A 72,089-nucleotide genomic window follows, 5' to 3' on the forward strand; every position below is an offset into this window, starting at 1 on the left:
ATGGGCCTTTATTACCCTCGCTAAGTCTGCTACATAGATGTTGAATAGCATAGGACTTAGCGAGGAGCCTTGTGGGACTCCACAAGGGAGTGCAGAGATAGGAGAGTAGAAGTCTCCCAGCCTTACTGTCTGGGTACGGTTTGCCAGGAAAGATGAAATGAGATCCCTGGCCAGACCGTTTATCCCCAGGGCTGTGACACGGTCGACAAGAGTGACATGGTCGACCGTGTCAAAAGCCGCTGACAAATCCAAAAGGATGAGGACAGCCGCCCCTCCCTGGTCCATGATCGCCCTGATCTCATCAGAGGCCTTTATCAAGGCGGTCTCTGTTCCATGCCCTTTCCTAAAACCAAACTGCGTTTCGTCGAGAAGTTGGTGAGTCTCGACGAACTCTGAGAGCTGTCTATTCATCAGGAATTCGCATACTTTGGCAGGAAAGGGCAGGCACGCAATGGGCCTATAACTGGCGACAGCTGTGGGGTCTAGACTCTTGAGTCTAAACTCAACGAAATCCAAAATCTCATTTTTCAACCAAGTGGTGTATTCATGCATTGTATACATATTCATACATGCATTTGGATATAAGGTTCCCTCTCCATTATTCCTCTCGGGTCAAATCCTTAATATACGATAAAATCATTTCATAATCCTTTTCTGAAAACCTTTAAGTGTCCACAGTATAATGCATATACATCATTGAAAGTAATGTAAACCAAGCCTCACAACTCCCCAGATGAGACAAGGGTAGGGATATGAATAAGTCGTGCTTGTGCATAACAGATGGTAAAAGACCACAAACCCAACAATTTGTAGCATCAGTGGCGCTTTGTGTTTGATGAAGCATTTCAACAAATACATTTTTCACAAAAGTCTGACGATACCTTTCCTTGTGTGTGGCTAAAGTATGAAACACATGTTCCGGAGGTGGGGCAGTTGTTCCTAAAATAGTATGCATAGAGTGGCGAAATTCTAAATAGATGAATACTCCCATCAATGTGATTAATAATATTGCTATAATACTATAAATGCAAATTTAACTTGTTGGGTCCAACTAGAAAAGACAGGCATATATGCAGGGAAATAACGTGGTACCAAAGGACGTTCCTCTTTAGAAACGAAACGAGCAAAGGGATACATGCTAACTAAAAGCCCAAAATAAACTCGGGCGATGCAGTCCAACCTACCAGAGGGTGCTTCTTTCCTGTGTCTGTTTAGAGCCTCACATGCAGGCTCCTATCATTCATCACAAATAATACCAAAGCAAGCCTCTCACGTTGGAGTTATGTTCTCACACAACCCTTGAAGAAAACACAACCTTGGCCTCTCTAAACAAGAAATTCAGTCTTTCTTTCTGAACAGAGCAAGCAAATGTTCAAGGCTCTCAGCGCGTTCTGTCCAGTGTCTCGCTCAGTACCCCAGAAGCTCATCTAACAGACATTCGTGGAGCAAGTCTGTACCCTATTACTCAAGTCTCTCCCTACCTCCTACCATATTCACCTGGGGTACCGCGTTATCTTCTGGGCCACAGGTTGTATCGAGCATGGCCAGGCACTTCCTGATCAGAGAACAAAACAGAGGATGATGAATCCGGTGCAATAGGGGTACTGCGAGCCTCTCGTTCGACTGTAGGGGCAACAGAATCTGGGGCAATCACTTGTGCTGATGACAGAGCCCCTTCCGAGCCTGAGACACCTTCTCCTTGCCCTTCTCCAATTATCTGGGCATCAGAAAAAGGAGACAAAACGAGGAACTCGCTCACTTTCCTAGGTCAGAACCCCTTCCTGGATTCGCTGATCATATGGAAGCGGGAGGGGTAGTTTTTTCAGATGTGACACATGGATCCAGTGTCGCTTGCTGTTCACCTTTATCACTGTCCGCGTAGCCAACAAGATTTGAAACGGTTCAGACCAACGGGGATCCAAGCTGGATTTTCTCTGGTAATTACGGACCAGAACCCACTGTCCTGGCTCCAAGCGATGTCCGGGACCCTCCGGCAGGGGCTGCAAAACTGCTGAGACCTGTTGATGAATGGAACAAAGATCTTTAGTAAAAGCATATGTCTGTCAACATAGGATACTCTATATCACGAAACGTTCTGGGTCTCGGGTCGCCCCAAACATTAGCAGGGCGCCCAAAAATGATCTCATATGGAGATAAGCCAGAATGAGAATGTGGGGTATCCCGTATTGACATTAATGCTAGCGGTAGAGCATCTGGCCACTTCAATCTGGTACTTTCTTGAATTTTTGCCAATTTGAGCTTCAGTATCCCATTATACTTCTCGACCAGCCCAGCGGACTGGGGGTGTCGAACCACATGGAATTTCTGTTTAATCTGTAGTTCATTACAAATGTGACTGATAAGATCTGCATTAAAGTGCCCCCCATTTTCACTCCAGATCACCCGAGGCAATCCATAGCGTGGGAAGTATTCCTTTACCAATGCCTTTGCCGTTGCCAAAGCAGTATTTTCCTTGGTCGGGTAGGCTTCCACCCATTTACTGAAAGCGCACACCACGACCAGGACATACTTCAAAATATTTACACGCTCCCGCTGGATATAATCCATTTGGAGCACCTCAAAAGGCAAAGGTGGTGGTGCAAAGTTTCTACTCAGAACAGGCTCCCTGCCCCCCAGGATTATGTCATAAGCAAACCATGCAATATTGCACCAAATGAGCAGCGGTCTTTGGAATATTGGCATTGTACCATACAGGATCTAGTAATGCACAAATTCCTTTCGTCCCAATATGAGCTGAACCATGTGAAGTTGAAGTTGAAGTTAAGAGATTTATAGAGCGCTCGGTCACCGTGCGGTTTCATGGCGCTGGTGGCGTGGACCTGAAGAAAGAGGCGGGGCACAGCTTAAGAAGAGAAAGCTTGGGAGAAAAGGAAAGTCTTTAAGGCTTTACGAAAGTCCAGGTAGGTGGAGGAAGACCTGATAGACAGGGGGAGAGAGTTCCAGAAGAGCGGAGCCAAGATGGAAAACTTAAGGCCTCCGGATCTTTTCTTTTTGAAACGGGGAACCGAGAGCAGAAACTTGGTGGACGAGTGCAGCTCTCGGTTGGGTATATAGGCTTTGACACAGGAGTTAATGAAGGCGGGACCAGGGCCTGAAAGGTCATGCAACCCATCTTGAAGAGGGCGCTCTGTTGGATAGGGAGCCAGTGTAGGGTTTTTAGGAGGGGAGTGACATGATGAAATTTTGGTAGTTTATAGAGTAGACGGGCTGCGTGATTTTGGATAAGTTGCAAGCGATGAAGGTCATAAGCTGGGATGCTTGAATACAGAACATTGCCATAGTCAAGTCGAGACATGACCATGGCCAACAGAATAAGCTTTAGGGCTGAAAAAGAAAAGAAACGAGAAATTTTGCGGATAGTGCGGAGGGTTAAAAAACAAGAAGAAACCACAGTGCTAACTTGGGAGTGCAAAGTGAGATTACTATTAAGCTTGATTCCTAGTGTTTTAACAGAGGAGGACGGTGAGGGAGGGGTACCGAGAGTTGAGGGCCAAAACAGAGTTGACCAAGGGCTGGAGCTGCCACCTGTAAGTACCAACTCGGTTTTATCAGGGTTTAACTTAAGGTGATTGCAGTCCATCCAGTCCTTGATAAAAATCATAACCATCTGGAAATTGTAAATGGAGTCAGGGGAGGAAGAGAGCTTGAAGATCAGTTGGAGGTCATCGGCATAGTTGAATACCGTGACCTCCATTTGCTGCAAAGCAAAAATAAGAGGAAAGATGTAGAGGTTAAAAAGGAGGGGGGAAAGGGTAGAGCCTTGGGGCACCCCGCAGCTGACATCCCACAGGGGTGCAGAGAAACCCTCCAGCTGGACAGCCTGAGTGCGGTACTGCAGGAAGGAAGTAAGCCAGGCCAAGGCCGGTCCCCCAATGCCAGCGCCCCCGACACGGTCGAGAAGGATGGAATGGTCGACCGTGTCGAAGGCAGCGGACAGGTCCAGAAGGACCAGGGCTTGGGGAGTGTTCTCATCCGCTCCTCCTCTGAGTTTGTCTAAGATGGAGAGGACCACAGACTCCATAGAGTGGGAGGGACGAAAACTAGCCTGGCAAGGGGCTAAAAAGCGGCTTTCTTTAATGAATGAGCTGAGGGCTTTGGTGACATGGCTCTCGAGGATCTTGCCTAAGAAGGGGAGAAGGGAAATGGGACGGAAGTTGGAGAGGGAGGATGGATCAGCTCCTGGCTTTTTAAGGATGAGAATTATTTTAGCAGATTAGTGCGAGACAGGGACAATCCCTTGCATGAGAGAGTCATTAAGGAAAGTTAAGGGCGGGAGAGGGCAAGCAGTGAAGATCCTTCGCAAAAAAGTAATTTTAGAAAAGCGTCTCTGGTGATCAAAGGAAATTGATCTAAACGAATAGGATTGGGTGGGGGTGAAGGACATTGAAAAGAAGGGAAGGGAGGTGAAATGTTAGACTTAATCAGAATGATTTTGTCAAAAAAATTGTCGTTAAGAGAATCGCAGAGAATCTGGGAAGGAACTGGTCTGGACGCTATTTTATCAGAGGATGCTAATTCCTGGACTAAAGAAAAAATTTCCTTAGATTGACTTTCAGCCTGGAGGATCTTAGAAGAGAAGTATTCAGTTTTAGCCTGCAGAATGGCTTTTTTGTAGTCTTGCAGGAGAGTAGAAAATTGTGATTTATGAGAGGGACAATAGTTGCGCCTCCATGCACGTTCTGCCTGCCGGAGCGCAAGTTTTTTGTCCTTGAGCTCCAGGTTTAACCATCTGTTGGCGTCATGAGCGCGCCTGGTTCTGACGCGCTTGAGGGGAGCCACCCGGTCACATTCGGCGGCTAACCACTTAGTGATGGTGTCTGCTTGTGTGAGAGGTAGTACCCCTTCGAGGTTGGGGGCTGAGGCTAAAAGGGAGGAGCAAAGCGGTGGTATATCTGTATGGTTCGAATTCCGTGCTCAAGTATTACTCGGAAGAGAGGGTTTCCGGGCAAGGCTCTGGTCAAATAAAAAGGAAACAAACGAGTGATCTGACCAGGAGCAGGGGGTAACTAGCGGAGAAGAGATGGGAGCATTAATTGGCCAAACTTGGTCTAAGATATGACCCTGGGTGTGAGTGGGAATATGAATGTGAGGGGTAAAGTTAAAATTAAGAAGCAGTTCAGTGAAAAATTTGGACGACAAGTCCTCCCGAGGGTCGGCGGGCCAGAAGTTGAAATCACCCAATACCAACACAGAGGAATTGTTTACAACCAAGGTTGCGAGCAGTTCCTGAACCACCGGGATGAAATGTGGCATAGATTGCATAGGGCGATCAATGAGTACACAGGTAAGGGGGACCTGAAAAGAAACAGATCGGACAACCAAAAAATCAACTGAGGCAATAGAGGGGAATGATAGCATTTGGAAATAGTAGTTAGCACGAACTATTATGGCAACGCCACCTCCAACCTTACCTGCGGGACGGTAGGCCCGGAGGGCATAATAGGAGGGGGTAAGGTGGCCAGAACGTCGGGCAAGGAGTCAGGGCAGAACCAAGTTTCGGTGAGAAACAAAAGATCTGGTTTTTGAGAGTCTAGAAAAATGAAAAGTTTCAAGTGATGTTTGACTGCTGACCTGGTATTAAGGAGAAAGGCAGAGATTGCAGGAGTGGAGGGGGAAGGTGAGGAAGGGCTGGGCAGTACAGGAATAAGAGGGGGGCTGGTAGTTGCATGGTATAAGGGAGACACCTGGGAGGGGAAGATAGAGACAGGCCAAGGTTATCAATGTGCGCAAGAGTGGAGGAGCCTACTGGCCAAGGGCCTTGAAGGGAGCGCAGTTGCTCTGAGGAGTAAGTAGGCAGACGGACATAGTGAGAAGCCCCTAGCCTTGGCCGGCCGTGGACGGTCGCAGACGGGCTTGCCTTTGGCGCGCCTTCGGCAAACCCACGGTGCGCCCACTGCGCGCGTCTGCTGCGCGACCAGAATGGCATGTGGGCTTTGTAGTCCTGTATAATCATGGGGGTGGGGGAGGCAGAGTGAGAATCCTTTCAGTCTCCGTAGATAGCTTTATAATCAGAAGGGGGAAAGGATCACTGGTCCTGCTTAAACCTTGGGCTCACAAGTCAAGGACCTGGTTTCTCCCAAACATATATGACTCTCATACACGTGTATATTAGTAGTGGTGGTTTCTCTTTTGCGGTATATACTGTGTCCCCGCTTTTCTACACGTGCGTGCGTAATCATTGAGTCATTTTTTGTCTTGTGCACCCTCCACCAGGAGGTTTTGCCTTAGGGTTTAAGGCAGTAGTGATCGTGGAAGGTGGGGGGTAGTGGTGTGAAAATAAAAAATCCGGAAGGCCAGACAGGTATTCTTTAATAAGTCTGGGTTCGGACTATGGTTAAAAATTACGGATGCACTTTACGAATAGGTGAGGAATTCTAGTGCATTACAATGGAATTTAAAAAGAGGTCAACATGTTTCAGCCTTTGGTAGTCAGTGGATCTATAGGCTTTCGTCAGGACCAATGAGGGTAAGTGAATAGTGAGAAAACTGTGAGAATAATAAAGGAAAATTGACCTAATTCTTCGTGATTTTAAGGTTTCATTGTACCTGTAAAAGTAAACAACATGCACACAAACAGCGACAAACAGGGAGAAGGGGTATGGAAAAACACATAATTATGTACAATAGTACCTTAATATTGTATAAGGAACTAGAAAATGGCAATACTTCCCGTCATACTCATTTCGGGCGTCAACTCTTCCATTCTCATGCTTCATTTCGACTTATATTGAGGTGCCCATAGTTCTGACATTAATACTGTAGTGAAGTGCGCATAGCTCTAACCATTTCACTGTGCGTGATCTATCGTGAATTACGCTAGACAATGCGGGTCTTCTGTGTTACTGCATACATTCTGAGTATTCCAGGAATGTAGTTGTGGGGGTTTTTTTGTGCCTATAAAGTTTCCCACAAGTCGTAGGTTTAACGTGGCTGCATTCGTGTACAATGCGCTGCGCGCGCTCTTGAAAATGCGCATACCTTGTCTTATTTCGGAAATTGCTACCTCGGGGATTTAAGGCTGATCGAGAGAGGCCTTACTGCAAAGTATCAAGAAGGTGGGGGGTTATCTAGTGCGCTGTGTTCACTTACGGTTTTTCGTTGCTTGAACGCGTCTAGTTTTACCTAGTACCTTAGTGCCTTCTTGCTCGGTCCCGGCAGCATGTGCTGACTCTGCCTTTCCTCACCCGGAACTACAGGGTTTAGCGGTTCCTGGTTGACTTAAGCTCCATGGCGGTAAAAATGGAAGAAATACTTCAGCGAGTAAGCCGAAGGTCTCTTTTCATTTAAGATTGAAGTTAAAATTAGAATTAAACCACCATTATTATTGATAATTAAATGAGTCCCTAAAATAGGGGAATTATTGTGTAAAGATGAGCCGTGGCTTTTTGTTAGGTGAGGGAGGCTCATGAGTTATTGCGCTTATGGTAGAATGCAGGGATATTGTTTGATGGATTATTAGAACTACAGTATTGGGCTTGTTTTTAGGGGTCACTAGTGGAGTACATGGTTTGTGAACCCCAGAGATCGGGCAGTGATACCCTGCCATCTAGTGTTCTTTTATTTTAGAATTTTTGAAAGTTGAAGTTTCGGATCATCTATTGAGAGAAAGCCATGGAACAGAGTCGTTCAGGCCCAAGGTATCTGTTTTTAACCTGTGAACCCAACGTTGTTCTTTCTCGAACAGTATTCTTTCTGCATTTCTGTCAATAGTTTCAAGGCTTTCCAGGATCACCCAGTGGAGATCATTAGCAGTGTGTTGTTTTTCTTTATAATGTGACGACATCTTAGTTGTGCTTTTCTGGCAGTTGACATTGCTCCTGTGTTCACTGAGTCTCTGTTTAGCTTTACGACATGTCATCCCAATATATCTCATGTTGCACGGACAAGTGATCATATATACCACGTGGCTAGTGTTACAATTGGTGTGTCTTTTTAACTTCCATAAGATGTTTGGAAGTAATTGTAATTCTTTTGTTGGCTTTGTGGTTGTGCAGGCTACGCAGGAACCGCAAGGATAGTGTCCAGTGATTGGGGGATTATTCCAGAGGCCTGGTTGTTGTTTCTTTTTTCTTGGTGGAGGTCTCGTGTGGACCAGCAAATCCTTGATGTTGGTGCTCCTCTTGTTCGCAAATCTTGGTTTTGGCCAGGTCAGAGTGTTAGATGTAATAATCTTCCAGTTACGGTTGATTATTTTCTTCACCTGGTTTGTTATTGGGCTGTATGTTGTTACGCACGTGGTCCTGTCTTCAATATGTTTCGGGTGACTTTCGAGGAGAGATTCTCTCGGTTGATTTCTAGCTCGTTTCGCACAGGAGTTGATTATTCTTTTCGGGTAATCTCTGGTTATTAGTTTATCACAGAGATCTTTTGCTTGCGTCTTGTAGTCATTTATTGAGCTGCAATTTCTTCTCAGCCGTAAGAACTGGCTGTACGGAAGGTTTTCCCTTAACGGGCGGGGGTGAAAACTGTTGAAGGATAGCAGACTGTTTTTTGCAGTGGATTTGAAAAACGTTCTTGTTTGTAAACTGTCGTCTTTTGCAAAAATAGTGATGTCCAAAAAATCAAGGCTTTGTGCATTGGATGTGTATGTGAACTTGAGACATTCATCTTGAGTATTCAACCACCTATGGAAATCTGTTAGTGACGTATTGTCCCCTCTCCAGATTAGGAAGATGTCGTCGATATATCTCTTCCAGAAGAGTATATGACGAAAAAAGGGGTTCTGTGCGTTGTGTACATAGGTCTGTTCAAAAGTGCTCACGTACAGACCTGCTACGCTGGGCGCAAAGGTGCTGCCCATCGATGTTCCATGTTGCTGGAGGTAGAGGGTGTCTTATATTGGAAAAAAATTTCCATGAGGGCCAATCTACAACATTCCAATACAAAATGTCTCGGGGTCCGGTGTGGCCAATCAATGTTGAACAGGATGGTTTCGAGAGTCTCTAAAGTTTTCTGTTGGGGAAGGCTTGTATAGAGACTCTCGACGTCCAATCCTACTAGGAGCATGCTGTTTTCCGAGTACTCAAAGTTTTGTAGCATGTTGATCAAGTCTCGTGTATCTTTTAGGTAAGTAGGAGTGGCTTGGACCAGTGGTCTTAAGTATTGGTCCGCGAATTGCGATAATGGCTCTAGGATGGAGTTGATCCCCGAGACAATTGGTCTTCCTGGTGGTGGCATCTTCTCTTTGTGTATTTTGGGCAGAGAGTAAAAGTAGGGCGTGACCGGTGTTTTTGTTACCAAATAGTCCGCCTCTTTTTTTGATATCCAGTTATTACATTCTGCTTCTTCAATCATTAATGATATTGTTCTTTGTAGGCGCACTGTTGGATCAGTTGTGATCACTTGATAGAATTTACTGTCTGCTAGTAATTCCATGCATTGTCTATCATATCCTTCTGTTGTGAGCAGGACAATCCCTCCGCCTTTGTCTGCAGGCTTTATGACTATGTCATGGTTTTCTTTTAATTCTGTCAGAGCAGCTTTTTCTGCTTTTGTCAGGTTCTGGAAGGTTTTTTGGGGTTGATGATTCAATTCTTCAACTTCTTTCATGATGGCCTGTTCAAATGTGCTTATTTCAATGGGAATTTGTGAGTTAAGCGGGCAAAAGGTAGACTTTCTTTTTAGAGTTGTATCTCCTTCTTGGGGTTGTTGTTCCCCTTTGAAAAAAGCTTTCAGTTTCAGCGTGCGGCAAAAGTTGGCGAGTTCGCATTTTGTTTTGAAGACATCTGTTTTTGGAGTTGGCACATACCCTAATCCTTTGTTCAGGACACTGGTCTGATTCTCTGTGAGTTCTAATCCTGTCAGGTTGACTATTAAATTGTCGGCCCTTGTCCTGTGTTGGCTTTTGTGACGCTCCTGGTTTGGACCTGTCGGGCTTGGTCGGACCAGGTCACTCCTTTTTGTCTTGACCTTCGATTGTTCTGGCCATTCCCTAAAAAAGGACGGCTTTGTTGGTAGTTTTGGGCCCCTTGTGGTGGCATTTGTTGATTCATAGGTACCTGAAAGTATGGATTTGGCCAACCTTGGAACTGAGGATTGAATGGGTGGAATGGTATTCCTTGCATATTCTCTTGGAAGAAAGGCGGGCGCCAATAATTGCCTCTGCCTCTTCGTTGTCCTCTTTTATTCCTAAAGTTTCCACGGCCTCTGATTGTTGTTTCGTCTCCGCTTTGATCTGAGCTATTGTCTGAAGACATACTGGTCGTGTCCGAATTGTCATTTGGTTTGTAGTCTTTGCTACTGTAGGGATGAATGCGTTCCAAAGAGAATTTTTTTTTAGTTCTTTTGCCAACTTTTGCAGTTTAGTCTGCGTGAGGTATTCCTGACTGTCTTTCATTTCTTTGTTAATTTCGTCAAGGCGTGTTTTGTAGATGGTTATATTAATTGTGTTGTTCAATTTTGTTTCTAAAATCTCAATCTTGACCGCGAGTTCATCCGTTAGTCGGGTTGCTGTTTTTATAATTAGAACCAGATAGTCTCTGGTACATTTCCAGGATATAAAGGACCAATCCTTCCTGAATGCCAGATCTTTTAAGAAAATCCGTGGTGCGTTCGTCACCCATAGGCCTCTTGGTGCAGCATTGACTCGGAGGTACTCGGTCATTATTATCCCGTGCACTGCTGTTCGTACTTGCTCTTTCTTCAATTCGCTTAACTCGTCCCATTCTGCCGTTGAAGACAGAGTTTGGTTGAGGTCACCTTCTATGAGTAGAGGTGGTCTTGCCAAGATTTCATCATAGTCTTCAGTTGTGTAACTGAGTCCCAAACTTCCTGCCATGTTGATACGTTTTGCAGGCAGTATGGATGTCACAGGCTTTTTTTAGTGCCTATGCGATTGTCTCCCACAGCTGTTCGCTGCTTGACATGTATAATCATGGGGGTGGGGGAGGCAGAGTGAGAATCCTTTCAGTCTCCGTAGATAGCTTTATAATCAGAAGGGGGAAAGGATCACTGGTCCTGCTTAAACCTTGGGCTCACAAGTCAAGGACCTGGTTTCTCCCAAACATATATGACTCTCATACACGTGTATATTAGTAGTGGTGGTTTCTCTTTTGCGGTATATACTGTGTCCCCGCTTTTCTACACGTGCGTGCGTAATCATTGAGTCATTTTTTGTCTTGTGCACCCTCCACCAGGAGGTTTTGCCTTAGGGTTTAAGGCAGTAGTGATCGTGGAAGGTGGGGGGTAGTGGTGTGAAAATAAAAAATCCGGAAGAAGACAAGGTATGCGCATTTTCAAGAGCGCGCGCAGCGCATTGTACACGAATGCAGCCACGTTAAACCTACGACTTGTGGGAAACTTTATAGGCACAAAAAAAACCCCACAACTACATTCCTGGAATACTCAGAATGTATGCAGTAACACAGAAGACCCGCATTGTCTAGCGTAATTCACGATAGATCACGCACAGTGAAATGGTTAGAGCTATGCGCACTTCACTACAGTATTAATGTCAGAACTATGGGCACCTCAATATAAGTCGAAATGAAGCATGAGAATGGAAGAGTTGACGCCCGAAATGAGTATGACGGGAAGTATTGCCATTTTCTAGTTCCTTATACAATATTAAGGTACTATTGTACATAATTATGTGTTTTTCCATACCCCTTCTCCCTGTTTGTCGCTGTTTGTGTGCATGTTGTTTACTTTTACAGGTACAATGAAACCTTAAAGTCACGAAGAATCAGGTTAATTTTCCTTTATTCTTCTCACAGTTTTCTCACTATTCACTTACCCTCATTGGTCCTGACGAAAGCCTATAGACCCACTGACTACCAAAGGCTGAAACATGTTGACCTCTTTTTAAATTCCATTGTAATGCACTAGAATTCCTCACCTATTCGTAAAGTGCATCCGTAATTTTTAACCATAGTCCGAACCCAGACTTATTAAAGAATACCTGTCTGGCCTTCTGGATTTTTTATTTTCACACCACTACCCCCCACCTTCCACGATCACTACTGCCTTAAACCCTAAGGCAAAACCTCCTGGTGGAGGGTGCACAAGACAAAAAATGACTCAATGATTACGCACGCACGTGTAGAAAAGCGGGGACACAGTATATACCGCAAAAGAGAAACCACCACTACTAATATACACGTGTATGAGAGTCATATATGTTTGGGAGAAACCAGGTCCTTGACTTGTGAGCCCAAGGTTTAAGCAGGACCAGTGATCCTTTCCCCCTTCTGATTATAAGGCTTTGTAGTCCACCAGAGTACTGCCTCAGGCCGAGCTCTGCCCCCCTCGTCCAGGTATAGAGAGATCAGGTGACTCGTATCGTCACAGGCCCTCCGCACGAATGGGAAACCCGGCGTCGGCAACGGGGAGGGGGCTCTGCATGGCGAATACAGGAGGTGAACCCACAGATGAAAAAATAACGAGGCTTCTAGGTCCGGTACCAGGAAGTACTGAGACTGATGTCCATCAGCAAACGAGAACAGGCAAGCAGGGCGGCTGGGGTAGGCTGCAGAGACCCAGGCTTACGCACCATGCAAGGCAGAAAAGGTTAAAACTTAACGTACTGTTAAAAGAGATGATACACGGCTGGGCAAAGATCCGAGTAGCTCCCAGACTTAAGTGCCAAGAGAGTATTAAAATAAATGTTAAGATGTCACACAATCGTTTTCCGTGGTCTGCGTGCGTCCGCTGCGCAACCAGAATGGCATGTGGGGTTTGTAGTCCACCAGAGTACTGCCTCAGGCCGAGCTCCGCCACCCTCGTCCAGGTGTAGAGTGATCAGGTGACTCGTATCATCACAGGCCCTCCGCACGATCGGGAAACCCGGCGACGGATCAGGCTGTGACGATGAGGCACCGGCAACGGGGAGGGGGCTCTGCACGGCGAATACCGGAGGTGAGGCCACAGATGACAAATTAGCGAGGCTGCTAGGTCCGGTAGCAGGAAGTGCTCAGACTGATGTCTGTCAGCAAAGAAGAACAGGCCCTCCGCACGAACGGGAAACCCGGCGTCGGCAACGGGGAGGGGGCTCTGCATGGCGAATACAGGAGGTGAACCCACAGATGAAAAAATAGCGAGGCTTCTAGGTCCGGTACCAGGAAGTACTGAGACTGATGTCCATCAGCAAACGAGAACAGGCAAGCAGGGTGGCTGGGGGAGGCTGCAGAGACCCAGGCTTACGCACCATGCAAGGCAGAAAAGGTTAAAACTTAACGTACTGTTAAAAGAGATGATGCACGGCTGGGCAAAGATCCGAGTATCTCCCAGATTTAAGTGCCAAGAGAGTATTAAAATAAGTGTTAATATGTCACACAATCGTTCTCTGTGGTCTGTGCGATTGTTACCACCGCATTCAGTAATGCATGGGGCAACAACCATCGCAGTTTTTCTGTCAAATCAATCCAACAATCATCTGCATCTAATTTCCCCACTTTCTCTTTCCAGTGAGCCAGCTCAATAGGGGTAGCTTCTTTCTGTATTTCTCGGAAACTCTCCATGGTGTTATTAAACATCTCTGTTTCAGCCACCCACCTAGCAGAGATAGTTACAAACATTGAGGTCTTTTTGGATGTCGCAGTTTAGCTACTTGATCAGCAAAGGCATTACCTTCACCCACTGCATCAACCGCTGCCTTGTGTGCACTGCAATTAACTACTGCCACCATCTCTGGTAACGTCAAGGGGCCATGCTGTAGTCGCTGACCATAGGAAGTGAGAAAACCTCTTTCGGCCCAAAGTCGACCAAAACTATGAGCCACGCCGAAGGCTTACTGGTTGTCGGTGTAAATATTTACTCTCAATCCTTCACTTAGTCACAGCCCCTAGAGGACGAGGTTCTTGTGGTCAGAGTCGTGGATTTGACAGACTGGACAGACCTTAGCAAGGTGCAGGCCCACAGGACCGTCCTGATAGTAACTACCGCAATGACAATTGGGGTGGACAGTAGTATCATGATGACTATTACATAGACAAGGTGACAGGAATGTCTCACAGCTAGGACAGCCAGAGACAGAGTGAGGGACCAGTTCACATAACCTGTAGATCAGCGTGGTCCTTACGTTACTGCGGATTTGCATGGCTAGGAGAAGGAATTTTTGGTGGATACATGTGCAATGAATAGCTGTATTTCTTTGCTCCCGGGGACAGCTCTGTCTGGCCATAATAATGTTTTGGTAGGATTTTATAGTGTACTGACTATAGGTCCTTTTACTGTGGATTCACCATTTTTGTTGACGTCTAATTGTGGAGAAAATCTGATGGGTTTAGATTTATTAAAGAAGTTGCATGCAACCATTTATTGTTCCCCGGAAGGTGTTTACATGACAATGGTCCCAAATGTGGTCAGCGCTAAACAGTGTCTGTCCAAAGATGCGGCCCTTCCTGTTGAATTTAAGGATATGCCGCCTACTTTGTGGGCAATGGGTGACATTGACGTAGGACTATTGCAAATATGCCCAGTTTCCATCAAAGTTAAAGACAATACCATTTTGCCTATTATTCCTCAGTACAAAATATTGCCAGCAGGGGAGCGAGCATTGTGGCAAATTATATAGGACCTGATTAAGTCAGGAGTTGTTGAAGAGATGACTGCAAATGTGTGTAATAGCCCTATTCTTCCTATTCTTAAGAGGGCACCTTTGAGTTACTCTGATGATCATCCATATGTTTATTGTTTTGTGATTGACTTGTGCGAAATTAATAAAATAGTATCTCATTTCCCAGTGGTCCCTGACATTACTGCCCTTTTGACAATGATTCCTTCTACTGCTAAAAAAAATTCTGTCCTTGATCTAAAAAATGCATTCTTCAGTGTTGGGATCCATCCAGACAGCAAGTACTTGTTCGGTTTTTCACTAGTTGACAGAAGCTTTATATTCTGTTGAGCTCCTCAGGGCTACACTGAGAGCCCTCGTATCTATAGTCAAGCTTTAAAAGCACAATTGGACTCTCGTGCACTTCCTACAGGTAATATATTGATCCAATATGTAGACAACCTTTTCATTGCTTCTGACACTAAAAAGGGTTACAAAGACAGTACAGTTAAATTGTTATTGCATTTGGCGCACCACGAACATAAAGTGTCCCTTTCCAAATTTCAAAATTGTCGACAGGAGGTCACCTGTTTAGGTCACCTACTGTCGCAAGGAGGATAGGAGATTGACCACCAAGCTCATCAGTACCATTGTTAAAATGCCTAACCCTCAAACTCAACGGATGTGTGTGCTTTGATTGGCATTACTTCCTACTGTCTCCAATGGATCCCTAATTACACCTTATTAACAAAACTCCTGCTCAAACTAACCACTAAAGATGTGCATGAAACCTTGCCTTGGACTTCTGAATGTCAGCAGTCTTTTGAGCAATTAAAAGTTACGGTTTGCTCTGCTCCTGTGCTTAGCACGCATGACTAAGTGAAGCCATTCATGCTGTACATAACAAGACGACTGTGCGCTTTCTGTTTTAACATAGGCTTTTTGGGATAAGCAACGGCTGTGTAATTATTTTTCTGCTCTTCTTGACCCTGTTGCAAGAGCCGTCCCAAGCTGTCTAAGAGCAGTCACAGCTGTGGCAGTCTCCATAAGGCAATCGACTGGGCTTGTGCTTGATACTGACCTCACAGTCATGGTGCCCCATGCCGTTGGTACCCTTTTGAATAAGACCAAGATGCAGCACCTCACCAGTGCACGTCTGACCAGTTCACGTCTGACCAGTTATGAACTAACTCTCTTTGCACCACATGTCACAATTAACAGATGTGCGACTTTGAACCCAGCCACATTACTACCCCTCCCTTCTGAGAATTAGGAAATTAACATACATGATTGCATCTTCCAGATGGAGGAAGAGAAAAAAGGATTGGTAGACCTTACTGATGTTTCCTTATCTGACCCCCAAGGGTAACTATATGTTTAGAGTTACTAGATGACACTACACTGCTGCATACGCAATCACAACACTGGACACAGTAGTTGAGACTTCACGAGTTCCCAATCTGTTGGCCCAAGCTGCAGAGCTCGTTGCCCTTATTCGAGCCTGAGAGTTGAGTGAGGGACTGGTTGTCAATATTTATCCTGACAGCCAGTATGCCTTTGGAGTTGCCCATAATTTTGGGTGGCTCTGGGCAGAGATAGGGTTTCTCACTTCCCATGGGATGAAGATCCATCATGCCCCGTTATACACAGGCTTTTGTTGGCTTTGACTCTCCCTAAGAAATTGGCGATAGTAAAGTGCAGTGCCCACAGGAAAATTAGTGACAATGTGGGTAAAGGGAACACCTTTGCAGACCAGACAGCCAAGCAGACAGCCTGAATGAAGATGAAAAGGATGTTTGTAGCAGGTCCCACTAGGTGGTGCCCAGGGTCACCATGTTTGAGGATGCACTAGAAAATGTTAAGCAGATACAGAGTGAGGCAACGATTGAGGAATTAGCAATATGGCAGGAAAGCACAGCACGTTGGGATGAGGAGGGGTGTTGGACTGATAAGTCAAGGAAACAGAGATGGATGCTACCAGATGCATATGTTCTTCCCGTAGTCACCATGGCGCGCGGGCTGGATCATATCAGAGCTAAAGGCATTTGTAAGTTGTTAGACCCTGTATGGCAAAATGATAATATCCCAAAGACGGACGCTCATTTGGTCAAATATTATATGGTGTGCATGATGCACAATCCTGGAAAAGGTACCCCTACACCACCTGGTCATTTTGCACCTCTCACTTTACCTTTTTGGCGTCCTCCAAATGAATTACATAAAGATGAATCTAGTCAATAATTTGAAATATTTGTTAGTGGTTGTTTGTGCACTCAGTGCATGGGATGAGGCCTATCCCACAAAAGAAAATTCAGCCATAGCGACTGCAAAAGTACTCGCTTCGGATTGCCCCATTTGATCTGGAGTGATAACGGAAGTCATTTTAATGCCAAAGTCATTCAGCTAGTTTGTGAAGGACTATATATCAGACAAATATTTCATGCTGCAAACCATCCCCAGTCCGCTCATTTGGTTGAGAAGTATAACGGTACTCTCAAACTGAAACTGGCAAAGACTCAGAAGACCACAAGATTACAATTGCCAGAAGCTTTACCATTCGCCCTTTGTCCACAAGAACCACTGTGCATTCTAGGACAGGATTTTCACCCGAGAGGTCATGTTTAGGTGCCCGGCAAATGTCTGGGAAGTCCTGCATCCGCGGAGATTTTCTGAAATTGAATATCCTCTGTTAGTGAACTATCTGTATAAGTTAACTAAAAGTCTGTGTTCCATTCAACAGATCCACCATTCCCTCCTGCCAGGACCCGAGAAATCAGAACATAATATTCGGCATGGTGACTTAATCCCCATCAGAAATTTTCAGAGGAAGAAGAACTTGACGCTGAGGTGGCAAGGACCAGTCCATGTCCTCCTTGCAACACGCACAGCAGTAAAGGTCACATGCCGAAAGACTGGATTCATAGTAAACACTGCCACAGAGTGCCTCTAGCCTTGCTCCATGATCAGTGGGTCAAGGAAGAAATTGGGGAGTCGGAGTGGGAGCAAGTCCCATGATTTGTCTCATTTTCAGATGCCAAGCTCATGTGGACTCAAACGGAGGCCGAACATAATGAGGTACTAAATGCAGCATTGCCCCTGGAGATAAGGGCTATTCAAGAGCCCTTTTCGACTGGCCCCTCTATGTCTGAGCCCTCTTTTACTGACCCCTCTATGCCTGGAGTAGCCAGGTACAATTTGCACCCCGACGGAGGAACAGTGCACCAAAGGGGAAGTCAGATTTGTAGGAATGGACTGCGCAAGTCAGGGTGTACTTAGCTTATTGTACCAACAGTAGTTTAAGGGAGAGGCGAACTTTGTGCATTGTTCAGACATTGGACAGGATTGATCGAACGTGCTCCCCTGGAGGGGGGTGCATCACCCTGTGCGATGTGGGATTCCTTCAAGAGCTAGGATCGAACAGCTCCACTGCTGGTGCACAAGAGCGCCAACATTGATGAACAATAGGAGTATACCGGTGAGGCTCTAATAGACACTGGGAACTCTTGTCTTTGCCATCAGTTTTATTGCATTCCTGTTTCCTTGGTTCCACAATGTATCCGTTTGGTCGGCCCATTACTGAAGAAGAACAGCCGTTTGCACTTCCGCGCCCAGAGCGGGGTCGTTCCACAAAAGGTAAAATAGTTTGTACATCCATAATTTCAATTGCATTGACATTTGTATTGGGGGTATCTTGGTTCTTGGAGGAAAAGTATCCTGTACACTCTTTGATTGAGATAACACCTTTTCCCCCTGAACACATGTTTGTTACTTGGGCTCCTCATAAAAGGGAACACCGAAAGACTTAAATTTATGTTTTATTACAAATGTTACACCAAGCTCATGATGTGTCTAACACAACAAATTGCGGGGTCTGTGGCCTGCTCCCCTCAGTTACTAACAAAAGCGATAATTTGTTGTCCATGCCTTTGTCGTACCTAGGAAGTTGTGAGGGATCGTTTGAACTGATTGTCAGGGTATACTACCATTTTCAACAGTCCACTCATGTTATGACGTCTGCTGGTTCTTGCACTGTGGTTGATTATATACGTTTTCAGCATGGGTTTTACTCCTATAGGTAAGGCAGGTCAAAATATCTCTGGTACTTTGCCCCAGACTCCTGTATGAGCAAATATGATAAGGTGAAGAACGATACATGGCTTTAAATGGAAATGGCAGATTTTGAGAAGTTTAATATCTCTGAGTATATCCAATCATTTCAAGACTGTAATGTCACTAAGGAAAAGCCAATATGGTGTCTGTGGTCAGTTCAGCAGCGGTCTTAGGCGTACGAGGGAAGGGGGAGATAGAGGTTAGGGACAGTAGATGCAATTTCACCTACCCACTCAGCACGATCAATAGCCCCCCTCTGATCTTACCCCAAACGTCTATTTTGTCTGTGGTTCTCAAGCATATGTCTGGCTTCCTACGGGATGGTCCGGCAGGTGCACCCTCTCTTTTCTTCTTCCCCCAGTGTATGTTGCTCTGCCCAATTATCATAAAGATCACTAATTGCAGCGTGGGAGTAAACACCTACCCCGAGTCAGAAGGGTCATTGACACAAAGGATATACATCAGACAGATACCACCTTGCAACAGTTTGAGGATGTTATAAAGGGTATGTACCCTTTTGGGGCCCCATGTCTAATAGCCTTAACTTTTGTCGGTTAAACAATAGTTGTTGAAGGGATTATTAATACAACAGCTGGTATACTGGCAAATATCACTGCTGAGCTCCAGGCCATGAGGCTTGTTACCTTACAACACCGGATGGTGTTAGACGTCACCCTTGCTGATAGGGGAGAGGTTTGTTGCATTATTGGCAGTAGCTGTTGTGTATACATACCTGACCACGCCCCCAGTGTATTTGTTGGCATACAGAAATTACATATTCTTTCATCTGACATTCACCAGGAAAACAGCACTTGGACCCTATCTGGGTGGTTTTGGGATATGTTTATGCCCTGGGGTTATAAAATCCTTGCTTTCCTAGCTGTAGTTGCTGGTATTTTCCTCACATGTAGCCTCTGTATACAATATCTCCAGTCCTGTTGCTCTTATTGTGTCACACTTATCAACCCAAAGCAGACGATGCCCATTCATGATACTAATGCTGTGATTATGACTCAGAAGGGAATAGATAGCTCTATGCAGATAGACAATGGTATATTTGCATAATCAGGTCTCCCTCCTAGTGTCACCTTTTCCCCTTTGATACACTGGGTCTGGATCCTTAATCACTCAGCAAGAGATGAGTCAATTGGTTTATAGCACCAGCCCAGTCCTTCTCACCTCCCAGGCTACTCCTCTCCCTACTCTCCAGATGCAGGGCAGCCTGGTGTCATCTTAACCCCTCCCTGGGTCAAAACCTCTCCCAGCCCCTCTCACCTTTCAGATCCAGACAGTCAATCCACATTGAGCAGAGATATACAGAAATGCTTAAAGCATACAACTCAGCCACTTTCTAAAAGAGTGGTTTCTGAACACACAGTGACAAAAATTATATTGAAAAAAGGAGTTTTCTTTAAAATAATAGTGGCACAATAATAAATTATTATTGTGCCACTATTATTTTAAAGAAAACAATTTTTGTCATTCTGTATGAATTTTATTGTGTATAAATTTGCATTTATTGTCTTTATATGTCTTATAAATTTAATTTCTTATATTCAATGATGTTTTTTACTATATGTTCTTAATATTTTGTGACCATAAAAAGCAGAACTCTAATTGTTACTGCTTTCATTCCCCCATTGATTGGTATTATATAAGACAATACAGCATAAATTGCCTAGGTTGTTACTTTTCATGCTTATATGTTCCTGACCTAGAAATTGTTTTTATCTCTGTATCAGGGGGTCCTTGTTTTATTCATTGTATATTCCAACACATACGCATCAAGAAAAAGATTTATATAATGAATAAATGGCATAAACATAAGCTCATATTGTGTAGAATTAAGTAGAAGTGCAGACAATGCATTGCCAGTAAAAGTGTTGTGTAATATATAAAGATATAAAGTTGGTAAGAAAAGCTAAAGCTGCTTTTACCAAATGAACTAGATCATTATTTTACTTCCTAACAATCTGTTGGCATCTATATGTCCACATTTTGAGAAGGTGTTCCTATGGAGAAAAGCATTGGCTCATAACGTAGGAGACTCCTTTCATAGATGGACCTACTGTTGCAAGTGCAGTCAACAATGGGAGACAATTGTAAGAAACAAGACTTTATTAAGAAAGCGCCCATATTCTTCAAAGGAAGGCAATGGACTAAAGACAATCAATTTGTCTTGAACAATCTGGTTGTCTGCCCATATTTAAGACAGGCAGCTGTCATCATTGCCTCAGTCACCATGCAGTGATTCCGCAGGTAGTGACATTTTGCCCCAGTGGATATCTTCAGACACATATAAGGTGTCATTAGCACACACAATACAGACTCTTGTTAAGGCTTCTAACTAGTGGTCAAAGTGCATTAAAAAAGTATTGGAACCGTGATCCTGAGTCCAGTGTGGCAGTCAGTCAGAAAAAGAACACAATATTTTGCAACTATTTTTGGCCTTTCATCCTCAAGTATTTGCATATAGAATAAAACACACCATAAAGGAAAAATAAATAAGTTAAAAAAATCAATGACAAATGCACTTTTTAATGTTTTATTGAAAACTCCATTAGTTAATACGATCACTGCAGACAGCAGATTACTAGACTGAAATTCAGCAGTAATGGTTACCAGAATTGAATTTTGGTTGATGCAGTGGAGACTAGGGACTTTTGAGTTTTGAGTGTCATGAGGTCACAACCATATATACAGCATTACACACAGTATAAGATAAGCTGCCAAATAATGCTAAAAAGATTGAGGTTTAAAATAACATAAAAGTGCTTACAAAATATAGATCTAAGTAATAAGCAGGTATGCTGACTGTACCTTCTGCAAAAATAATTTCTAACTGCCCCTTAAAAGCACACACTCCACAGTTCATCAGGACACCATGCCATACCTCTCAAATATTATTCTTCGAGTGACTCCATCTAGTAAAGCCAATATTGGCACCCAAGCAGCCTTTACATTTGCAGATTAACCAAATGCATACATTTACATTTCTTCCAGGCTGCAGACACGCTGGAAAGAAGTGTTTCTTGTTCAGCTGTCTGTCTCTCCCTTGCCTTCAAAGCACATAAGCTCTCTTCCCTTCCACTTCAGCTAGGGTACCTCAACTGTCGAAATTTACAATTTGCATGACAATTGCCTTTTGATATGAAGTAGGGGAACTGTTTTTGTCAAACTAAAAACGTATGGGCATGTTATGCCCTTCAGATTTCCCCCAATGAACCTCTGCCTCCCACAAACATTCCACATCTAATCAAATCACTGAAAAACATTGTGATGACATAACTCCAATTTTAATGCAACAATTTGCTTGACCCCCTTCCTCCCAACAGGTGTACTTCCAGCTGGAAGTGGTACAGAGCTCGTAGCCACATCTATTCTTCAAGGTCTATGAAATCAACAAGGCCTTTTTTATGTATACGCAGCATGACTCACGACTAATTGTTGATCATTATATTCTAATTGACTGGCCAGACTGGGATGAAGGAAGGGGACCACGAATTATGTCATTCTTTCCATTTGAATCTGTGAAATTAATGCAAGTTTTTGATTTGACAATGTATAAACTTGTCTTAATTATGCTAATGATACACACTTGTTGGTGAATCTCTCAGTAACATCAGCCTCTGCCTGTACATGAAAGTTCTGCCCATGGATGAACTCCCTTACAACCGTCCTAGTTGACCCTTCTACACCATGTAATCCTAAACAGCCTGGAAACCTGGTATCCTTAGTAACGCCATTAAATAATAATCTGAGAGAGTATATGCAGATGTTAACAGCAGGATGATTGTCAATAATGTTAAATTGAATTGAGTGACAATTTAGTAGTTGGCAATCATAACAATCTTTGGTCTCTAAACCTTTGGCCATTAGACCAACATTGATAATCATTGACCTGCCCACAATCATAGGTATTTAAAACATGCAATCCAAGTTCTGCCTCTATACACAGTCACTTTTTTTACACTACCCTCAAAGGTATTCACTTTTTGTTTGGTGAAGTCACTCTTTGTGTGAGCATAATGTTAACAATAGTATGGCTTTTCTTTGCCAGCTCTACATCCAGAGTCATATCATGAGAGTTAAATCTGGAGTTTTTACAACGCAGGTGAAATTTCATGGTTTTATATATTGTTAGACCTGGCACCTCTAGTGTGGTTTCCTCAGACTATTTGCCTCTGTGTCCTACATTTTTGACACTGTGATGGATTTTGTTTTGCTGGTTTAGATGCTTTGGGCACTTTGGTACTGCTGATCAGTGCCAATGTGCAAGTGCTCCCTGGTTAAATTATTACTGTGATTGGTTATCCATGATTGGCATATTTGTCTTACCAGTAGGTCCCTAGTAAAGTGCACTAAGTGTGCCAGGGCGGGTAATTCAAATGCCACTAGTGGGCCTGCGGCACTGGTTGTGCCACCCACATGAGTAGCCCTACAATGGTGTCTCAGGCCTTCCACCGCAGGGCCTGTGCACAGTCTGTGAACTGTCATGTTGTCCTGGCCAGTGTCCACACTGGCCAGGCCTGACCCTTCCCTTTTCTTACACATTGGACACCCCTATGGTAAGCCCAAGGTACTTACATTGAAAAATCAAATGGTTACAGGGACGTTCTAATTAGGAAATATAATTTTTTTAAACGTATACATTCACTGACGTTATAGTTAGGCTCATTTTTCACTCATACGAAACCAGTGAAATTCAGCAGTAATGGTTACTTGAGCTAACTATAACTTACACCCCACAATGCACTGCTTATGACCTCACACATTACATCACTTATGACATTGTCAGTAGCATTTCTGATGACCTATCAAATGACATCATCCACAGAACTACTCACATACCCACTCACACCCCTACGCACACATTCCTCAAGGCTCACGAGGTCCCAACCAGTTCCCTGACTTCTGTGGGAGCCAGCATCGTTCTCACATGAAGGGAGCCTCTGGAAATGCATCTCCTGGCATGCAAGAGCAATCTTTCATCTCATTTCCTGCCCACCTGTCTGCGAGCAAGGAAGGAGATGAAACCTCTGCTTTCAGCGGGTGGGACTACTTTGACAGCTCTCGCCTGCTGGAAGTGGAGTGTTAGCTTTAGCTTGGGGGAGTGCTATAAGTTCCTGCCAAGCTAAAGCCAACAGTTTTGTCTGGGGAGGGGCATTCCGGGACATAGAAGGAGCCGCCCCTTGGGGGTGGTGGTCCCCAGGGCCATATATGGCTTCAGGACTGGAGCTGCATGACCCCCTCCATCGGTTTGCACAAGCCGCCCTGGGGAGGTGGTGGTCCCAGGGGCTGAGAAAGCCATGTGACCCCCCTCCTTCTTAATAAAAATGAAAGCCCCAGAGAGGTGTTGTTCCCCTGGGCACGGGGATCCATGCAGCACCCCACCAATTGTTTTAATTGCCCCGGGGAGGTGGTGGTCCCTGCCGCTTCTAGAAGTCCAGGAGGGGGTACTTGTGGCCCCCTAAATTATTTCTAAAAAGCCCTGGGAAAGTAGTGGCTTGAAGAGTCTCAGTAGGGGCCCCTGTGCACCCCTTCCTTCTTTTATGAAAGGCTCCCGGGGTCTGTGCCCACCCAGAATCCCTTTTGAAAACAAGCGTATTTTTTGCCACAATTTTGTATTTATTCCATGTCCCATTTCCTTTTTTTTGTGTTTCTTTTTTATGGGACATGGCTGAAGTCAAGCCCCAAGATGGCTGCCAACACTTCCTGGTTGAAGTGTTGGCAGCCAATCAGTGCACTACATTTCTCTGCACAAGCATGTTATTGTCAGTGACATCAGTGATGTCACTGACCATGTCATGAATGATGTAATATGTGACATCATCAGCAGTGGATTGCGGGTGCGCGATATATAGTTATTGCAAATTACTATATATGCGAATTTCTATGGTTTTGTGCGAGTAAATTAAGGTTTTGTAAATGCTAATTCCAAACTATATATGGTCTATAACCAATGGTTTTTTCAGTGAATTTTCAAGGTTTTGTAAATGCTAATTCCTAACTATATATGGTCTATAACCTATGGTCTTTTCTGTGAATTTCAATGGTTTTTTAATAGCAAATATCAAAAGCTGACAAATGTCAAGTACGTGATAGGTAAAAACATTTTTGTGTTTATGCACGCTGATGTGCTTTGAACGCTGCCCCCCCCTCCCCTCCTCCTCTTTTTTCTTAGGAGTACTCTCTCTTTGCAGATAGTGAAGGGTAGTTAACGCAGGCCTTTGCCCCCGTTGTAATCCGTCATGCCTGCTTCTCTCTCTATTTGATTGATTGTTATTCAAGCATTTACTGTTTTAGAATTGGTTCTCTTTGGTTCATTCTCTATTTACAAACAAGCACAGAGTCGCAATACTCTGTTTAGTCTTTGCAGATAGTGAAAAATCGTTTAAAAAAAACAAAAGGAATCGAGCAAAATCAGTAGGCCACTAATGGGATCTCTTTTTGACCTCGCTAAAATAGAAACATTAAGAACAACCCCTCATGAGAACTACGAAACTAGTGAGATGAACTGAGCTCCACACCATGAAGGCTGCAAGACAGCTCGGCTCCGCCACCCACCCCACCCAAAATAACGACAAACCCTATGCAAATATTATAAATATATACAACACACCAGCAAAGTAACAGGGTAAAACATTTTATTAAATAACTATTTACATAACTATTTTATACTTTTTGTTGCCCGATCCGGCTAGCTCAATCGATCGAGCATGAGACTCATGCACTCTGATCTCCTTGGCCTCAGTCAAGCATTAATAGTAAGATTTTCATACATGAGTGTACTTTTTGCCATTTGGTGACTCTTCTATTCTGAACATTTTTCCACAATCCGTTTGACCTGAAACGATTACACAAATAAAACATTTGTGAGTTTTAAATTTCCGGAGAAGTATAATTCACCAATAGCTTTCTCTGTAGATCTTTTTCCATTAACAATCCCAGTTCCATCACCCGCCCAGGATATCACTACTGTTAGTTGCCATTGTTGCTTCTGTTTTAATAAAAAATGTTTTAAGCAAGATGGCGACCTGATCGGACGCGAAGCTCTCGGCTCCGCTGGCCCCGAAATCCCGCACCGCAATCCTGAATGCTCTGATCGCCAGTTTTCGGCACTACAAGGTGCGGGAACGGGAGCTGATGCCACCGGTGCTCCGCCGACTTCTCCACTCGCCCGGGTTTGTGAGTTGCGGACCGAATTGCCTGGCCCGAGAACCTGCTTGCTCCGCAGTACACCCGGACCTGGCGTCCGCTACACAGCCGCTCCGCTGCCGAGGTGGTGAGTCTGGACGGCGCTTCATGGTGAGAGCGCGGCTTCGGCGCTACCTGCCCTCTGTCAGCTCTGTGCACACCCCGGGCGGCGGGATTGAGGGGGGAGGCGGTGTTTGCCCGGCGGGTCCTTTGTTCTTGGCCGCCATTCGTTGCACCGCTCTCCCCGCCTCCCAGACCGTGACCGCTTAGCCCCGCCGGGCGCTACCTGCCTCCCCCTGCTCTGCTGACCCACGGGCCCTATTCCTAATCAGGCTGAATACCGCTAGCCCGGGGACCGCTCCTGCAGCAGCGCCGCGTTTCGCGGACTCCCCCCCTTTCCCCTTCACAGTATCTTGTGGGGGAGAAGATAAGATGGCGATGCCGGCGGCTCGCAGCGGTGCTGAGACCGACGCACCCCCCCTACGGAACAGCTACCACATCGCTTCGAAGGGGACCGGAGCGCACTTCTCTCATGGGCTTGCGACCAAAGGGTCGCCACAGTCTGATATTACCCTCATGGACGTGTGGGCAGCCCTGGGTGAGTTGCAATCGACAATGAGGAGCGCCTGCGACGAGCTGGGAGTCCGACTTGATGCTTGCGCCCAAGTTTTCAGCCAGGAACGGGGGAATTGTCTCCCACACAGCTCTGGTCTGGAGCTGCAACAGTCTAATGTCTCAATTTGGCCTAATAGGGATACAGTGAATGCTGCAGTAACTGTTGCTGTGGAGGGTAACGGATTGCTTTCGGTTGAAGGTTCGGTTGTCGATACAGTGTTTCCCCCTTGTTCCGAGCCTAACTGTGTGCGACTGTTTGAGGTGTGGGAGAATTTGCTAACAGCGGTCCGCCCTCCTGCTTTGCTATCGACGTCCTGGTCACGGACATGGAGAGCATTTTTTTGTGACTTCTGCGGCTTTGCCACGCCAGGGGGAACTGTAATCGAGGGGAGATCCTTTCCCAGGCGCGGACGCCATTTCGTCTTTGTCTGCACACCACCCCCCTCCACTGGGCGGCCATTTTCTCCCGTCTTCCTGGACTGCACTGGACCATCACGTGGGGGATGTGAGATGCCGAGTCTTAGAACGGGCCAGGGCTAGGAGGTTTACTTATTTTGATAACCGGGCGGGTGGGATGGAGGTAAGGTGGTCCTTGACTTAGGCCTGTAATTGTTGACTACCCATTGAATTTCCCCGATTGTTTTAAAATGTTGCAATGCTGAAATTGTTATTGTGGGGGGAAATGTTTATTGGGCCGACGGAGTCCGCGTGCACGTATGATTGCTCCTCCTCCCGGTTCTTATACACTGAATGGGAGCGGTAGATTAGCTTGTCCTTCTCTCCCTCCCTACAGTCAAGAGTGGAATTTCTTCTTTTTCTTTTCATCCTTCTTCCTCCTTGGGGTGTCTCTTCTTGTAGTTTTTGAGGGTCGCAGATTAGGATGGCCTTTTCTCACTCTCTCAACTCTGCGGTGACGTCTTTATTACCTTTCCTCCTTTTTCTTTTCTTCTTCTTTTGCTTGACCTACATTTCGGGTTCTTTATGGGGCGACAGGCACATTGTCGGGGGGGTAGGCCGTAGCCTCCGCGTTGGTGCAGGGTGGGGGGGTAGATTTAATTTCTGTTTTTAGTTCTATGGGCCTTTTCTTTTACTTTACTGCGCTTTCTCATGCTGTCTTCCTTTCTGGGTCTGTGATAGGGGATGGTTGGGAGTGGGTGGCACTGGAAGTGGCACGAGTGTGGCTCCTGTTGACCGTTTTGTTCCTTTATTGCTTAGCCGCTTTGGCGAAGAGCTTAACGTAATTGATAATATTCTATTGTTGCCTATTCATGTGGACTTAATGTACGGACTCGGATCTCCTTTATACCTATCCTTCATTGATTTTTCTTTCATAAAAAACTTTAAAATTTGACCTTATTGATCCTTCTCCCTGGCGGCATGTCCTTTCCAGTGTAACTGTGACCAATTACTGTCGTAATGTTTGTTGCCGCCGGAAGGTCGTAATGTTGACACCTGTGCTCATAAGCTTTGTGGCCGGCCGGATGGTTGTAGGCCCGTATTTGTACTACTGCAACATGCACAATAAAGGTCTTCAAAAATTTAAAAAAAAAAAAAGAAAAAATGTTTTAAGGTGTTTACTGTTTTTGTTGCGATGTATATATTTATAAGTTATTAAAGTGTTATAATCCTACTAATTTTTTATCGATTATTGCTCTTTGAGATATTCCCTGTCTACAAACAGAGAAGAATAGGAATATTCTGTCTCCCTTTGCAGATAGTGAAGGATAGGTAATGCGGACTTTTGTCCCCCGTTGTAATCCGTCATGCCTGTTTTTCTCCCCACTGATTGATTGATTGGCTGGACATTTATTGTTCAAGGAATAGTTCTTTTGAGGTATTCTCTGTTTGCAAATAACGTGGAATAGAAATATTCTGTCTGGTCTTTGCAAGTAGTGAAGGGTGGGTAATGCGGACCTTTGTCCCCCGTTGTAATCTGTCATGCCCATCTACTCCCCACTGATTGAGAAACTAGTTCCACCCGGACCATTTATTAGAGGTACATCATCTGGCTCAACCGGAGAGTACCCCTAATAAAGAAGACATATGTAAAATACGAAGTAATCACTGTATCCTGTTAAACAGAAACTTTAGCATGAAACACACTTGAAAAGGAAGGGAAAGAAATCGAACAAAATCAGTAGGCCACTGATGAGTTTTTGACTTCGCTAGAAATAAGAAACATGGAAGTGGTGAAAGAAGCCAAGCTTGACGTTACGGCAGCCACGAGGTAGCTAGGCTCCGCCACCCCCCCACTGCTCCAAGCACCGCCCGCCACGCCCATTAACGGTAACATGAAATAGATACAAATCAGCAGATACCTACCCCCATTCCGGAAACTCCCGAAGTGCAACAGGGCCACGGTTCGCCCATCCGGAAGATGAGGCCTCGACACGTGCAGGGCGGGGCCCGGCTAACCGCCATCAGCCGTGGGGTGGATGGCCCAAAATGTACTGGTCTTCCGATTCCCTTCTTCTGCCGCTTTGCAGGCCACGGGGGGGGATGTCTTGCCTCTGCCTCGACCCCCCCCCCTCTTATCGCCTGGTCCGGACATCACGGATATCAACACCAGGTGTCGGCGTGGGGTGCGCTGGGAGGGAGAGGCGGGCGAACGAGCCTCTCCCACCCCCATAGGTGGGGGCCCATCAGCTGCACCCCCAACGCTCCACTCACCCAACAAAAGGGTCGTCGCGTAAGGTGCACCAGGAGAGGAGCCGAGGCCGACGGGATCTTCTTCTTTCTTCAATAATGGCTGCGACAACACTGGGGGGGGATGTCTTGCACATGCCACCGACCCCTCCCCCCTCCCCTCGTATCTCCTGGTCTGGCTCCGGCTTGGTATGAGCTCCCCGTTCGGTCCTGAAGCGGCGCCCTGCAGGCCACGGGGGGGATGTCTTGCCTCTGCCTCCGACCCCCCCCCCTCTTATCGCCTGGTCCGGACATCACGGATATCAACGCCAGGTGTCGGCGTGGGGTGCGCTGGGAGGGAGAGGCGGCGCGAACGAGCCTCTCCCACCCCCACAGGTGGGGGCCCCTCGGCTGCACCCCCAACGCTCCACTCACCCAAGAAAAGGTCTCGTCCACTATTGCGAGGCAATGATGCTCCGCTCACCCAGCGGGGGTCTCGTCCACTGTTGCGGTGCAACGGCGCTTCTGAGTTCAACTAGAAAATGAGTCCTGCGTCCAGAAACGTTCTCCTCAACTTTGAAGATTCTATAAGAGCCACGGGGCCCCCGACCCCCGCAGACACCCCCGATAGGGAATGACTGCCATGATCACCCACGGAACGACCACGACGTAGCCGCGGGACGTCGGCGCGCTCATGCCGGCGCCGGCCTCAGTCTTGAAATGACCAAAATCCTGCAAGACTACCAACTTGATCAGTTCTGGTGGGACACCAGTATGACCCGGTAGGAGAGATTGTTGCCTCCCACCCCACTTTGACTGATGGTTCATGTCGGCAGTCCCCTCTGCTACCCTTCAACGAAAACTTTTGGACTGCCGAAAGAGGTCCCGGTCCAACCACGAGTTGGTGGAGACATTTTGACTATACTTGGACCTTCCTGACCTCACCCAAAATGGCGCCGGTACAAATGAAACTCTCAACTCCTTGTTGTGCCCCGATTGCTCAGCCTTGATATCATGAGATATGTATGCAGTTTTTAGCACATGAATTGATATGGGATAAGACTGATTATATGTTCGGACAATGAATTGATCCAGGATGGGTATTGATTATACGTTCGAACAATGAATTGACATGGGACGGGTACTGATTACACGTTCGGACAATGAATTGATATTAAGTTCTAATGCATCATTGATTACTGTATTTATTGAAAGTTCGAATTGTCGACACTTTTGTTACTTGCTCACAATGAATTATCGATATGATTTTGTTGCACTTGTCGCACTTTTTACTGATTATATGTTCGGACAACGAATTGATCCGGGATGGGTATTGATTATACGTTCGAACAATGAATTGACATGGGACGGGTACTGATTACACGTTCGGACAATGAATTGATATTAAGTTCTAATGCATCATTGATTACTGTATTTATTGAAGGTTCGAATTGTCGACACTTTTGGTACTTGCTCACAATGAATTATCGATATGATTTTGTTACACTTGTCGCACTTTTTACTATGAAATCACGACCACTGACTCTGTTATGTTTTCCACAAATAAATACCCCCCCACCCATTTACAGTTCCAGCCTGCTCCGTGGCTGGCCCACAGAGTTGTAGGCCCGTATTTGTGCACCAACATTTTTATTAAAGGTTTTTGAAAAAGCAAACGTAGTTGTAACGCGTAGATTGGTAAGTTTCGAATAAATGGCCACTGTTTCCGATTTAAAAAAAAAAAAAAAAAAAAAAAAGCAGGTGAAATGAAGCAGCTCGATTAGTTAAGGGTTAAAAAGTATAGTACGCAGAAACATTGCAAATATGAATGGTCCAGGTTTGTTGTATGTGTTTTTCATTTTTGTACAGCATAAATCAATCGATAAAGATCCTGGTATTTAGCCTCTACTTTATAAGCTACATGTATCAGGGAAGTTGTTTTAAATGCCCCTAAGCCACCCCGAAGGAATGTCACCTGGCCCCCCTAGTACGAACGAAAACGACCCCGTACCACTGTAGGTTATCTCTCTTCCTCAAAGGAGAGCACGAGCTCGCCCCCACTTTACACCGACTGCACTTTGTTTTGACCCTCCCCTGCACACGATCCGTAATGCCACACTTGGGCGACCTATGCTATCCACAGGCCTCCGATAATTATCTCTCCCACAATACCGGTCCCCCCTGGGCTTAAACGCCGAGATGGTAGGGACTGCATCCCGTGGAGATAGGCCGAGTATGTAGTAAGTAAAAGCCTTTTCAGGTTTATGCGCGCTGATGCGTTTTAAACGCTGCCCCCGCCCCTTCTTTTTCCCTCTTTTCTGCAGGTCACTTCGGAACGTCGATTAAAGTACGGAAAAATGGTGACTTAACGGCCGATGGGATGAGAAAAAGGGTTTGAATATGGTGCCTACACACGACGAGCAAACAATGACTATGTCTCTCTCTGAACCCAGCGCTTGGGAGGGCAGCCTGAAGCAGAAATTACAGGATGACAAAATATGACTTCGCTTGGCACCCCGAATAATACAACCAAGAATGACGTGCACCAATGAATAAATTCCTACGTTTAACTAAATAGGGAAAGTTTAAGGAATATTCCGAGGTGAGGTTTACCCAAGTACCCTCCGTCTGGAGGGCTAGGAATGTTGCCAATGTTTAAGATTTACCACCTCCTTCTCGCACCCTCATAGACATGAAACTCAAAGCTGCCCCATTGTTCTCCCGACTGACACCTACCGTTGCCTCAGCCTGGAAACCCATTCGCTAAAAATGATTCGAAGATCCCCCCTCAGTATTAGCCCGACCAGGTTAGTTCCCGACCAATTGGCAAAGGTGTAAGTAGTTGCAACCAAAGCCACCAGCGAAGGCAGCCGATGATAAGAGAGAAGAAAAAGGTAAAAAGAGCTCAGCCCCCAGATGAATTAAGTAGGATGCTAAGGATGCGCAGCATACAGGAAGAGATCTTTTTGGCCAGCAACTGTTCTATGTTTTGTCTTGGATTTTTGTATATAATACATGTACTGTCTCCCCCCGCCCGAGTTTGTGTGTATATATGTATGTTTTGAAATGACAGGCTCTCCTCATGAGAAATAAAACTCTGTTCTTGTGTTCCTGCTTCCAGCGCCCGTCTCTTTATTTGGTGACCGTTCAAGATGGGAACTAAGTGGCGTCTTGTGCCAGCAGCCTGGGCATCGGTTGTAATCTGGGCTGAATTTTCCTCAGCACGGGGTGTGATTCTCAGGGAAGAGCAGTGCATATGGGGGGACGTTTATGGCCCATGCATGAGAGAGAGAGCGTGGGTGACCAGTGCATGGGGGAGATGCTTGCGAAGGTGGGGAGCCATGCTGAGGATCGGCGGCGTGCAGAGAGTGGGTCTGGTCAAGGCATCTAAAATGGCTGCCGTACACGACAAAAGTGTGGCATTGTTAAAAAAGCAAGATGGCGCAGACAATGTTTATCAATACGGATTAATTTAGAACAATTATTTTTAACAATATATTTACTCGCACTGTCAAAATGGCGGTCAACACTTCCTGATTTCCTTCGAATCAAACGTCAACAGACGTCGCGCAGCAACAAAAAAAAAAAGAAAACGCTCACGCGCAGCCGGTGGAAGACAAGTATCAACACATATGAGCCTCCTCAACCACCCTCAGAAAACATAGGGGGTCAGGATACGTCTCCCGTACCCCCTTATACCCATTTCTCACATTGTTTTTCGTCCATCTTGTAATTTAATTAAATCGAAACACAAAATGGCGAATTCCCGTTTCGCTACCAGTTTGCGACCCGGTTCGCGAACCGGGAAGCGCTTCTACCGCAAAAAATTAAATTTTTTTTATTTGCCCCACGGGACCCTTTAATAACCCCAACATCATTCCTAGGGGGTCAAGAGGGGTCTACCTTGCCCCCTTTCATTAAATTCCCCCTTCGTTTTTCTCCTCCTCTTGTCTCTCGATCCTACCGAGAGACAAGATGGTGGCCGCACCGGACTGTTTAGAATGTTGACAGACACCGGAGAGCCAATCAGCTTCGCAAAGCTCCGTTACGCGAACAGTACGCGATCTGGAGCGGTATCCGGGACGCTGTCACAGATATATCTGTTTTTTTAAACGTTAATTTCTCGAAATCCACTGGAGCACATATATTGAGACCCAGCAAAGGCCCATCGGGCTAACAGTCCCTACAATTTTGCCAAGTTTCGTGTAAATCCATTCAGCCGTTCGAGCTAAAAATGAATGGGAAAAATGCGTTTTGGGACCCCCCTTTTTTCTCGGCCCCACCTTGACGAAACCCCCCCAAATTTTCAGGGGCTGCTCAGAAACAAAATGTGCCATTTTGCTGAAAATTTCAGATGATTCCGTCTACAAACGCCAAAGTTATTAGACATAGAATTTTCAAAAGTTCCATAGAGAAAAAATCCTAACTATATATACCTACTGGCGATCGCCAGTAGGTAATATATATATATATATATATATATATATATATATATATATATATATATATATATATATATATATATATATATATATATATATATATATATATATATATATTACCTACTGGCGGTCGCCAGTAGGTAGTTATAGTTAGGATAATTTTCAATGTTAAATCTCAACATTCTATTTTGAATAACTTTGGCGCCGGTTGACGAATCTGCCTGAAATTTTCAGGAAAATGGTCTCATGGCGGTCCGGTCCTTCCCTGAAAGTTTGGGGGGGATTCGTCAAGCGGGGGCCGAGATAAAAGGGGGGTCCCAAAACGCGTTTTCCCCATGTTAATTTCCATAGGGCGGTCGATTTCACTTTTAGCCCGAACGGCTGAATGGATTTCCACCAAACTTGGCAAAATTGTAGGGACTGGTAGCCCGATGTGCCTTTGCTATGTCTCAAGATATGTGCTCCAGTGGATTTTGAGTAATTTAGGTTCAAAAAAATATATATATCTATAGCCGCGCTCCCGTGCGCGCACGGGAGTGCGCTCCAGGCGCGACACGCGACTTGCGCGCAGGAAGCTGATTGGATCTCAGTTGTCTGTAAACATTCTAAACAGTGCGGAGCGGCCGCCATCTTGTGTCTCGGTAAAATCGAGACACAAGGAGTTTGAAAAAAAAAGGGGCAAATGACCATAAGGGGGAAGAGTAGACCCCCTCTGACCCCCTAGGTTTGATGTAGGGACTAAAATAGGGTCCTGCAGGGCATTAAAATTTTTTTTTCGTTTTGCGCGGGGATAGCCGCGCTCCCGTGCGCGCACGGGAGTGCGCTCCAGGCGCGACACGCGACTTGCGCGCAGGAAGCTGATTGGATCATAAGGGGGAAGAGTAGACCCCCTCTGACCCCCTAAATCCAGGACTATATTTATGAAGGCCTTGCGCTGTTAGTTTTGCGCTTCCTGTGCGTCAATTTTTGTGACGCACCAGCGGTGTAAAAAAATGCGCATTGTTATGCAATATTTAAAAAGTGACGCATCTATCTAGATGCGTCACTTTTTAAATATAGTGCAACGAGGTACATTTTATTACACTGCTGGTGTTATGCGTCACTTTTCTGTGCGCACTCCTTATGACGTTCCAGATGTGTCATATTTAATGTATGACGAATCATGTTGCAGATACAATATGGCGCAGAGTTTTAAAAAGTGACCCATGTACCTAGATGCGTCACTTTTTAAAAATAGCGTCAGGTATAATGTATGCAGAGGGGGTGTTCTCTCGCAAAAAGCTTTGTAATAGCGACGCAGTGAAATCTTTGAGATTTCACTGCGTCAGTTTTAGGATGCTGTTGCGTCAAAATCTTGTGTCTGCTTTACAGCAGGTGTTAGACTGAGGCAAGACCTTTCATATGCTGCTTTCCCCATTTGAAAGGACACATTACTGGAGTTGCGTCACTTTTGTGACGCACTCCAGCAATGCGTTACTTGGAATGTCATAAGGAGTGCGCACAGAAAAGTGACGCATTGCACCAGTAGTGTAAAAAAATGTGTTGCGTTGCGTTATATTTAAAAAGTGAGGTATCTAGGTAGATGGGTCACTTTTTAAAATCAAGCGCCACATTATATCTGCGTGAGGTATAATGCATGCAGAGGGGGTGTTCCCCCACAAAAAGCTTTGTAATAGCGACGCAGTGAAATGTTTGAGATTTAAATATAAATATAGTGCAACGAGGCACATTTTATTACACTGCTGGTGTGATGCGTCACTTTTCTGTACACAGTCCTTATGACATTCCAGATGTGTCATATTTAATGTATGACGAATCATATTGCAAGGAGTTACAGATACGTCAGTATTTCTGACATATGTGTAAACATAAAAGTGATGCGAGGCCGGCGCAAAATTTTGACGCAATAGCATCCTAAAAGCGACGCAGGGAAATCTCATAGATTTCAGTACGTTGTTATTACCAAGCTTTTTGCGAGGGATTGCCCCCTCTGCATACATTATACCTGATGCAGATACAATATGGCGCAGAGTTTTAAAAAGTGACCCATGTACCTACATGCGTCACTTTTTAAAAAATAGTGTCAGGTATAATGCATGCAGAGGGGGTGTTCCTTGCAAAAAGCTTGGTAATAATGACGCAGTGCGTCACTTTTAGGATGCAGTTGCGCCAAAATCTTGCGCCTGCTTCACAGCAAACCTTTCACATGGTGCTTTTTCCATGTGAAAGGACACATTACTGGAGTTGCGTCACTTTTGTGACGCACTCCTGCAATGCGTTACTTTTGTGTTTAGAGATATGTCAGAAATACTGACATATCTGTAACTCCTTGCGAATTGATTAGTCATATATTAAATATGACATATGTGGAATGTCATAAGGAGTGCGTCCAGATAAGTGACGCATCGCTATTTTCACGTAGCGATGCGTCACTTTTCAGAAATGAGGCCTCCAGTTTATTCACTGTGTCATAAATTTCTTTTCTAACACTCACCTTCTTTCAGTCCTCCTACTTCACTTCCTTTCACCTCTCATACCTTTCTGTTCTTTCTTACTCATTCTCCTTTCAATTATCAATGCACTATATTTCACTTACTCTTCATTTTTTAAGATTATAGCTCTTTGATGAGAATTGGAGGTAGTTCTGAAAAGAACTTTTGGTTTTCTTCTTTTAACTGAAGAGGAACAAAAACAGGGAATAGAAACTGCTCAACAGGAGCAAAAAGAAAAGAAAAAAATTAGGGGTGGGAAGGGCAGTGATGGTTCTCTAATGCCCGAACCATGAGCAGGACACTTTGCTCCCCATAGGTGAGGAGTTGATTGCAGTATCTGCATCTGACGACCCCATGGTTGAATGCAGGTTGGATGTTTGCCACCTGCCCCTGAGATTGATCTCTTCCGGAAGAAGTTGCTCCTCCTGTAGATGTAGAGGCCCCATCTCTAGGAACCTCCTGTGCCAGAGCCCTGACACTTTCCCGGGCAAAATTCTGGGGGTGCCTGGTCTCCACATGTCGGATCATCGTAAAGTTTCCAAAAGAGTACTTTTTTTGGGGGTTACCCCGTGACAGGACCTTTTTGCAGATCCTGCACTCTACTTTTGGTGCATTCACCTTCTTCTGGTCTGCTGGGAATTTAAAGAATTTCCAAATGAAATGTCCCTTCTTCTTTGGGGTAGGTGGCTCTTCATCAATGAAGTCATCTTCACTGCTGGATGATCTGGCAGCCATGATGAATCCAGGAATATGGAGCAGCAAAAAATGCAGGTCTTTCAGTCACAAAAGTGAAAGAAGAAGTGAAGGAAATGGGTGGGGATTTCATTCATTGTAACAAAAAACTGTTAGCAACCAATGAAAAGTGTTATTTTAGGGTCACATGACCTGACGCGCTTACGATGCGCGCTCGGGTGCACTTCCGGGTGCGTTTACGCAGCGCGATCGTAGGCGCTTCCGGGGCGCACACGTGGCGCGATCGTAGGCGCTTTTGCGTGCGTTTAGGCGCCGCGCACGTATGCGCTTCCGAGGGCACGTACGTTGCGCGCCGAAGTGACGTCATCAAACTTTAATAGAAATGCATAATCATTTTCCATATTAAAAAAAACAAATTTTATTTGTATGGTACGAAATGTTTTGCATTATTATTAACTTTTCATTCATATTTTTTTTTCACGAACGACAGTTGCGCTCTGGGTGCGCTTTCAGATGAGCGCACGGAGAAGCTTACAGGAGAGCTTAGCTGAAAGCTTCCCCGTGCGCGCACCCAGAGCGCAAAAAAAAAAATCATAAAAAAAATGAATACTTAAAAAAAACAGCAAATTGTAAAAAAAAAAAGGTTAGAAACTCGATATACAAAGGAATTAGCATTTAAAAAACCTATGAAATGCACTGAAAAAACCATAGGTTTCACACCAGTTATAGTTAGGAATTAGCATTTAAAAAACCTTTGAAATTCACAGAAAAAACCATAGGTTTCACACCAGTTATAGTTAGGAATTAGCATTTAAAAAACCTATTAAATTCACTGAAAAAACCATAGGTTTCACACCAGTTATAGTTAGCTGGAAATTTTACTGATATAAAACCATTGAAATTCCCACGTTATAGTTAGTCGGACTCACTATAACTTGCGCGTGCAATGCACTGCTGATGACGTCACATATTACATCACTCATGACATGGTCAGTGACATCACTCATGACATCACTGATGACACCATCCTTGTGACATAGTGACAGACCTCCTCTCAGTGTAAAGTAACCCTTGAGACACATATTCAAAAATAGAAACTGAAATTTTTAAAAAATGGACATACCTATATCAGTTACAACAAGCAATTCTGTACTTCCACTATCTATATACTCATCCACTCATTCACCAACAGTTCTATATAGTCACTCATACATATACTCACTCATCATATGAAGAGATACACCTATACATTCTGTTACACACCGACATTCATCCAAAAGTTACTCACACACATATTCACACGTGCAAATAAACTATTGAACAACCATTTATTTGAAAATAGAGTTATACACACACTTCCACCTTACTTCTATTGAAAATTACACATATTTATTCTCTTAAACAATCACTTATAGAAACACATACTTATTTAAACAGGAAATCTTACAATCTCTTACTCTCACATATACTCAGTTATATACATCAATATTCATATATACTAGATTAAAACATATGTAGTTACTGATAAAGACACTAGTGAGACAGTCATTCACTCACTAACAAACACATATAGACACTCATCCACCCATACAGTCCTGTACATATGCTGTCTTCAAAACACATACAAACAAAGAGTCAGTCACTCATGCATCTATGTGCTAAGTAATACCTCCACCTAACCATATAGACACTCATACTAATACTAATAAAAATATCAAATAACCCATATACATACGCATGTAGCTACTTATCAACACATGTAGCCACTTATACACAAAGTGAAACACTAATATATGTATTTAAATATTTAAACATAACTCACTAATATTTATTTTTCAGAAAGACACATATTCACTGGATGGTGTCATCAGTGATGTCATGAGTGATGTCACTGACCATGTCATGAGTGATGTAATATGTGACGTCATCAGCAGTGCATTGCACGCGCAAGTTATAGTGAGTCCGACTAACTATAACGTGGGAATTTCAATGGTTTTATATCAGTAAAATTTCCAGCTAACTATAACTGGTGTGAAACCTATGGTTTTTTCAGTGAATATATATTTATGTGTATATATTTTTTTTTCCAGCAAACACAAAAAAGCTGTTCAACACAAGGTATTCCAAGGCAAGTTGGTTTCTTCCACAAATCACCACAGTTTTTTACCTACTGCATTATTACATAATTTCTGCAGGCTTTCTACATATTCTGTTTATACACTCTTTCCAACTCTTGCACCTATTTCATGTATTTTAACCAAGTCATGAGATGGACGACAGTTTTCTCATACCATGGCAGAGACATATTGTCCCTCTTCTATGTCTATGCACTACTTAAGGTGATTTAGCATAATGATCTTGTCATGTGCATCTGTGATGTTTTGTGGAATAACCCAGCGTGCTTTGGAATAACTCATATTCAACAGCTTTCCTTTGTTTGGTGAGGTTGAGGGGCTCCTTCCTAGAAAGAACGGCTGTGTGGGATAACTATATATATTTTGTGATTTGGTATAAATCCGTTAAGTAGTTTTTAAGACATTTAAGGAAAAACACATTTGTATTTCTAGAGGCAAGAACCCTCTGAGAATCCAACAGATCTCATGCTGAGATCTGATTGTCTGCCAACACTTCAAGCAGGAACTGTTGGCAGTCATTTTACTTGAAAAAAGATAAGGGGTCAGGGTAGGAATACCCTGACTCTCTAGGCCTGTTGCTGGCAGACCTGCAAATTCACCCCCTGCCCCCCCAAAAATAATTAGCTCGGTTTCCTGTGCTCGTTTCTATTTCAGATTAATAAATTATGTCATAGGCAGTGCATGGCAGGCATGGGTGCAGGTTGTAGATATCTCTGCTAACAATAGCTGGTGAACTGCATTTTTTTAAATTGAAAACGTTAATGTTGTCACTGAGACATTCAACTGACTAAAAAGTCACTTTAACTTTTGTTTTTTTCAGTAGACATATATATATCCAAGAAAACGCACGAGCAAGCGGCGAAGGCTGCGAAACGCGTTGGGTGTTGTTGCCTAAATAAATTCACTTAAGAAGCAAATTGGGCCTCGACTTGTTGTCTTGTGAGGAAAAGAGACAGCGTTTTCTTGGATTTACGGGGGTGGGACGAAACCCCGTTGAGGCCCGCCATGGAAAAGAGGCGCAGGCAGATTTTCGTCAAAGCTGTGATACATATATATATATATATATATATATATATATATATATATATATATATATATATATATATATATATATATATATATATATATATATATATATATATATATATATATATATATATATATATATATATATATATATATATATATATATATATATATATATACAACAATGTTTCTGCTCACCACTCCACGGTGAGAACAGCCAGGTAAGGACCTCTTCCGAATGACTTTAAAAAATCACAGCATCAAAAGGCAAAGAAAGGCAGCAAGTCTTATATATAGATTCATCACTACGTATAATACTAAACACAAGGAAGTGAGATCCATACTTAGAAAACACTGGTACTTAATCAAAAATGATCCAGTGTTAGGTTCTAAGGTGAAAAAGAACCCTGAAATCACCTATAGAAAATCTAAATCATTGAAAGATCTGATTGTACGTAGTCATTTTGTGGATAAGAGAAAAGTAATGCTGACTGGCTGAAACCTAGACCCAGTTTTAAAAAGTGTTTTAAATGTAAAGCGTGCCAGCACGGAATGAATCGCACGGATTTCAAAACAACTTTTAATAAAACCGTTAAAGTAAGAAGCACCATTACGTGTAAAAGTGAATACGTTGTCTATCTATTACAGTGCCCATGCCCAAAGACTTATATCGGTAGTACGATTTTACCTGTATACCAACGGATTTTACAGCACAGAAGGGCAATAGTCAATCAGGATAGGTCCTACCCAGTGGCCCGACATTTTGAACTCCATCCTCAAAGTAACCCCGAAGGCCTCTGATACTCATGTATTGCAGAGGTCCCAAAGAAGAAAAGAGGGGGGGTAGAAAAAGTGAGCTGAGAAGACTAGAGACTTACTTTATATTAGAATTCAACTGTATGGAGCCACAGGGTTTGAATGTTGATGAGGACCTTTATACTTGTTTAAACTGATTGACTGTAAATATAATGAACTGTTTTTCTAACCCTCGAGTATACCCAAACTGCATCCGAAAATCTTTTCGTTAATGATTTTAATTGATGAAAATTTTCGATTTTAATGGTCTTATTCTGAGTTCCTTCCTTTTTAAAATTGCTTGGATGGTGGTCGATTGTTTTGTAATGAAATTGGCTCAGGAGCAGTTATATTTCAATGAGTAATGCTGCTTTTTTTGTGATATGCACTGACACTTTAGAATAATATTTGCTGAGGTGCAATATGAGTGGAATGTTTACATGCATTAGCACTTTATTGAAACTCAAGACACTTTAGAAAAATATTTGTAGAAGTGTAATATGAGTGGAATGTTTACATTTATGAAGTACTGTGATCGGCATAGAAGCATTAGCACTTTATTGAAATCGAGATGCACTGTTTAGCACTGGCACTTAATATTTCTATTGTGCAATATCTGGTCAATATGTTTACAGTATAGAAATACTAGTTTACGAAAGCACTTGCACTTTATGATTGAAAAATAAGGTTGTTTTGATTAACCAGCATTACCATCTGCAATAGTCCCATTAGGTCCTGTGAGTTAACATGATCAATAGAGCCAGAGGTGAATCCACATAAGACATAACTGTGCTAAGTTGAATGCACTGTGACAAAATACTTAAATAATATAAGATGTGAATAATGAATGATTCCCGTTCACAAATAGGGTGACTTTTGCTGAAATAGGCACTTGCCCTAAAAAAACTGTGAAATATTGCGTTAACGCTTTTACCATGAAAATTACACTTGCACTTTAAACACTGTAATTGTCCTTATGAGCGACACCATTATGTTTCGCTTATTTTCGTTTGGGACAGTGACGTTTACTTCACATGCAAATGAATTCTAAAGCGGGGAAACAAATGTTTGCATTTATGTTACATCTTTGTTAAAAACAACAAAACGACACAGGGTCGTGGCTCAAAAACCAGCAAGGCTAAGCCTAATCAATCAAAAAGAACGTAACAACTGCCAGTACTGGACATCACTTAAACCTATTAAAGCTGACCTTTATGAAATCAAACATATAGGTCCATCTGTTGATTTATGTCACTAGTTTATTCATTAATTTACTCACTAGTGGAAAAATATTTTTGTCAACATTTCTGTTTTTTGATTTGCATATATACACATATAATACAATAGGACAAATTCAATACAATACAAAACACAATTTACAAATGTACAAATTTACATCACATCCAACTCTCACACTCATACATCCACGACATACAAAAAATGTGCACTTAGAACCTAATGTCAATAATAAAGTCTCTATACATATAAATGATGACAGTTTTTCAATTGTATTTACAAATCTCCACAGTTCTTTTCTCAGAGTTTATCAATAGTTTCCATAACTTAGACTAATTATTTATAATTGACAAAAAGGGAAACAAAAATCGGTTGACGCGTTTCGAACCCCCTTAATGCGGGGTTCTCTTCAGGACCAACACGTTCTAAAAAATAAACAGAAAATCCTGTCAGTATAATACCTCATTATCCAAAATATTTACTTCAATGGCACTACCTGGCAGAACCACCATCCTACCTGAATCACTTAGGAGCAAATCAGGGTCCAAATGAATTAAGTGTGAAACAAGATGCTCTAGACAAAGAGAGACAACAACACTATCTTAACATTTAGCCTCCAGAGTAAGTTGTAATTTAAACAGAAAAAGGGGGGGGAAGTTTGTTTAAGAATGCTCACCTTCGTTAGTAGAGCTCTGGACTCATCTGGCAGCGGGGAGGGAAATGAAGAAATGGGGGAAAATTAGATGCGCGAAAGGTTGAGCAAACTCTATTGTGGGCAACCCCACGAATTGCATTCTTACCGCGTTCGCGGGTGTTCCCATCCGTGATATATATCAGCCTTCTCCGTTAATGGAGTGCTTCACAGGTTGCTATCTAGGGAAGGGAGGACAGGCGCTATGGTTAGCATCATTGGCGGTTTTTAAGATATTACGTTCGTATTGCTGACGGCGGGTTTGGATACCTCTTTGAAAAACTTTCCACGTCTCAAACAATTTCGGTGTTCTGAAGATCTGTTCCGGGTTTGTCCAAAGTCGAGCGTTATTGGCGGGTCGTGAAGTCACGTGGTGCGTCTTCCGTCAGGCTTCCACATACTTTTAAAGTGACAGTATCCAGACACGAGGAAATGTAGTATTTGGATAGTGCCTGTGTCTGACACGCTTGGGGCTGATTTAAAGAGGCCGGTGTCCATCGTGGCAGAGCCCCACACGTGACTTAAAATAAAATATAAAAAATGAAATGCAAACGCTGCCGATGTCGCAGTCCTTTTGGCGGTTGGGATGAGCTAAGTCTGGAACCAAATAGAGGGCTTTCTTTTTAAGGAGTAATCTTTAGGATTTCAGACATCTCGTTCAACCCTGTAATTGCTGTGTTATATTTCATTATAAGCAGCGCTTCGCGTTGGTTGAGTGTCCCTTCAATATCTCCTCCGCGTGGATCCTTTTGGACTTTTGAGATGATTGTCCACCTTAGGTCATCCTCTTTGTGCTTATTTGTAACCCAATGAAGCACCAACGGGGCATTGGGTGTTTCTTTTCGTATTCTGGATTTGTGTTGCGTAACTCTGTGTCTGACCTCCTGTGTGGTCTTCTCTATGTATAGTTTGGGGCATGGGCATGTGATCCCATATACCACATTTTTTGTCAAGCAGTTTGTGAACGCCTCATGCTTCCAATGTATGCCATTAAACGTAAACACAGACCCTTCATTAGTCTGCCCACAGCACGAGCAATTGCCACATTTATGATGGCCGACTAATGGAGGTAGTCCAAGCATCCCTCTTATTGTTGTTTTGGGGACTGTTGGTAATGCTGCCCTTACTATATGTTGTGCCACACTTTTCTCTTTTTTAAAGGCGAAAAGCGGTGGATCTTTGAAATCATTGTGCAAGTCTTTTACTAAATGCCAATTTTGCTTAACCAGCTTCTGTAGCTGACTGGCATTTGGACCAAATGTCATGACACACACCGTCCGTTTCTGTTCCATGCGTGTTTTCTTTTGGAGTAGGGTTTCTCGAGGAACCCACCAAACTCATTTTAATGTATGTTTCAAAAGTTTACTTGGGTATCCCCGCTCCACAAGACGCTGAGATAGTTCATTAGCATGAAAGAAATATTCCTCCTTGTTGGAACAGTTTCTCCTAATGCGAAGAAACTGCCCAAAAGGCAAATTTTGCTTTAGACTTCTCGGATGGTGACTTGTGTAGTGGAGTCCCCTATTCCGATTGGTAGAATTTCGGAACAGTGTGGTACCCAACATTCCATCAGATGCGTAAACTCTTACATCCAGGAAAGTAATCGTCTCATTTGAGGAAACAAAACTGAATTTGATGTCCTCCATCCTTTGATTCAACCAAATGATGAACTCCTCCAATTTCTGTAGTGTGCCAGACCAGATCATAAACACGTTGTCAATATAGCGCATGTACTTAGTAATGTAATCAATGTATGGGTTGTTGTTGTAAATGAACTTATTCTCATATATGTATGGGTTGTTGTTGTAAATGAACTTATTCTCATATAGTCCCATGAATAACACGGCTAGTTCTGGAGCAAAGGGGCAGCCCATGGCTACCCCCTTAATCTGAAAATAGAAGTCTGTATCAAACATGAAGTAGTTTTTTTTGTAGTGCAAATTTGGCTAATTGGACAATAAATGCCGTAGGTACTCGTGTGGGGCGTTCAGGAAGAATGTGAGTGTTTCTAAGGCTTGTTCCTGGGGTATTTGGGTATATAGTGAAACTACGTCCATAGTCACCAGTAGTTGTTTTGTCCCATCAAATGTCGTCGTTTTTATTTGGTTCAAAAAGGCCGTAGTGTCTGTTAAATGGGCAGGGATCTCTTCCAAGAAGGGCTTCAGAAAAAAGTCAATATACTTAGAAATCGGTTCAGTCAAAGAGGCACATCCCGAAACTATCGGGCGGCCAGGAGGATTGTTTTCGTCCTTATGAATTTTAGGAAGGACATAAAACAATGGTGTTCTCAGATGTTTGTTTTTTAGAAAAGAGAACTCTTTTGGGCCTAGAATTCCTTGGTCAAATCCATTTCGGAGAATAGCAAACAATTCTTTTTGTAATTCGTCTGTAGGGTTTTTCTTAATTAACCGATAACAGCTGGGTTCACTCAATTGTCGTTTGACTTCTTTTTTGTATTTATCTATGTCCCATAGAACCACTCCTCCACCTGTTTAACCACTAGTCCGGTATCATTTTTCAGTGCGAAAATAGCTTCTTTTTCTGCCTTTGTGATGTTGTAATTAACATAGTGTTTTTTACTTTCTAGGCTCGATATTCCTGACAAAAGTGTTTTCTCAAACGTGATCACTTCCTTTGGGATTTTAGAACCAGGTGGACAGAATGAGGATTTATTTTGGAGTCCAGTGACTTCTACAGGTAGTATATCCATGGGTTCATTGAAAAAAGTTTTTAATCTAATTTTCCGGCAGAACTCTAGGATTTCAAGTTTCATCCTTGTGAAATCAGTTGGACGTACCGGGACATAAGATAACCCTTTTGTTAAAATTGACGTTTCTACTGTTGTTAAGATGTGATTTGATAAGTTGAAAAGGGGTGATTGCTCTAGCTCCAGTAGTATTGTTTCCTGGTTCGCATTTCCCATGGTTGCTGAATTTGACGGGTGCGTCCTCGTCCCCTTCGCTGACCTCTGGATAAAAAAGGCTGGTGAGGTTGATGTTGATTTTGTTGGTTTCCTCTATAGTTTTGGTTACTCCTTTGGTCGTTTGTCTCAGTTTCGCCGCCTGAAGATGATGATGAAGATGTATCAGAAAACGTTACAAATTTATTGCGGGATCGACCTTGATTATCCTGGTAAAGTCGGCGTTGGGCAGGTCTAGAATAGAAATCTGGTTGCAAATAGGGATAGACTATTTCCAATGAAAAATTCTTCTGGTCCAAGTCAAATTTACTTCCTTTCTGCGTGACAGTGTAAACCTTGAATTCAAGTATCTCTTTTTCTATTTTTTCTAACAACCCTTTTGCGTCCGTAATAAGCTGGTTGGTTTGGATGGCAGACTCCAACAACGCAATTTCTGCCAATTCTTTCACTGAAAGTCTGTGAGCCGTCTCAATGGTTAACACCATCAAGTCGCTGCTGCATTTGGTCTCGATTCTACTAAAGTCTTTTTTGTATTGTGGATCATCCGTGAATACCATAGGGGTATTCCTTATTTGTAGCCCAGATGGTATTGTCCCTGCTCTTAGATGTAATAGTAGGAAATGCCCATGGAGGTCTGTTCTAATTTGCTTTTTCTTCAATCTAATCAATTTATCAGACTCGTTTTGTGTCCTAGCTGTGACGCTTTGCGTAGCTGAGGAAAAGACAGGTGGTTCACTGATTAATTTTTGGATATGATCCTCAGTATATGAGAATGTATCTTTTTCTGACATACTAACTCACCACACACAATGACAAATCAACACTTGACAAAAGACAGTGCTCAAGACCACAAAAAATCCAATTAATAATGAAAAAGATCCCAACCTTGGGACAAGGTAAACTCGTACCTCACAACAACCTCGCGAACCAGCGTCCGCACTATAACAACAAAACGACACAGGGTCATGGCTCAAAAACCAGCAAGGCTAAGCCTAATCAATCAAAAAGAACGTAACAACTGCCAGTACTGGACATCACTTAAACCTATTAAAGCTGACCTTTATGAAATCAAACATATAGGTCCATCTGTTGATTTATGTCACTAGTTTATTCATTAATTTACTCACTAGTGGAAAAATATTTTTGTCAACATTTCTGTTTTTTGATTTGCATATGTACAAATATAATACAATAGGACAAATTCAATACAATACAAAACACAATTTACAAATGTACAAATTTATATCACATCCAACTCTCACACTCATACATCCACGACATACAAAAAATGTGCAATTAGAACCTAATGTCAATAATAAAGTCTCTATACATATAAATGATGACAGTTTTTCAATTGTATTTACAAATCTCCACAGTTCTTTTCTCAGAGTTTATCAATAGTTTCCATAACTTAGACTAATTATTTATAATTGACAAAAAGGGAAACAAAAATCGGTCGACGCGTTTGGAACCCCCTTAATGCGGGGTTCTCTTCAGCACCAACACGTTCTAAAAAATAAACAGAAAATCCTGTCAGTATAATACCTCATTATCCAAAATATTTACTTCAATGCCACCACCTGTCGGAACCACCATCCTACCTGAATCACTTAGGAGCAAATCAGGGTCCAAATGAATTAAGTGTGAAACAAGATGCTCTAGACAAAGAGAGACAACAACACTATCTTAACATTCAGCCTCCAGAGTAAGTTGAATTTAAACAGACAAAGGGGGGGGGGGAGTTTGTTTAAGAATGCTCACCTTCGTTAGTAGAGCTCTGGACTCATCTGGCAGCGGGGAGGGAAATGAAGAAATGGGGGAAAATTAGATGCGCGAAAGGTTGAGCAAACTCTATTGTGGCAACCCCACGAATTGCATTCTTACCGCGTTCGAGGGTGTTCCCATCCATGATATATATCAGCCTTCTCCGTTAATGGAGTGCTTCACAGGTCGCTATCTAGGGAAGGGAGGACAGGCGCGGAACAGAAACGGACGGTGTGTGTCATGACATTTGGTCCAAATGCCAGTCAGCTACAGAAGCTGGTTAAGCAAAATTGGCATTTAGTAAAAGACGTGCACAATGATTTCAAAGATCCACCGCTTTTCGCCTTTAAAAAAGAGAAAAGTGTGGCACAACATATAGTAAGGGCAGCATTACCAACAGTCCCCAAAACAACAATAAGAGGGATGCTCGGACTACCTCCGGTAGTCGGCCATCATAAATGTGGCAATTGCTCGTGTTGTGGGCAGACTAATGAAGGGTCTGTGTTTACGTTTAATGGCATACATTGGAAGCATGAGGCCTTCACAAACTGCTTGACAAAAAATGTGGTATATGGGATCACATGCCCATGCCCCAAACTATACATAGGGAAGACCACACAGGAGGTCAGATACAGAGTTACGAAACACAAATCCAGAATACGAAAAGAGACACCCAATGCCCCGTTGGTGCTTCATTGGGTTACAAATAAGCACAAAGAGGATGACCTAAGGTGGACAATCATCTCAAAAGTCCAAAAGGATCCACGCGGAGGAGATATTGAAGGGACACTCAACCAACGCGAAGCGCTGCTTATAATGAAATATAACACGGCAATCACAGGGTTGAACGAGATGTCTGAAATCCTAAAGATTACTCCTTAAAAAGAAAGCCCTCTATTTGGCTTCAGACTTAGCTCATCCCAACCGCCAAAAGGACTGCGACATCGGCAGCGTTTGCATTTCATTTTTTATATTTTATTTTAAGTCCCGTGTGGGGCTCTGCCACGATGGACACCGGCCTCTTTAAATCAGCCCCAAGCGTGTCAGACACAGGCACTATCCAAATACTACATTTCCTCGTGTCTGGATACTGTCACTTTAAAAGTATATGGAAGCCTGACGGAAGACGCACCACGTGACTTCACGACCCGCCAATAACGCTCGACTTTGGACAAACCCGGAACAGATCTTCAGAACACCGAAATTGTTTGAGACGCGGAAAGTTTTTCAAAGAGGTACCCAAACCCGCAGCCAGCAATACGAACGTAATATCTTAAAAACCGCCGATGATGCTAACCATAGCGCCTGTCCTCCCTTCCCTAGATAGCAACCTGTGAAGCACTCCATTAACGGAGAAGGCTGATATATATCACTCATGGGAACACCCGCGAACGCGGTAAGAATGCAATTTGTGGGGTTGCCCACAATAGAGTTTGCTCAACCTTTCGCGCATCTAATTTTCCCCCATTTCTTCATTTCCCTCCCCGCTGCCAGATGAGTCCAGAGCTCTACTAACGAAGGTGAGCATTCTTAAACAAACTCCCCACCCCCTTTTTCTGTTTAAATTACAACTTACTCTGGAGGCTGAATGTTAAGATAGTGTTGTTGTCTCTCTTTGTCTAGAGCATCTTGTTTCACACTTAATTCATTTGGACCCTGATTTGCTCCTAAGTGATTGAGGTAAGATGGTGGTTCTGCCAGGTGGTGGCATTGAAGTAAATATTTTGGATAATGAGGTATTATACTGACAGGATTTTCTGTTTATTTTTTAGAACGTGTTGGTGCTGAAGAGAACCCCGCATTAAGGGGGTTCCAAACGCGTCGACCGATTTTTGTTTCCCTTTTTGTCAATTATAAATAATTAGTCTAAGTTATGGAAACTATTGATAAACTCTGAGAAAAGAACTGTGGAGATTTGTAAATACAATTGAAAAACTGTCATCATTTATATGTATAGAGACTTTATTATTGACATTAGGTTCTAAGTGCACATTTTTTGTATGTCGTGGATGTATGAGTGTGAGAGTTGGATGTGATGTAAATTTGTACATTTGTAAATTGTGTTTTGTATTGTATTGAATTTGTCCTATTGTATTATATTTGTACATATGCAAATCAAAAAACAGAAATGTTGACAAAAATATTTTTCCACTAGTGAGTAAATTAATGAATAAACTAGTGACATAAATCAACAGATGGACCTATATGTTTGATTTCATAAAGGTCAGCTTTAATAGGTTTAAGTGATGTCCAGTACTGGCAGTTGTTACGTTCTTTTTGATTGATTAGGCTTAGCCTTGCTGGTTTTTGAGCCATGACCCTGTGTCGTTTTGTTGTTATAGTGCGGACGCTGGTTCGCGAGGTTGTTGTGAGGTATGAGTTTACCTTGTCCCAAGGTTGGGATCTTTTTCATTATTAATTGGATTTTTTGTGGTCTTGAACACTGTCTTTTGTCAAGTGTTGATTTGTCATTGTGTGTGGTGAGTTAGTATGTCAGAAAAAGATACATTCTCATATACTGAGGATCATATCCAAAAATTAATCAGTGAACCACCTGTCTTTTCCTCAGCTACGCTAAGCGTCACAGCTAGGACGCAAACCGAGTCTGATAAATTGATTAGATTGAAGAAAAAGCAAATTAGAACAGACCTCCATGGGCATTTCCTACTATTACATCTAAGAGCAGGGACAATACCATCTGGGCTACAAATAAGGAATACCCCTATGGTATTTACAGATGATCCACAATACAAAAAAGACTTTAGTGGAATCGAGACCAAATGCAGCAGGGACTTGATGGTGTTAACCATTGAGACGGCTCACAGACTTTCAGTGAAAGAATTGGCAGAAATTGCGTCGTTGGAGTCTGCCATCCAAACCAACCAGCTTATCACGGACGCAAAAGGGTTGTTAGAAAAAATAGAAAAAGAGATACTTGAATTCAAGGACTACACTATCACGCAGAAAGGAAGTAAATTCGACTTGGACCAGAAGAATTTTTCATTGGAAATAGTCTATCCCTATTTGCAACCACATTTCTATTCTAGACCTGCCCAATGCCGACTTTACCAGGATAATCAAGGTCGATCCCGCAATAAATTTGTAATGTTTTCTGATACATCTTCATCATCATCTTCAGGCGGCGAAACTGAGACAAACGACCAAAGGAGTAACCAAAACTATAGAGGAAACCAACAAAATCAACATCAACCTCACGAGCCTTTTTTATCCAGAGGTCAGCGAAGGGGACGAGGACGCACCCGTCAAATTCAGTAACCATGGGAAATGCGAACCAGGAATCAATACTACCGGAGCTAGAGCAATCACCCCTATTCAATTTATCAAATCACATCTTAACAACAGCAGAAACGTCAATTTTAACAAAAGGGTTATCTTATGTCCCGGTACGTCCACCTGATTTCACAAGGATGAAACTTGAAATCCTAGAGTTCTGCCGGAAAATTAGATTAAAAACTTTTTTCAATAAACCCATGGATATACTACCTGTGGAAGTAACTGGACTCCAAAATAAATCCTCATTCTGTCCACCTGGTTCTAAAATCCCAAAGGAAGTGATCACGTTTGAGAAAACACTTTTGTCAGGAATATCGAGCCTAGAAAGTAAAAAACACTATGTTAATTACAACATCACAAAGGCAGAAAAAGAAGCTATTTTCGCACTGAAAAATGATACCGGACTAGTGGTTAAACAGGCGGACAAAGGTGGAGGAGTGGTTCTATGGGACATAGATAAATACAAAAAAGAAGTCAAACGACAATTGAGTGAACCCAGCTGTTATCGGTTAATTAAGAAAAACCCTACAGACGAATTACAAAAAGAATTGTTTGCTATTCTCCAAAATGGATTTGACCAAGGAATTCTAGGCCCAAAAGAGTTCTCTTTTCTAAAAAACAAACATCCAAGAACACCATTGTTTTATGTCCTTCCTAAAATTCATAAGTACGAAAACAATCCTCCTGGCCGCCCGATAGTTTCGGGATGTGCCTCTTTGACTGAACCGATTTCTAAGTATATTGATTTTTTTCTGAAGCCCTTCTTGGAAGAGATCCCTGCCCATTTAAAAGACACTACGGCCTTTTTGAACCAAATAAAAACGACGACATTTGATGGGACAAAACAACTACTGGTGACTATGGACGTAGTTTCACTTTATACGCAAATACACCAGGAACAAGCCTTAGAAACACTCACATTCTTCCTGGAAAGTAGAGAACGCCCCACACGAGTACCTACGGCATTTATTGTCCAATTAGCCAAATTTGCACTACAAAAAAACTACTTCATGTTTGATACAGACTTCTATTTTCAGATTAAGGGGGTAGCCATGGGCTGCCCCTTTGCTCCAGAACTAGCTGTGTTATTCATGGGACTATATGAGAATAAGTTCATTTACAACAACAACCCATACATTGATTACATTACTAAGTACATGCGCTATATTGACGACGTGTTTATGATCTAGTCTGGCACACTACAGAAATTAGAGGAGTTCATGATTTGGTTGAATCAAAGGATGGAGGACATCAAATTCAGTTTTGTTTCCTCAAATGAGACAATTACTTTCCTGGATGTAAGAGTTTACGCATCTGATGGAATGCTGGGTACCACACTGTTCCGTAAATCTACTGATCGGAATAGGGGACTCCACTACACAAGTCACCATCCGAGAAGTCTAAAGGTAAATTTGCCCTTTGGGCAGTTTCTTCGCATTAGGAGAAACTGTTCCAACAAGGAGGAATATTTCTTTCATGCTAATGAACTATCTCAGCGTCTTGTGGAGCGGGGATACCCAAGTAAACTTTTGAAACATACATTAAAACGAGTTTGGTGGGTTCCTCGAGAAACCCTACTCCAAAAGAAAACACGCATGGAACAGAAACGGACGGTGTGTGTCATGACATTTGGTCCAAATGCCAGTCAGCTACAGAAGCTGGTTAAGCAAAATTGGCATTTAGTAAAAGACTTGCACAATGATTTCAAAGATCCACCGCTTTTCACCTTTAAAAAAGAGAAAAGTGTGGCACAACATACAGTAAGGGCAGCATTACCAACAGTCCCCAAAACAACAATAAGAGGGATGCTCCGACTACCTCCGGTAGTCGGCCATCATAAATGTCTCAATTGCTCGTGCTGTGGGCAGACTAATGAAGGGTCTGTGTTTACGTTTAATGGCTACATTGGAAGCATGAGGCGTTCACAAACTGCTTGACAAAAAATGTGGTATATGGAATCACATGCCCATGCCCCAAACTATACATAGGGAAGACCACAGAGGAGGTCAGACACAGAGTTACGCAACACAAATCCAGAATACGAAAAGAGACACCCAGTGCCCCGTTGGTGCTTCATTGGGTTACAAATAAGCACAAAGAGGATGACCTAAGGTGGACAATCATCTCAAAAGTCCAAAAGGATCCACACGGAGGAGATATTGAAGGGACACTCAACCAACGTGAAGCGCTGCTTATAATGAAATATAACACGGCAATTACAGGGTTGAACGAGATGTCTGAAATCCTAAAGATTACTCCTTAAAAAGAAAGCCCTCTATTTGGCTTCAGACTTAGCTCATCCCAACCCCCAAAAGGACTGCGACATCGGCAGCGTTTGCATTTCATTTTTTATATTTTATTTTAAGTCCCGTGTGGCGCTCTGCCACGATGGACACCGGCCTCTTTAAATCAGCCCCAAGCGTGTCAGACACAGGCACTATCCAAATACTACATTTCCTCGTGTCTGGATACTGTCACTTTAAAAGTATGTGGAAGCCTGACGGAAGACGCATCACGTGACTTCACGACCCGCCAATAACGCTCGACTTTGGACAAACCAGGAACAGATCTTCAGAACACCGAAATTGTTTGAGATGCGGAAAGTTTTTCAAAGAGGTATCCAAACCCGCAGCCAGCAATTCGAACGTAATATCTTAAAAACCGGAACAGATCTTCAGAACACCGAAATTGTTTGAGACGCGGAAAGTTTTTCAAAGAGGTATCCAAACCCGCAGCCAGCAATTCGAACGTAATATCTTAAAAACCGCCGATGATGCTAACCATAGCGCCTGTCCTCCCTTCCCTAGATAGCGGCCTGTGAAGCACTCCATTAACGGAGAAGGCTGATATATATCACGGATGGGAAAACCCGCAAATTCGTGGGGTTGCCCACAATAGAGTTTGCTCAACCTTTCGCGCATCTAATTTTCCCCCATTTCTATATTTCCCTCCCCGCTGCCAGATGAGTCCAGAGCTCTACTAACGAAGGTGAACATTCTTAAACAAACTTCCCCCCCCCCTTTTTCTGTTTAAATTACAACTTACTCTGGAGGCTGAATGCTAAGATAGTGTTGTTGTCTCTCTTTGTCTAGAGCATCTTGTTTCACACTTAATTCATTTGGACCCTGATTTGCTCCTAAGTGATTCAGGTAGGATGGTGGTTCTGCCAGGTGGTGGCATTGAAGTAAATATTTTGGATAATGAGGTATTATACTGACAGGATTTTCTGTTTATTTTTTAGAACGTGTTGGTCCTGAAGAGAACCCCGCATTAAGGGGGTTCGAAACGCGTCGACCGATTTTTGTTTTCCTTTTTGTCAATTATAAATAATTAGTCTAAGTTATGGAAACTATTGATAAACTCTGAGAAAAGAACTGTGGAGATTTGTAAATACAATTGAAAAACTGTCATCATTTATAATTATAGAGGCTTTATTATTGACATTAGGTTCTAAGTGCACATTTTTTGTATGTCGTGGATGTATGAGTGTGAGAGTTGGATGTGATGTAAATTTGTACATTTGTAAATTGTGTTTTGTATTGTATTGAATTTGTCCTATTGTATTATATTTGTACATATGCAAATCAAAAAACAGAAATGTTGACAAAAATATTTTTCCACTAGTGAGTAAATTAATGAATAAACTAGTGACATAAATCAACAGATGGACCTATATGTTTGATTTCATAAAGGTCAGCTTTAATAGGTTTAAGTGATGTCCAGTACTGGCAGTTGTTACGTTCTTTTTGACATCTTTGTTAAAGGCATTCTGATTGTGTTAAAATGGCCGCTGTATTCCCACATAACAGTTTGTCTTGCTGCGAGTGCTTCTATTGTTTCCACCATGTTTTGCATGCACTAACGGGAGGGCTCTAGACAACGCAAAAACATTGTGATCAAGGGAGCCTGACTCCCGAAACGCGTTGATGACATTGCTTTAATAAATAAAGAAGCCTATGGAACAATGCTCGTGAGTGCCTGGATGTTTTCAGCCAGAGACTAATTGGAACTGGAATCCTATTCTTAATATTTATATATATTTTTTTTTTTTTCCGCTACAAGATTCCTGCGGTACTCCCCGCAAAGAAGACAAGCACTCGGGGTGGCGAGCTCAAAGATTTATCTCAAGAGCTCACAGTGTCCAGACGCGTTTCGGCATTCGCCTTTCTTCGGTGGTAACATGTCGGTGCCGAAACGGCCGTTTTTTATGTTTATTCGTCATAGACATTGTTAACGGACCATCGTATCAAACCATGGTCGCCATCTTGGAACATGCATATAGTTAGTTTACGTTTATCATACATTCATGAAACAGGATGAATCAGTATATATTGCATTTCAGTATATATTATTTAAGATACATTCATAAGTAATTCTCAGTATGCATTCTTTTATAAGCATTGCAACATCGGATTATCCGCCACTCTCTCCCATAGATGGGCTATCAGAAGTATTCACTTCCTCTATCGTCATATAGCCCCAAGATGGGCATACATCCTGTCACCATCCATAAGAGCATGTTCGATGGACAAATACTGCCCGTAATCAATGTTCTACATCACCATCAGCTAACAATCTTCCAGCCAATTCTTCATGTGTATTAAGACCTCCTGGTGTCTTCGTCTGGAGGTCGATTATGTACCTCGATTCCAACCTCCTGAGGGTCATGAGTCTATACCCTCCTCTGGGGTTGACGGGCACATGATCTAAACAGAAGTACGTCAACAGCTCCCTGTTCCCTTTGTGTAGAGCCTTGAAATGCTGCGCCACAGGGTACGTCATATCCGCCATTGGCTATTGCCCTGGTGTGCTCCAATACTCTAATCTTTGCCTGATGGATGGTACTTCCTACGTACTTCAACCCACATGGGCATTGCAAGCAGTACACCGTGTAGGGAGTAGTACAAGTTAGGAATGTATTTATTGCTTTCGGTTTCTCTATCCTTGGTATCTTATAAGTGGCCACTTTCTTACTGCTTTCACAAGCCTTGCACTTTTTACAGGGATGGAAACCTTTCACATCCTTAGCAAATCCTTTCTGTTCCTTTTTCATGTAACTACATGTAAGGCTGTCCTTGAGTGACCTGGCTTTACGGAACGTCAGGAGGGGTCTCCTTGGAATCTCCATTCCAATGATAGGGTCCATCTGCAGTAGGCCCCAATGCTTCCTGAATATCTTTCTGAGACTTGTGGCATCCTTTGAGTATGTGGTGGTCATTCTAAAACCAACATTCTTATCTTCCCTTTTGCTGTCATTAGTGTGTGGTTCTAACAGTCTCTCCCTTTTTAGATGTTCCACTCTGGTTTTAGCTCCCCTCAAAGTTTGTGCATTGTACCCCCGATTACGAAACCTCTTCATGCACTCCCCCGCATCTTTTTTGGAATTCTATCTCACGTGTACTGTTTCTTTTTATCCGGAGTAGCTCTCCATATGGGATGCTGTTTATTAGCCTAGGAGGGTGCCCACTGCGGGCATGCAAGATTGAATTTCCCGCAGTGGGTTTACGGTACAACTTGGTACAGATTTTGTTATTGACCACTGTGACTTCCAGATCTAGGAAGTTCACTGACTGCGTGCTCATCTCCACCGTGAATTCCAAATTATAAATGTTATTGTTTAGAATTCTTACATATTCTTCAGCACTCTCTTTCGGACCCCCTACAAATAATGAAGAGGTCATCGATATACCTGTGCCAGGTGACTGACCGTGATGTAGAACATTGATTACGGGCAGTATTTGTCCATCGAACATGCTCTTATGGATGGTGACAGGATGTATGCCCATCTAGGGGCTATATGACTATAGAGGAAGTGAATACTTCTGATAGCCCGTCTATGGGCGAGAGTGGCGGATAATCCGATGTTGCAATGCTTATAAAAGAATGCATATTGAGGAATACTTATGAATGTATCTTAATTAATATATACTGAAATGCAATATATGCTGATTCATCCTGTTTCATGAATGTATGATAAACGTAAACTAATTATATGCATGTTCCAAGATGGCGACCATAGTTTGATACGATGGTCCGTTAACAATGTCTATGACGAATAAACATAAAAAACGGCCGTTTCGGCACCGCCATGTTACCACCGACGAAGGCGAATGCCGAAAACGCATCTGGACACTGTGAGCTCTTTAAATAAATCTTTGAGCTCGCCACCCTGAGTGCTTGTCTTCTTTGCGGGGAGTACCGCAGGAATCTTGTAGCGAAAATATTGCGGAGGGCACCATCCGCTGGGGAGCACCCGCCCGAGAGTTCAAGGACTCAGTGCAACTTTGGAGCAGCAATATATATATATATATATATATATATATATATATATATGCATCATGAAGAGTTTTTGCAATGTATATGGCCTAGTGTCATGAGTCACTAGGACTCTAGTACGCACTACAACAGAACTTTGTTTTTTACTTTATGCCATTCAGTTTATTTTAAATCATTATCTCAAAACCATCAAGTATGTTACATGTACGCATTTTTCATCATTTAGCAACTTTTCAAACATCAATACCAAGATCATAACAATTAGTCTTTTGTAGTAACCAAAGCAACAATTTGTTGACACTCAGATTTACAAAAAGAAGAGAAAAGAAAAAGAAAAAACCCAATGCATTTCGGGGCAAAGGCCCCTTCGTCGGGGGTCTGAAAAAGAAAACAAGCAAACAAGGAGGCTGTTACTCATCAGTTTCTCAGAAGACTTAGACATTTCACCCTAAAGAGTATTTTTAACTGGAGCTTACCTAAAAAACAGAGGTTAAGTTGATGTCTGTGTGTAGTTATTATTTCTATATGCAACAATTTCTGAAACACCAAACAAGAACCAATAAGAGTCTATTCAAGAGATGCCTTTTCTGTGGTCCAATAACCAAAATAGTGTGAACTAATTTTTGTTACCTGTCCGATTTGTTAAAGTTGCATCTATAATATGAAAAAATAATTTATATGAATGCCTACAGTCCAATTTCAGCAGATAGCACATATGCGTTTTATGAGATAAAAGTTGCAAGGCTCACCTGTATTTCAAACAGGTCTGGTGTATGCGAAGGGAACCTAGTCAGAGAAATAGCTACCGTCAAAAGCTGTTTAGCAAGCTAGCAAGCTAGAGTAAATCAAACGGGTGCTCAAGAAAAAACGGCGTCCTTTACCTGCGAGTCTAAACGTGGGGGTTTTGACCTCGCAGCTGCTCCCCTTCACGATGCTATAAAAACGAATATAGACGGACCGCTAGCGATGCCCTTTACATCATATTGTGTCGCTGAGTCATATATGAAAACTATGCGTTTTAATGCGCTCGTTCGAAAAATGAAACCGTCTCCTGGCCCGCCGGTGGAAAGGTTTTCCAGATATACTGGTCCTTCTAAAAAATAGTAGACAGTGAGAACAGACTTGTTGTCAGACTGCCTTTTTCAGCGGCTTGACTGTCCACACTGAGTAAAACTTTATGTGTCTTCGATGTGATCGACACGATCGGCAGTAGAATAGCTCGTATTCCGTATTTTTAAACTGCTGAAAAAAGTTCATCATGTGGCCCGGAGTCCACCCTCCTATTAGCGTTGGAGCGTGCTCAACGTAGAAAAAAGATATTATGTCTGCTCGTGTGCGTTTATGTGACGAACTGTCACTCTGAATAGACGCTGTGCGCAATAACGTTAACTAGAATAAATGGACTGAATGTGTCTTGAATATATAAGACCAACATATCAGTAATATAACGCATGGTTCGATTATATTGAACACCTTGTTATTCAACTTCCATGTGGGGACACTTTACACGTCAAAAATGTGCTGAACTGAACAGCAGTGTTTTTAATATCAAATCCACTCGTAGAGGGCTGTTTGACAAACGGTACTATGTAATAGATGTTAAGCGAAATGCTCATTTGGAGCAGATACACAACATGAAATTGTTGTCAAAGAAGCTTTTGAGGTAATCTAATATCTATCTAGTGTGCTATGAGCTGATATGCGTGATTAAGGGAGGTGACATTTTTATCAATCTTATCTAAAACAAGAACATAAGTGAAACAATTGAATTCCTGCCTATTTACAAACTGTATATGCATTTCAAATACTGGGTGTGAACAAATAGCCATATATATGTTTAGCTTCTCATACTTATGGACTACATTCAATTAAATCTCATATTCTATAGAGTACCTTCTACTGAATTCCTGCCTATTTACAAGCTATATATACATTTCCAGTACTGGGTATTACAGTTTGAACTGTGTGAGTGCTCAGCATTTCCTAATTATAGAATACATCCAGTTAAATTTCGTGCTCTATAGAGTGCGTTTTGCTGAATTTAAGGATCATTCCTCGCCTAGAATGTTAAAGGAAACATGCCATTTCCATCTTATCATTTAATCCGAGGGGGGCCAGTGTCTGTAATCTACGAATCTAATAGACTTCTCTTTGCAGTAGTGCCTTGGCATTATCCATGCCTAGTCTTTGAGGTATCAGTTCTATGATTTGGAAGCGAAGCTGTGCAATATTGTGGTTTTTGTCCAACCAATGCTGTGCCAGAGGTGACGTAAAATTTTTGTTCTGTATGCGGCTCTTGTGTTCGGACAGTCTGAGTTTCATCTTTCTGTCGGTTTTGCCTATGTACAATAGTCCACACGGGCACTTAATCGAATATACCACATGTTCTGAATCGCAGTTTGTGGAATGTCTAAGCAATATTTTTTCTCCAGTTCGTGGGTGCTGCAAGACGTTGCCTGAGATTACATTATTACAATTTTTACAATTGAAGCACCTCGTGGTTCCTTTATATGTCAATTCTTGTTGCATTGTGGGCGGTTTATTAAGCAGTTCCTTGAGATTTTGGGCTCTTTTATATGCAAACAGAGGTCGTTCATTGAAGAGTGTACCAAAATCTTTTTCAGCTAACAGGATTTCCCATCTTTTTGATATTGTTCTTTTTATGTCTCTAGAAGCAGGCGAATATTTGGACACGAAAACCATTCTGGTACTTGAATCTTTCGGTTTCTTTTTGAGGAGTTCTACTCTCGGTATTGCTTTGATTTTTTCAAGGTGTGCTTCCAGTAGTTTCTTCGGATAACCCCAATCCAGGTATCGCTGTTTTTGGTCATTTAAACTCTTATCACATTGTTCCGAATTAGAAGAAATACGTTTAATCCTCATGAATTGAGATACTGGCAGGTTATTTATCAAGCTAGCTGGGTGGAAGCTGCTGTATAGTAGCGCAGTGTTCTTGTCCGTTCCTTTTTTATGTAGTTTAGTCTGAATGGATCCATCTGTAATTTCAACGAGAACATCCAAGAAAGGTAATGCTGTGCTGCTTGCATTATAAGTGAATTGGATCCTTGGGTCCACAAGATTCAAACTACGAATGTTATTGATTAGTTCTGCCTTCGGATGCTTCCATATGATGAAAATGTCATCGATATATCGCTTGTAATAGAACAAACCCTGCTGCCAAGTTGGATCCTGTAAGATGTAGTCCAATTCAAATTTTGCCATGTATATGTTGGCATATATACATGCCCCTGGAAAACCCATAGCCGTACCTGTCAGTTGGTTATAGTATTTGTCCTGCCAAAGAAAATAACTGTTGAAAAGGCAAAATTCCAGTAATTGCAATAGTAGTATCTTTAGCTCATTGGGTTTGTCTGTTCTAAGTAGAGCCCACTCCATGGCCTCTATCCCTTGCTTATGTGGGATTGATGTGTATAGCGAAGTGACGTCTATGGTGCAAAGGGTCCATTCGCGCGCATCCTGTTGTGTTGATGTTCGCCAGACTTCTGAGAAAGTCAGATGTATCTTGTAGATAGGTTGGCCAATTTTGAATAAATGGTTGCATGTGTGTGTCGATGAAAATGCCCACATTTTCAAAAATAGATGAACAACCTGATACTATCGGCCTAAAGGGTGGATTTTCGATGCTTTTGTGCACCTTAGGCAAAAAATAAATTTTTGGCCTTCGTGGGTAGATCTGCTTAAGGTACCGTTTGGTGTTGTTATCTATCCAATTAAATTCTTCTGCATTATTCAATATTTCATCCAGATTTTGAACGATACTAATCGTTGGGTCTTGCTCCAGCAGAGCGTAGGTATTCACATTATTCACATGCTCATCGCCTTTTTGTTTGTAGAAAGAAGAGTCCATTATCACAAGTGCTCCTCCCTTGTCCGCTTTTTGTATAGTGATGCTGTTATTTCTGCTTAAACGTTGAATGGCACTTTGTTCCGCCCTTGTCAAGTTATTTAATTTCCTTTTGTAATGTATTTTACTTAGATCTGCTTTCACTAGTATTTCAAAAGTATCCAGACTTTTGTGAGACAATGGTGCCATGAAGTTACTTTTGGGTTTGAATGATCTGTCTGCTTCATCCAAATTTTACATATCGTGATAGAAGGTCTAAATCATTAAGAATACTGAGTGCAATACCCTTCTTCATTCATATGAAGAGTTTTTGGCCAAACGCCATCCGCCTGCCTCTTGTTGCTGGTGCCAGCCCTTTTCTATATGGAAGCAAGCGGCATGTCAAAGTATGCACTAGATGAGTTTATTGTGCAAAAAGAACGACGCGTTTCAGCCTGTCAGCTTTCGTCAGGTTCAAAGGTCGGGCTGCAGAGTTGCCATTTAAAGAATTATCACAGTTAAATCATGGAAACAGAAGACATACTTTTCTAATTTGCCGCCAAGCCGGGATCACAGTGTTTTGACAGATTATAAATAAAGTTATAAAACACAATACATAATCAAGATGTTTCCCAAAAAACATTCATTATATTACATAAACAAATGTATATTGTAATGCTAACCAGCGGACAAAATTAAATTGTAATCAATTCATTGCAAGTGCGTGTTAATGGGGCAAAACAAAGTTCATAGTTAATTCACTATATGCATCTTTGTACATTTATATACACATTAGTGACTATCTACATATGTACAAATAGAGGACATACAGCCCACATTGAGATAACAAAACATAACCTTCTGCCAAGTGGCTTGATAGGTTCGTAAGAGGTTAAGGATCAGGGACCCAATCAAGGTGAACTAACACCAATGATTACAAAACCAAACTAATAGATGTCCTCAACCTATTGTCCAACATATGTGTTATATAAAAACCTAATACTGTGTGAAGGATCTAAGGGACATTTATAGACCAGCCTAGGTTACAATCCCCAATAATAATATTCACTACAACAAAACCTAGGGGTCTAATCTATGAGGAAAAAGGGAGCCTCAGAAACAGAGTAACGATAGCATACTAGTCCATCAATTACTAGGGCGATTTACTACTGATATAAGTATATAAATAATACACACAGAACCAAACAGTGATTGTGGGTGAAACCAATATACAAATGTAGGATTCCCATCAAAGTCTTGTTGTGATAAATACTATCATCTGGTCATCCTTCGGGGATGGTGTGTCTCTAGATCATTGAGACATTTATACCAACCTCCGGTCGGAGTTGGGTTCAGACCCACAGTCACTCCTGGACAGTGTAGATAGTACTTTATGATGGGAACTTGTGCAGTGCAAAAACCAAAAAGGGGGTATGAAAGTGGTGAATATAAAATAGGATAGAGGACAAAAGGAAGAACTTTATTATAGATTGGCCTCTTCCTAATTAAAACCAGGGACAGTGCATGAAAAACAGTTTCAAACAAATAACTGAATTGGGGCCAACATGTTTCAGCCGTTTGGGGCAGTGCCCTCGGCTTTCTTTAGGGCCTCTGTTCTTTAAATTTCTTATGCTACTGCATGTGTTAATCACAAAGAGTGTAAAATATACAAAAAGGATATATATGACTGGATTATTCTTTTCTCCGTGTCAATCCGAAATGTCTCACACCTAAAAATAACAAAACAACAGAACACCATTTGATTGATAATGTGTGAAAAAATTCTGATACTACTCACCATTATTAAGTACAGAATAAATTATCACTCACCTGGGTAGACCGGAGACCAGACCTCACCTCTCCTGGACCAGGCTCAGGAATTAGGAGGCTCCGCTCTAAAAACATGAGGAAGAAGGTGGCTTAACCTATTCCTCCATGTAGTTTCACTGTGTAACCACCTAAAGCTTCCCTCACATTCAAGAATCACCAACTTGCTCACACCAGTGCAAAAGGCTCACCCAGTGAGCAGAAACCACCATAGTTGCTAAGTTATACCAAGAATTTTGGAGCAATCCCAAAAAAACTGTTTTTTTTTCAAAGGTCTTGATCTAGATAACTACTAAGAAAACTCTAAAATTAGTTCTATGATTGGAAATTAAATCCTAGTGATGGATTTATAGACAGTAGACCTTAGAAAAAGAGCAGATAAACGGGCTCGCTTACCTGCCCATCTTTTTATGTCACAGTGAGACATACTGTCCCTTTTAAATGTCCCTGAAACATACATATTTTAATAATGTATTCTATACACGTTCTATCTTTCATTTCAATCAAGATGGCAGATGATGCAGTCCACCCTAACATCTACATTGCGGACAGCAGGGTTTACAACTTGAATTCGGCTTTGGATCTACATTGTAGACAGTAGGGAATTCAGCCTTGATTTCCTTAATGCAGAGACAATTATACTGTATGTATTCAGATTTTGTTTAAATAAGTGAGAAAAAGCATTCTTCTATAACTGTGCTGACTAGTGGCTTCAATGTACACTGCGGACAGTAGGATTCACAACTTGAATTCAGATTTCTATCTACACTACAGGCAGTAGGGAATTTAGCCTTGATTTATTTAAGGCACAAACAAAAAATACTCCTATGGAACTGCTGGTTTGCACAAGCAACTTAAAACCCTGCATCCTGTGAACTATGCTCACAAGGAATGTAGAAGACTGTGCCTAAATGTACTTCCACCACCGGTAATTCCAAGTAAATCTAGAGCATCACCTTCAACATCGCCACCAGACATACTTCCCCATTTTCAGAAAGTTAGAATGCACTGCGTGAAATGCAATTGTTTAATTTGTTATGGAGAGAAATCACTAGATCTAGTTTGCAGAGCAATTGATAACCATTGATAGTAGTTTTTTTCCCCCTCAAAGTTCATGCAGTCTAGTATACAACAGTTACTGCTTTGAGTACAGACCGCTAGAACCATGTATCATCGCAGGGTGAGAACACACTGAGCACCAGACGTACCACTAACTTAGTGCGCCATAAATAATCGTCACATGGCCTTATTAAGGCAAAATCCAGTTGCCAAAAGACATTCTTACCAGTGCATTCTGCTTGAACCATGCATCATCGCAGGCTCTACATAAACCGCCCCTACCTCAGTGTACCACAACTCATGAACCCTTTACGATAGAATCTTCTGTGTATATTTTCACATACAGTGCTCCTACCTACCAATGCTGTGCCAGAGGTGACGTTAAATTTTTGTTCCGTATGCGGCTCTTGTGTTCGGACAGTCTGAGTTTCATCTTTCTGTCGGTTTTGCCTATGTACAATAGTCCACACGGGCACTTAATCGAATATACCTCATGTTCTGAATCGCAGTTTGTGGAATGTCTAAGCAATATTTTTTCTCCAGTTCGTGGGTGCTGCAAGACGTTGCCTGAGATTACATTATTACAATTTTTACAATTGAAGCACCTCGTGGTTCCTTTATATGTCAATTCTTGTTGCATTGTGGGCGGTTTATTAAGCAGTTCCTTGAGATTTTGGGCTCTTTTATATGCAAACAGAGGTCGTTCATTGAATAGTGTACCAAAATCTTTTTCAGCTAACAGGATTTCCCATCTTTTTGATATTGTTCTTTTTATGTCTCTAGAAGCAGGTGAATATTTGGACACGAAAACCATTCTGGTACTTGAATCTTTCGGTTTCTTTTTGAAGAGTTCTACTCTCGGTATTGCTTTGATTTTTTCAAGGTGTGCTTCCAGTAGTTTCTTCGGATAACCCCAATCCAGGTATCGCTGTTTTTGGTTATTTAAACTCTTATCACATTGTTCCAAATTAGAAGATATACGTTTAATCCTCATGAATTGAGATACTGGCAGGTTATTTATCAAGCTAGCTGGGTGGAAGCTGCTGTATAGTAGCGCGGTGTTCTTGTCCGTTCCTTTTTTATGTAGTTTAGTCTGAATGGATCCATCTGTAATTTCAACGAGAACATCCAAGAAAGGTAATGCTGTGCTGCTTGCATTATAAGTGAATTGGATCCTTGGGTCCACAAGATTCAAACTACGAATGTTATTGATTAGTTCTGCCTTCGGATGCTTCCATATGATGAAAATGTCATCGATATATCGCTTGTAATAGACCAAACCCTGCTGCCAAGTTGGATCCTGTAAGATGTAGTCCAATTCAAATTTTGCCATGTATATGTTGGCATATATACATGCCCCTGGAAAACCCATAGCCGTACCTGTCAGTTGGTTATAGTATTTGTCCTGCCAAAGAAAATAACTGTTGAAAAGGCAAAATTCCAGTAATTGCAATAGTAGTATCTTTAGCTCATTGGGTTTGTCTGTTCTAAGTAGAGCCCACTCCATGGCCTCTATCCCTTGCTTATGTGGGATTGATGTGTATAGCGAAGTGACGTCTATGGTGCAAAGGGTCCATTCGCCGCATCCTGTTGTGTTGATGTTCGCCAGACTTCTGAGAAAGTCAGATGTATCTTGTAGATAGGTTGGCCAATTTTGAATAAATGGTTGCATGTGTGTGTCGATGAAAATGCCCAAATTTTCAAAAATAGATGAACAACCTGATACTATCGGCCTAAAGGGTGGATTTTCGATGCTTTTGTGCACCTTAGGCAAAAAATAAATTTTTGGCCTTCGTGGGTAGATCTGCTTAAGGTACCGTTTGGTGTTGTTATCTATCCAATCCAATTCTTCTGCATTATTCAATATTTCATCCAGATTTTGAACGATACTAATCGTTGGGTCTTGCTCCAGCAGAGCGTAGGTATTCACATTATTCACATGCTCATCGCCTTTTTGTTTGTAGAAAGAAGAGTCCATTATCACAAGTGCTCCTCCCTTGTCCGCTTTTTGTATAGTGATGCTGTCATTTCTGCTTAAACGTTGAATGGCACTTTGTTCCGCCCTTGTCAAGTTATTTAATTTCCTTTTGTAATGTATTTTACTTAGATCTGCTTTCACTAGGATTTCAAAAGTATCCAGACTTTTGTGAGACAATGGTGCCCTGAAGTTACTTTTGGGTTTGAATGATCTGTCTGCTTCATCCAAATTTTACATATCGTGATAGAAGGTTTAAATCATTAAGAATACTGAGTGCAATACCCTTCTTCATTCATATGAAGAGTTTTTGGCCAAACGCCATCCGCCTGCCTCTTGTTGCTGGTGCCAGCCCTTTTCTATATGGAAGCAAGCGGCATGTCAAAGTATGCACTAGATGAGTTTATTGTGCAAAAAGAACGACGCGTTTCAGCCTGTCAGCTTTCGTCAGGTTCAAAGGTCGGGCTGCAGAGTTGCCATTTAAAGAATTATCACAGTTAAATCATGGAAACAGAAGACATACTTTTCTAATTTGCCGCCAAGCCGGGATCACAGTGTTTTGACAGATTATAAATAAAGTTATAAAACACAATACATAATCAAGATGTTTCCCAAAAAACATTCATTATATTACATAAACAAATGTATATTGTAATGCTAACCAGCGGACAAAATTAAATTGTAATCAATTCATTGCAAGTGCGTGTTAATGGGGCAAAACAAAGTTCATAGTTAATTCACTATATGCATCTTTGTACATTTATATACACATTAGTGACTATCTACATATGTACAAATAGAGGACATACAGCCCACATTGAGATAACAAAACATAACCTTCTGCCAAGTGGCTTGATAGGTTCGTAAGAGATTAAGGATCAGGGACCCAATCAAGGTGAACTAACACCAATGATTACAAAACCAAACTAATAGATGTCCTCAACCTATTGTCCAACATATGTGTTATATAAAAACCTAATACTGTGTGAAGGATCTAAGGGACATTTATAGACCAGCCTAGGTTACAATCCCCAATAATAATATTCACTACAACAAAACCTAGGAGTCTAATCTATGAGGAAAAAGGGAGCCTCAGAAACAGAGTAACAATAGCATACTAGTCCATCAATTACTAGGGCGATTTACTACTGATATAAGTATATAAATAATACACACAGAACCAAACAGTGATTGTGGGTGAAACCAATATACAAATGTAGGATTCCCATCAAAGTCTTGTTGTGATAAATACTATCATCTGGTCATCCTTCGGGGATGGTGTGTCTCTAGATCATTGAGACATTTATACCAACCTCCGGTCGGAGTTGGGTTCAGACCTACAGTCACTCCTGGACAGTGTAGATAGTACTTTATGATGGGAACTTGTGCAGTGCAAAAACCAAAAAGGGGGTATGAAAGTGGTGAATATAAAATAGGATAGAGGACAAAAGGAAGAACTTTATTATAGATTGGCCTCTTCCTAATTAAAACCAGGGACAGTGCATGAAAAACAGTTTCAAACAAATAACTGAATTGGGGCCAACATGTTTCAGCCGTTTGGGGCAGTGCCCTCGGCTTTCTTTAGGGCCTCTGTTCTTTAAATTTCTTATGCTACTGCATGTGTTAATCACAAAGAGTGTAAAATATACAAAAAGGATATATATGACTGGATTATTCTTTTCTCCGTGTCAATCCGAAATGTCTCACACCTAAAAATAACAAAACAACAGAACACCATTTGATTGATAATGTGTGAAAAAATTCTGATACTACTCACCATTATTAAGTACAGAATAAATTATCACTCACCTGGGTAGACCGGAGACCAGACCTCACCTCTCCTGGACCAGGCTCAGGAATTAGGAGGCCCCGCTCTAAAAACATGAGGAAGAAGGTGGCTTAACCTATTCCTCCATGTAGTTTCACTGTGTAACCACCTAAAGCTTCCCTCACATTCAAGAATCACCAACTTGCTCACACCAGTGCAAAAGGCTCACCCAGTGAGCAGAAACCACCATAGTTGCTAAGTTATACCAAGAATTTTGGAGCAATCCCAAAAAAACTGTTTTTTTTTCAAAGGTCTTGATCTAGATAACTACTAAGAAAACTCTAAAATTAGTTCTATGATTGGAAATTAAATCCTAGTGATGGATTTATAGACAGTAGACCTTAGAAAAAGAGCAGATAAACGGGCTCGCTTACCTGCCCATCTTTTTATGTCACAGTGAGACATACTGTCCCTTTTAAATGTCCCTGAAACATACATATTTTAATAATGTATTCTATACACGTTCTATCTTTCATTTCAATCAAGATGGCAGATGATGCAGTCCACCCTAACATCTACATTGCGGACAGCAGGGTTTACAACTTGAATTCGGCTTTGGATCTACATTGTAGACAGTAGGGAATTCAGCCTTGATTTCCTTAATGCAGAGACAATTATACTGTATGTATTCAGATTTTGTTTAAATAAGTGAGAAAAAGCATTCTTCTATAACTGTGCTGACTAGTGGCTTCAATGTACACTGCGGACAGTAGGATTCACAACTTGAATTCAGCTTTCTATCTACACTACAGGCAGTAGGGAATTTAGCCTTGATTTATTTAAGGCACAAACAAAAAATACTCCTATGGAACTGCTCGTTTGCGCAAGCAACTTAAAACCCTGCATCCTGTGAACTATGCTCACAAGGAATGTAGAAGACTGTGCCTAAATGTACTTCCACCACCGGTAATTCCAAGTAAATCTAGAGCATCACCTTCAACATCGCCACCAGACATACTTCCCCATTTTCAGAAAGTTAGAATGCACTGCGTGAAATGCAATCGTTTAATTTGTTATGGAGAGAAATCACTAGATCTAGTTTGCAGAGCAATTGATAACCATTGATAGTAGTTTTTTTCCCCCTCAAAGTTCATGCAGTCTAGTATACAACAGTTACTGCTTTGAGTACAGTCCACTAGAACCATGTATCATCGCAGGGTGAGAACACACTGAGCACCAGACGTACCACTAACTTAGTGCACCATAAATAATCGTCACATGGCCTTATTAAGGCAAAATCCAGTTGCCAAAAGACATTCTTACCAGTGCATTCTGCTTGAACCATGCATCATCGCAGGCTCTACATAAACCGCCCCTACCTCAGTGTACCACAACTCATGAACCCTTTACGATAGAATCTTCTGTGTATATTTTCACATACAGTGCTCCTACCTTTGTATAGCAGAAGTCATGAACCGTTTAGGAATGAATATCTGTGTATGATATTATGATGACTATTCTACTTTTTACCAACAGCAACGTAATAAAATGGAATCGAGCACATGTGCCCGTACCCACTTCAACTACCTATCTGAAGGGAAGACATGGCTTAGCAGTTCGGGCTGGACTGTTCCCATGAGGCACCGGGTCAAGACTGATTTACATATGGCCATGTCTGAACTGGGGTGGCGTGGTGAGCAAAATAATGATGGATTAAACCCCGATCTGTGACTGGGGATGAATGTTTTGCCAATGTGCAACATTCTGCCCATCATCTTGTGTGTTTTGCTGTTCGCCCTATGTGGGAAGGGTATGCCCAGATGTGGGTCCCGTGCTCACATGCCGCTGGAGTCAATCTATCCTGGCTGATGACGGCTGATAGTCAGTAACCAGTCCTAGGATGCTTGATTCCGGTCCAGGGAAGAAATGGCTTGGCAGTTCCGGCAGAATTGTTCCCATGAGGCACAGGGTCAAGACTGATTTGCATATGGCCATTATCTGAACTGGGGTGACGTGGTGAGCAATAAAAAGATGGATTAAATGCAGATCTGTGACTGGGGGTGAATGTTTTGCCAATGTGCAACATTCCATCCATCATCTTGTGTGTTTTGCTGTCCAGACAGGCTCCAAGGAGAAGAGGAAGAGGAAGTGAGGGTTCAGTGAAGAGGAGAATGAGATACTGATCACTGAGGTGATGGAGCACCAACATCAGCTCTTCATCACCTCTAAATTGCCATCAAGGAGGAAAGAGGCTATATAGCAATTCCTTTTAGACAAGGTCCACAATGTGGCAGAAGCAAAGAGGACAGTGGCTGACTGCAAAAAGCGCTGGCATGATTGTAAGCGCAGGACAAAGGACAAACTGACCAAAAACCCGAAGGCAGCCACGCAGACCAGAGGTGGAAATCTAGTAAGCCCAAGAGCAACTGGATTCCTTAGAGGAGCGGGTGGTAGCCGTCATCCCAGAGAAGTCGGAGGAAGACAAGACAGTGCTGACTATGGAGAACCACAACAGCAACAGGGTAAGTTGCAACAAGGGGCAATGTAGGCAACTAGGTTAAATTGTGCAGTGCAGCCAGCTATGTTCCAGCACTTCACTGCACTTTCTGCAGGCCAAAGGGTAGTATGCTGGCTCATCTACGGTAATACATTACATAAATGGAAGTTTTACTTCCCAGCTATGTGCTGCTCAGCACAGTCCACCTCTGTCATGTGTCAAGTGTACCACCAGTCCACGTTCACCTTTCTCAACATACTGGCACTTGTAGTAAAATGAACAACATTAGTCACTAGAACAACAAATCCCCCACACACCGTTATTGCATCTTGGGGGGCAAGATGGCCACTGACCGGCCGTAGCAAGAAGTTGCAGATCTCTCTCCCCACTTCCTTTGATCTAGCAGGGATGTAAAGGATGTTGTTTGTCCCCATTTGGTTAAAACGATTGCCTGTCTGAGCACACGAGCAGGATCTGCTGCGGTGTTGGCTTTCGTCAGGTGGCTTCTTTGGTGATATTTGTGCACCATAGGATTGGCCACGCATTGAGGTTGTTTCGATAAAGTAATGCCGATGGCAGTATGGCACCGAGGGTAGCCAAACAGCAGAAGGAGCAGAAGGATCAGAAGGATCCAAGCGAATCTTAGGACACGCAGAAGGATGCAGTGGCACCGGCTACGTCCCTGCGTGGTGCAGGCCAGCACCGCAGAGTGATCTCTTAAAAACTGGGTTAGACAGAGGACACTGGCAGCGGCAGTATCGTTCTTAGTGACGGCAACAAGAATACCGGTAGCACAACTCAGAAATCCACTAAGATTGGCCAGGATGGCAGCAGTAAACCCAGGGAAAACATACTGCTTTAACCTACCTTGCTTGAATCCTTCTCTGTGATGTTGGCAGAGCCAGTGGGAGCCTCTGCAGCTGAGAACGCTGGAAATCTTGAAGCTCTATTATGCGAGGATACAATGTTGCAGCCTCAACCCGTCTCCTGATAGACAAAGGGAGCCAAGCGGTGAGCTCATGGATGGAATAGGCAGACCGCGAGCACAGGATACACAGAGTCTGGAGGTAGAGAGTGCTGTTCTCAGCGACTTGGACACAAATAATGTGAAAAAGAATGCTTGGGGCTCTGTGTTGGATATTGCTAGGGAGGCGGCGGGGGATGAGAATGATCCCGCTAGTGTTAAACTGAGTAACCAGGCAGTAATCCCTCCAGTGATCCTTCCAGTAATCCCTCTAGTAGCTCTAGGGGTGGCAATTCCAAAGCAGACACAAGGACCTAGTCATTCTAAGGCAATCACTGGCTCACCCGAAGGGGATTGTTTTTTCTTTCAATGACAACACAGACTCCTCTCTTTCAAGCGAGGGTAGTCTATCCAGTGGAGAGCTCATATGTTCAGAGGGCGCCCTTTGTCCATAGGACTACTCACCAGAAGAACAGGCCCAAATCAAAATCCGAATCAATAGTCAGTCCTTCAAATACGGATGCAGCCAGAAAACTTGTTGGGGATTACTCAGCCACATCCCAGTTATATCAGGAAGATCGTGTAACAAACGCGCAAGCGGGACAGAATAACCCGAGCAGCCCACCTCAGATTCCCTCATTGGATCTCTTCTATACTACTTTGTAACAAATGCAGGAATAAGCAAGGTCAAAGAGCCAGAGAGCAAAGCAGAACTACAAATCCCAGAATACAAAGCAAAACCCATGGGGTCATGTAAAAGGAATTGATGTAGGGCAGGCACTGCATTACCTTTTCCTGTGTGAAAGGGGTGTTGGATGGGTCTTACCATCACAAGGAGATTGTTTTATGTGCAGGTTGGAAAACATTCCGGCACATTGGCCCACTATCACGTTATTTCCTTCATACTATGTGTGCTGTAGATTTCAGCACACTTTGGTTGTTTACAATTTAGGGCACTCTGGGATGGCATTCCATCCATGGATGGAAGAATGGAAATGGCCGTGCCTGGTCCCGTTTCGTTTCAGAAGTGTGCCAAATGTAGCACAAGACAATGACTTGCAGGACCTTTGTTTATATCCCATACAGGAAATTGCAAATTGGCCCTTGCCTCCCTTTGGAGTTTACTGATGTAAATCTGTGCCATGGATGGGGGACAACAGTGATGCAAACATTACAGAATTTGGTATGAAATATAGATGTGAGTGCTCTGCAGGGGTTCACTATAGGGCATTAATTTACAAGGCTCATATACCACAGGAAAGTTACAGTCACATCATTTGGGGGCATAGGATTCTCATTGATGCCGAAAGTGAAATGCTAGACCATCATGCA

Source organism: Lissotriton vulgaris, chromosome 4_1 (genome assembly GCF_964263255.1).
Source record: "Lissotriton vulgaris chromosome 4_1, aLisVul1.2, whole genome shotgun sequence".
NCBI classification, from domain to species: domain Eukaryota; kingdom Metazoa; phylum Chordata; class Amphibia; order Caudata; family Salamandridae; genus Lissotriton; species Lissotriton vulgaris.